At 45.3% G+C, this 72,089-nt stretch overlaps 1 protein-coding gene across 1 annotated transcript; it reads right to left on the bottom strand.

Annotated features, from left to right (window-relative positions):
* Positions 1-33,014: 33,014 nt before the first annotated feature.
* DUSP5 (dual specificity phosphatase 5) lies at positions 33,015-46,606 on the bottom strand. Its single transcript, XM_004374949.2, has 4 exons — positions 46,043-46,606; positions 41,474-41,622; positions 36,989-37,208; positions 33,015-33,994 (listed from the first exon to the last, which is right to left on the bottom strand). Exons 1-4 carry the CDS (start codon positions 46,419-46,421, stop codon positions 33,588-33,590), a joined length of 1,155 nt encoding a protein of 384 aa, XP_004375006.1. The 5' UTR covers positions 46,422-46,606; the 3' UTR covers positions 33,015-33,587.
* Positions 46,607-72,089: the final 25,483 nt, after the last annotated feature.

Genomic DNA, 72,089 nt, shown 5'->3' with positions numbered 1-72,089 from the left:
CCAAGGAGTGACTGGTGGATTCAAACTGCCAACCTTTTGGTTAGCAGCCAATCTCTTAACCACTGCGCCACCAGGGCTCCATGTAACTAATACATACACAGGATAACAAAGGCAGTAAGTGAAAAATAGTCTCAATCCCACCCACAGACCGTAGTCCCCTGAACCTCCTCTCCAGGGGTAACCACCATGACTATGTTCTTGTGTATCCTTTTGAAAAGTTACCAAAAAGCTGAAGGGCACTTTATTTATTGTCTCTAGAATGTGCTTCTAAATACTGCCTAAAAGAAATATGCCACCTCACTTCTCCTGACTCTACTCGTTCAATTAATCCAAGTGAGGGCCAGCACTGGGAATACAAAGACCAATAAGGCAATCCTGACTTTCAAGGCGCTCGTAGTAGAGTAGAGGGGGACACATGTGTAAAATGGACCAAACTCAGAGTCCTTTTGATTAGTGGCCAAAATGTTCCTTGGTTCTGCCCCATCTGGTCTTGACCCATGCATCACTAGCGCCATCTTGTGGCTGTGTGGCTGGTTTCCCAGAAGGCACTGACTCGCCAGCAACAGGTTTTTGTTTTTTTAGCTACTGGGTTGGTCCAAGGCCTCCAAGGAAGGGCTAAGCTTCTGAGCAGAGGCTAAGGTATGGCAGGTATGACAAGTGCCCTGAGTGCAGCTTGGTGGGAGTGTCACCAATGAGCAGTTTCTATGGCCATCACGGTTTCCATTGCCACCTGTGAGAGATCATTCAGCAATTTAAAACTAATTGCCATAGGTGCTATTTTCTGTAGATACTCTGTTGTTTCATGGTAAAAAGGGACACTCTTCTCAAAGTCCCCAACAGAACCCCAGAAGTCTACCCCCACAGCTGGTGACCCTTAGCAGAGCAGACCTCATGGACATTTTCCCCCCAAAGCACTTGGAATCCCCACCGTAGCATCATTCAACTGGAAGGGACTTTAGATGGTGGCCTACCTTCTTTCCAGAGTCCTCCTTCCACACATTCCATCCCCATTGTAGGGACTTCTGGCCTTGGTGGGAACACACCAGTGACCAGGCATTCCCCCCAGCCAGGGCAGCCCACTCAGTGGTCACATAACACAAATAGTTAGAACTTCCCTATGTTAGCTGACATGTGTGGCCAGTGACATCTACCCACTGCTCCCTGTGAAGGATTATACAGCTTGAAGACCCGACAGAGGCTTATGGCACCATCAAGGTGGAAGCACCCAAAAATATGAAAAAAAAAATTTTTTTTTAAAGGGACATTGATAATTAATAGTACTGAAAATAAAAAAGCACTGGCGTGATCACTGGGGGAAAAAAATCTAACTTCCTGTGCTTGTTTTTAGGTTTGTTTTTTTTCCCCCATCACCATCGAGTTGATTCTGACTCATAGCGACTCTATAGGACAGAGTAGCACGGTCCCATAGGGTTGCTAAGGCTGATTGTTACAGAAGCAGACTGCCACATCTTTCTCCTGCAGAGTGGACCACTGATCTTGTGGTTGGCAGGTGAGAGCTTACCACTGTACCATCACAGCTCCTTTTTAGGGTTTAGTATGTTTTATTTTGAATCACTTGTGGGTGTGGAAAGAAGCCATGGTGGCGCAGTGGTTAAGTGTTTGGCTGCTACCTGCAAGGTCGGCAGTTCTAACCCAGCAGCCTCTCCACGGGTGAAAGATATGGCAGACTGCTTTAAAGATTACAGCCTTGGAAACCCCAGGGGGCAGTTCTACTCTGTTCTGTAGGGTCGCTGTGAGTCGGAATTGATTCGATGGCAATGGGTTTTCTGGTTTAGCTATGTTTGTGGTTAAGAACTTGGCTGCTCACCAAAAGGTCAGCAGTTTGAATCTACCAGCCGCTCCTTGGAAACTCTATGGGGCAGTTCTACTCTGTCTTACAGGGTTGTACGAGTTGGAATCAACTGAACTGGCAACAGGTGTGTGATGGGGGTGGGGTGGGGAGGGGTAAAGAACCATAATCTTTAGAGGTTTAGTACTTCTAAAGATCTTAATCTGGTCCTATGGTCCTAATTCTGCTCTCTACTTTTACCCAGGGGAAATCTCCCACAGGCAGCCCTCAAGAGTCAGATAACGCCCTCGGTTCTCTGATGCAACGTTGGTTTCAGTTTGCCTGCCTCCAGGAAGCCCTTTCTGAGCAAATGGGAGAGAACTGGGGTTTCCCCCTAAGGCGCACAATCCCCTCTGGGTGTGTCTTTCCATTCGGTGTCCTGACCTATGTGCTTGAAGACAACAACATCCACTGAGTAGGTGCCTACGAAGTGCCCACAGGCCCACGAGGTGCCTTTACTTCATGGCTGAGGCTTGAACTTCTGCCCACTTGTCCCTGTCAGCCTTGTATCATCAATCTAGAGGGATGGGGATCCCTCCTTTGGCCTCATGACACAGCCCCAGGAAGACCAGGGTCACCCACCCAGGCTCTCCATAGCAAGGTTGTGGAACAGAACTCTGATGGGGCCTGGAGTTGAGAGTTGATGCCCCTCAGCCTAGTAGGATGAAGGTGTAGGAAGAGGTGACTAAGCATCCCTAGCAGCCTGGAGGGCATGAATATTGTGGCTTTTATTACTAAATAGGGCATGGCAGAGGGAGGGCTCTGGAGGGCAGGGGACCCTGAATGGAACAGGAAGTAGTCACAGTGATTCAACCACAGAGCTTTTCCCTGAATGTCATCTGTTGAGAGTGACACAGCCCTTAGGGAAAGTCACTATGCTGAGGTGGGGGCGTGGGGGGGGGGGCTCAAGTTACGGGCTGGTGCTGCCGCAGAAACTGGGTAGTGAAACCAGGAAGGAGAGCAGCCTCCTGCAATGTTAGTATCTCCAGGGAACTGGGGCCAACGCCGATCTCAGCCACCTGAGAAAACGCCTCTCTGGAGATAGACAGCCCCCAGGAGGCAGCATCCTTCTGCCTCCTGAAGTCAGATCTACGGTTTGGACAGGTTACTTTACTTCTCTGAGCCTCTATTTCCTCATCAATATAATGGGAGCAATAATACAATCCACGAATAGAGTTGTGAAGATTAAATGAGATGTTACATGTAAATCACTTAGAAGAGAGACTGGTATGAGGTAGGTGTGCAACAAACAATGGCTGTTATTGTTTAATATTTATTATAATTGAAGGCTGCCAGAGATCATCCATTTTAAAGAAAAGAAATCTGAGATGTCAAGAGGGGCTGTGATGTCCCTAAGGGCTCATATAGCTAATCAGAGGTGCAGGTGTGCCTAGAACTGGGGTCTCCTGCTTCTCAGCCCCTATCATTTCCCCTTGCCATCCTCCTCTTTTTTCACTATCTCCCATTCACTGGCGCTTACTACGTGCCATCTTATATGTGGTCTCAGTTAACACTCATACAAGGTAGGTAAAATTGCTCCATCTTTCAGACTCCATGTCATTCAGAATGTTCCTATTCATCTTCTCATCCGTAGCTATCCTTTAAAACTCTGCCCCAAACTCTCCCTCTCCAGGAAGTTCTCCTGGATTAAACCTCCCTCAGGATTAATCCTTCCTGAATCCCACATTCTCTCAGTTATTAGGCCACATCCTGGACTAACAGGTACTTCTACAACCATCAACAATCAACACAAACACAATGGCCTGCAAACTTGGGGAAGAGTCTTTCAAATCATAATTTTTTTCATAGGAAAGTAGTAACAGCCGTCATTTTTTTTTTAGGAGTATTTACTTTATACCAGGTTCTGTCCTAAGTGATTTACGTGGAGTCTGACACAGTGGTTAAAACACTCGGCTGCTAACCAAAAGGTTGGAGATTCGAACCCACCAGCCGTTCTGTGGGAGAAAGATGTGGCAGTCTGGTTCCGTAAAGATTTACAGCCTTGGAAACCCTATGAGACAGTTCTACTCTGTCCTATAGGGTGGCTATGTGTTGGAATTGACTCAACAGCGATAGGTTTGGTTTGGGTTTTATCTTTAAATATGGGAGTCCCTGGTGGTGGTACAAACTGTTAATGAGCTCAGCCACTAACCACAAGGCTGGAGGTTTGAATCCATCCAAAGCACCTTGGGAGAAAGGCCTGGTGATCTACTTTAAAAAAATCAGCCACTGAAAACTTTCCGGAGCACAATTCTACTCTGACACACATGGAGTTGCCTTGAGTCAGAATTGACTTGACAGCAATTGGTTTTTATCTTAGAATATTCTCAGCAAGCGAGGAGAACCCTCAGCAGCTTCTGTCCTCCCAAGGTTTTCCCTGGCTTTCAGCAGCTCAATCAAGGCAGTAGCAGCTGTTGGGCAGCTTCTACCGTTAGGAGGGGTTGAGTCACAGATGAGGCCTCCCAAGTACCAGGTTGAGGGGCAAGGACTGGAAGTGGGCATGTGGCCCAGGTACACCTAGAAATCAAGCAGCCACACATATTCATTGCGGTTTTAAATGTGTTTCTGAGGGAAGAACTGCGCCCCCACCCCCACCCCACCCCCCATCTGCCGCCCTGTTTGTATCTGATCCTGCCAGTTTGAGTATCAGCCTGAGGGTAGCCAGCCATGTCTATGTATAAAGTTCAAAATCTTGATCAGACTTTCTCAGCCTGGTGGGCTCTGCACCACCCTGCCCCACCCCACCTCTGAGGCCTGGTCACTCACCACTCCTTCCCTGGGCTCCTGACCCTAGTGCTCCTGCATCACTGAATTTGCTGCAATTTCCCCCAACAGACACAGCTGTGTCGTACAGCTGGGCTTGTGCATGCTTCCCTCCCATACTCAAATGCTTCCCCTCCCCATGCAGAAGAAGTGAGGTCTGAGGACATGCATAAAGAATTAAATACTCTCTCTTGGTCTGTCTCCCTACCACCACCCCGCCACAATAAACTGTGGGCTCCTAAATCTCTGGATAAAACTTGATTTACAAAAACAGGCTGCAGGCCTGTGGGACATAGTTTGCTGATTTTTAAAAATATATTTCATTAAAATATTATTTATCTTGATTAGTGATTTTTTTGGTGCCCCTTAGATTTTGTGTCCACGGCAAGTGGCTCACTCTCCTCACCCTAGTCCCTGCCATGCTTGTTTGCATTCCCACAGCCCAGCATTGTACCTGATAGTGTGTCAGCTCAGAAAGTTGGATGAATGGATGAAAGCATGGTAGAATGAATGAGTGAACAAATGAATGAAGTGGAAAGGACACCAGACAGGGAATTGGGAGCTCTGACGTCCACACTCTGTCACTAACTGCGTGATCTGGGCATATCCCTTAACTGCTCTGGATCTCAGTTTAGTCATCTGTAAAACGCACAGGCTGTGTGAGATGATGATCTTGCCAATTCTTTCTGCAAACACTCAACAAACATTCATGGTAAAGTAATGAATCAAACATAGAAAGACAGGCATGACTCAGTTTCTTGCCCTGGAAATACTTACACTTGAATGAATTTAGCACATCTCTGAGCCTTATTTTTTTTCATCCGTAAAATGGGGTGATATTTGCCTAGGGCTGTTTAGAGGCTTAAAGGAAAGAAAGCAAGCATTCTGCATTGCATTACGCCAAGTTCTCTCAAACCAGAACCCCAGGACTTGCTTTCATACTTTCCATACACCAATTGACAAAAATACTAACACTACACCCGTGTACTGGGCTGTGATTTCAACCCTGCCTGGGGCACTTACTAATTGCGTGTCCTTGGGCAAATTCTTAAGCTCCCCAAGCCTCCATTTCCTCCTCTGCAGACTGGGAATGAAGGTTAGCAATGCTCCCACCTCAAAGCATTGTTTCCAGGGGACTGGAGATGATCACACAAGTGCCTTGAAAACTGAAAAATGCCCTACTTGGAGGCCTTATGAAGACTCCTGCCACCTCTAGGCACTGTGTGCTCTCCTTCCCTCTCTCCATCAAACTCAGCTCTCAGGAAAGGACCAGAAGCTCCATCGCACTGAAGTGGAAAGTGATCCCTGCCCAGGGAAGCTTAACTTTAAATTGGCATCAAAGCCGTTCAGTAAAAGAAGGGAGGTTCTAATGGTGGGATAAAGACTAGGTGTGATTTGGGGGTCAAGAGACTCTGGGTCACTGAAATCACATTCGCTAAACAATGTCGCGGACAGTGCTTTCAAAAGCTCCAGCTGCTCTCCTAACTTGGCCATTTCTACAGAAACTTGAGGTAGAGCAATTCAGCTTCTCCTTGGGCTTCAGTTCCCTCTAGGGCAAGATCTGTGAGCCCCCTCCATCTTTCAAATGCTAATAGTGCTTTGGAAGGTGTTGGGGGTGTGTGTGAGTGGGAGGAGAAAAAACGATTTCATTTTCCTTTGCCTCGTCGGATACCTTTAGGCCCTGGTCACCCTGCCCCCGCCCCTCATGGCCCTGGCAGAGCCACGCCGACCAGTATAGGGCCCTGGGAAGGTGCACGGTGGATTCAGGACCACGTGGGTTTCCCGGTCCAGGAGACTGGATGGTCTTAGGTTAGGGCTCCGCCCCTCTGGCGCATACATTGCGGCCCCGCCCCGCCCCCGAGCCCAACAGCGCCGGGCCTGGGTGCCCATTGCCCAATCGCCACCCGGAATGCGGCCGGGGCCGTTTCCACGGGGCTCCCAGCTTAGGGTGGGACACCGCGCCTTGGCGGGGCGATCGGAATTACACTCAACAAAATATTAATTATCGTTGCTTCCAAAGCCCCACCACCGGCGGGTGCCAGCCCTGCCCAGGAAGTCCGCATAATCAACATCACTGGCATTTTAGTCACCCCGGTGGCGAGCTGGGTCACGTGATACCCTAGCTGCTCTGAGCCAGCCTTTGGCGCCAGCCGCTTCCTGGAACCCAGCCTCGGACACACACAGTGTAAGGAAGCAGAAGAGAATATGAAACTAGCAAGGAGAAAAGATTAAGTTGCATTTATACATCTGTCTTTAATCCTTTAAAATAGACATAATGCTCTTCATTTTCCAGAAGAGGTTGAGAGATGTAGGAACGTTGCCCCGAGTCCCACACTGGCAGGAAGCAGAGCTGGGGTACTTTCCACTACACTAATGGCAGACGATTTGGCAGCAGGATAAACCAGCCCAGTCTAATCAGCGGTGAGCAGATTGGGAACATGAGGAAGCAGTGGGCCGCCAGTAGCGTCCAGGTGACGGTGGAACTGTGGGACTCTCCTGCCCCTGGTGGCAGTGAAAATGTCCCCTCAAAACACAATGAGGTGATATGTATCTGGGAGGCTCATACATACTGACTCCCATCAGAATTATGAGAATTTTAGAAAACAGCTGCCTCAAAGCCCCTTGGAACAAAATGACATCTCAATTAAGAAATGATTGGTATTCCAAGGCAACATCACAGAATTGGAAATATTTTTTGAAAAGATGTTCATAATTTATAAATGTGTTAATCCTTACCTCCCAAAAGTGGAAAAAACAGTTGGGAATGATTCTATCCATTATACAGAATATTTTGCTATTAAGAATGATCTTTAATAACAGGAGGAAATGTGTATGCTACGAGGAAGGACACACAACCGTATACACAGGGTGATCACAGCTGTTTGAAAGAAAAAAAAAAAAAAGGAAGAAAAAAATGAAAGAACCCAAACCTATATATAGAAAAAAGATGGGCAGGAAACACACCAAAATGTTAACGGTGGTTTTCTGTGGGTAGTAGGTGTTATTTATTATTTCTTTCAGCTTTTCTGTATTTCTCAACCTCTCTATTGCATATATTATTTTGATAGTGAAACTTTTCAGTATTTTATTTTAAAAGAGAGGAAGTGGATAGTAATAGTAACAATAACAACAACAATAATAATAACACCGAGCATTTACTGGGTATCTGGCACTGTACTAAGTATTTTACTTTTAAAAAAAATTCTCATAGCAATCCTGTGAGGCATGTTCACTGTCTCTCACTGTATCTGTTTTACAGATGGGGAAACAAAGGCTCAGAAATGTAGGGGAGGCTTTAGACATGGAGTTTTTCATTGTCCAGGACCCAAAGCCCCTGTCTAGTGTACAGGATTTCTCTTTACGTGTTGGCCTGGAGGGAGAAAACTCCCCACCTCCCACCACCAAGGTCCAGGGTGGGGGCCAATCCTTCCCTCTCCAGCTTCCTGGCAATGAGTGTGGATACATGACTGAAGCTCAGCCAGGCAGATGCTCCTGCCTGCGGCCTGGGCTCCGGGACCCCTGAGTGCTGGAGGGTTAGAACTCCATTTGCTGTGATATTTAGGTGCAGTTGGCATCATCGTCCAGACTAGACTCCTCCGGGCCAAATGATGATTTTACACCTCCTGCTGTTCTGGGCCTCAAGGACTACCTTACTTCCTGCCCCTTTCCCAAGACTGTCCCCTCAACCCGTGCTGACTCTGTTGCGGTGGATTCTCTTCTTTGTTTAAGTTGGTCAGGGTCCATTTCTGTGGCTCATTACCAAGAGCCCTGACTAATCTCGGTGATTTTCCAGCAGTCCCAGAGAAAATGGCGGAAGCAGGACTCCAATCCAGATCTGTCCATCTGGAGCCTAAGACTTAACCAATACTCTTATGCTGCCCACATGTTCTCAAAAGTATGATATTTCCTGGACTTCTAGAAAATAAACCGTAAACATCTTCTGGAGAATCTTCTTAGAAATTGGCAGCCCACCACCCACCCTAGTGCTGTGGGAGCCTGGGAAGACATTTTGTGAAGGGCAGGAAGCGAGAGGCCTAACCCAGGCTGGGGAGGAGCCAACCTAGGCCTCCCCGGGACTCAGCCACAGATCTAGGGAGGAGAGGAAGCAGAGGTGAGTCTCAGGCCTTGCTGGCATTTCCTGGCTAGTGCCAGGGGACTGACTCAGCACAGGATCCCTCCCCAGGAAGCCTCCCTTGACCTTTGGGGTGGGAGAGGAACCCCTCTTCTGCATCCCCATGGCACCTTGCACTTCCCTCTCCCACTCCAGGTTGTGATTGCTTATTTATACTCCCATGCAACTGTGAACTTCTAGAAGGCAAGGACTGGGTCTTTTCCACCCTTGTTGCCCTAATCCTGGCATATACATGTCATTGGAATGAACGAGAGAATGAATGAATGAAGGGCTCTCCCCATCCCCATGTCAACCATAAACCCTGGGACTTTTCCAAGGTGTCTTGGGAAAATAGAACAACCACAGGCTTTGGAGTTAACAAACTTTACTCAAACTCTGCCTTTCTTACCTACTAGCAAATTACTCCTTAACCTCTCTGAACCTCAGTTTCTTCATTTGCAATATAGGGAGAGTGCCTAACTCTCTCACAGAGCGATTGGTATATTCTATTTGCTTCCTCCTCCTAAGACTTCGTTCTGACTCCCTTCTTTCTTCGATCTTTGTGCCCTTCCTTGACCCTCACTTGAGTTAAATGTCCAACAACAGGGAAAAGGTTAAGTAAACTATGGCACATCAATCAGATAAACTGTTAGGCGGTCAATAAAAATGTTGTTTAACCAGTAATTTGTAACGGCATAGGAAAATACTCATGTATTCATGTGAAGTGAAGAAAAGACTAAATTATTCACAGTCTAACCTCACTCATGTAAAACGTGCAAGTATATGCATGTTTGTACATGGAATAGGCAGCTTTTGGAAGGATACACAAGAAACTCTTAACAGTGGTTTTCTCCTGGTGGGAGTAGAATGTTGGGAGTGGACTTTGACTTTTCACTTTATAACCTTCTGTTTTATTTGAATACAGACAGACAGACAGACAGACAGACACACACACACACACACACACACACACACACACACACTCACTCATATATTTATTGTTGTTGTTTGGTGCCATCGAGTTGATTTCTACTCGTAGCAACCCCATGCGCAGAGTAAAACTGCCCCATAGGGTTTTCTAGGCTGTAATCTTTACAGGAGCAGATCACCAGGTCTTTCTGCTATGGAGCTGCTGGAGGGGTTCAGAACGGCCAAACGTTCCGTTAGCAGCAGAGCACTTAACCATTGTGCCAAGAGGGCTCCATATTATATATATATATGTAAATATGTATACTTTTTTTTTACATGAGTATGTTTTTAAAATAAAAACAGAAAAAATAGAAAGGAAATACAACAAGATTCCATCAGTGGCTATTTGGAGGTGGTGGGATTATGGGAGTTAAAATAATTCTTTGTGGCTTTGTATATTTTCCAAGTTTTCTACAATGAGCATATAGTTCTATAATGAGAATTAAAGGCAAAAATTACTTCGAGTAGCTCCCCTGGGGAGGAGGGAGGAGGAGCAGGTGACAGTGTTCGAAGGGCGAAGGGAGCATGAGGTGGAACCAGGCAGAGGCAGTTGTATTTTTGGAGCCATGTGGTTCCTGCTGAGTCAACTAACTAGTTGTTTGGCCCCAGCCTGCCGATGGAGGCAGGAAATGCTCCCACTCCTGCCCTGGTTCACTCTTAGTCATCCTCTGGGAGAGCAGGGTGAGGGGTGCGGGCAGGAGGCTAGTGTGGAGTCTCCATCTGCCCCTGGAGCCTTCTAGGCAAAGAAGGGCTGGCAGCGAGTGGATGACCTAGGGGTTCTATCTGCCTGACACTGTCACCTTGGGGCTGGCAGTGGCTCGGAGCGAGCAGCAAGGGCTGAGGAGGGATTCTGGGAACATGCGCCTCTGGCCTTTGGCAGGCAGCACCGCATCCTCCCGTGGAAGTTGCTATGAAAATTAATTACCGTTTGTCCAGGGCTTTGAGATTCCTCCAGATGAAAGACGTGGCAGGAGTGTCATAATGAATATGTGTTTATGGTATTGACTTACATCCCAAACACCAGCTTATGACACTCACGTGTCCCTCCCTCAACCTCTAGACTGCCCCGACATCCTGGAGTCAAAGTATCAGAAGTTAAGCATCAGTACTGAATGCCACTAAATGGAAGAAGGGAAGGGCAGGGGACAGGTGATCCTCATCGTCCTGCATTTCACATGGGTAAATGGAGGTGCTCCATTCCCCCACAGGTTAAAGGAAGCTGAGGAAGGAATCCTTGGAGAGAGGGGGTTATGGGCTACTCTGGACCTAGCCCCTAATTGTACCAATGTCCCAGGTCCCCTAGGACTCTCCCTCTCTTGAGGATTGAGAGATCAGAGGGATTCCAGAACTCCCTGGCTCAGGACACATTGACGCCAGAGAGGTTTACCCTTAGACCCTAAAGGCAGATGGAGTTCACTGCAATGTCTAATTCCTCTAGCAAACTGAATTTATTCTCTGTTTATTGCTTCTAAACACTTTTGGCCACAGCTGAATTCTTTTGTCTCCTCGATGCGTGAATTTGGGTGGAAAACTCTGTTTGTCTGGAATCTTCTCAGTCTGTCTTTCCTTCTTCATTTCATACAAGAAGATAGTTGGCCTGTAAAGCTACTTAATATGTTTCTGGATTGGTGTACAGATCAAATCCAATGGAGAAAGGATGATAAAGGGCTGGCCCCTCCCTCAAGAAGACTGCATTCTCATTGGAGAGATAGGCCCATGCTTATAAGATATTTAAACAATCTAAGAGGACAGGCAGGCCCCTGGGTAGGTCAAACTGTTTGCTCTTGGTTACAAACTAAAAGGTTAGAGGTTTGAATCTACCCAGTGGTGTCACAGAAGAAAGGCATGGCTGTCTGCTTCCGTAAGCTTACAGCCAAGGAAACCCTGTGGAGTGCAGTTTTACTCTGAAGCACCTAGAGTCTCCATGAGTTGGAATACACTCAACGGCAGTGGGGGAGGAGGACAGGCAGGGGCACTGGTAGTTCAGTGGTAGAATTCTCACCTTCCAGATAATCGAGCCAGGTCAATGCACCTCATGTGCGGTCATCACTGTCTGTCAGTGGAGGCTTGTGTGTTGCTATGATTATGAACAGGTTTCAGTGGATCTTGTAGACTAAGATGGTCTAGGAAGAAAGGCCTGGCAATCTACTTCTGAAAATCAGCCAACGAAACCCCTATGGATAACAATGGTCTGAAATGCAACCAGTCGTGGGGATGGCACAGGACTGGGCAGCATTGCATTCTGTTGTGCCTGGGGTGGCCGTGAGTGGGGGGCTGACTTGACAGCAGCTCACAATAATAACAAGAAGAGAACAGGCAGGCAGAGAAAATGCCTGAGCCCAGACAGCAGGAGAGTTGTGGTCTGGAGAGCTCAGAAACTTTCCTAGGACCTGAGTATGGGGACGTAAGTATGGATATGGCCTAAATGGGGACAGAGAAGAAACCCATCATAGCCAGAATGGAAGGGTCATGTGAGGGTGGAGGAGGTAGGCAGGCAGGCTGGATGAGACTGTGAAAGCCCTTGAATAGCAAGCTAAAGACCTGGGGTTTTGTCCAGAGGGCAATGAAAGCCCACTGCAAGTTTCTGAGCCAGAGAATGATATAGTGTAGAGTTTGTTGTTGTTGTTGTTGTTAGGTACTGTCTAGTCGGTTCTGACTCATAGCGACCCTACGTACAACAGAACGAAACACTGTCTGATCCTGCGCCATCCTCACAATCATTGCTATGTTTGAGCCTATTGTTGCAGCCACTGTGTCAATCCATCTTGTCCACGGTGTTCCTCTTTGTTGCTGACCCTCTACCTTACCAGGCATGGTGTCCTTCTCCAGGGACAGGTCCCTCCTGATAACATCTCCTTGCTTCCAAGGAGCACGCTGACTGTAGTTCTTCCAAGACAAACTTGTTCATTCTTCTGACAGCCCATGGTATATTCAATATTCTACATCAACACCATAATTCAAAGACATCAATTCTTCTTCAGTCTTCCTTACTCATTGTCCAGCTTTCACATGCATACAAGGTGATTGAAAACATCAAGGTTTGGGTCAGGTGGACCTTAGTCCTCAAAGTGACATCTTTGCTTTTCAACAGTTTAAAGAGGCCTTTTGCAACAAATCTGCCCAATGCAATACAATGTTCGATTTCTTGACTGCTGCTTCCATGGGTGTTGATTGTGGATCCAAGTAAAATGAAATCCTTGACAACTTCAATATTTTCTCTGTTTATCATAATGTTGCTTATTGGTCCAGTTGGGAGGATTTTTGATTTCTTTATGTTGAGGTGTCATCCATGCTGATCTTCATCAGTAAGCGCTTCAAGACCTTTTCACTTGCAGCAAGCAAGGTTGTGTTGTCTGCATAACGCAGGTTGTTAACAAGTCTTCCACAAATCCTGATGCCGTGTTCTTCTTCAAATAGTCCAGCTTCTTTGTTTATTTGCTCAGCATACAGATTGGATAACTATGGTGAAAGGATACAACCTTGACACACATCTTTCCTGATTTTAAATCATGCAACATCCCCTTGTTCTGTTCAAACGACTGCCTCTTGGTCTATGTACAAGTTCTGCATGAGCACAATTAAGTGTTCTAGAATTCCCATTCTTCGAAATATTATCCATAATTTGTTATGATCCACACAGTTGAATGCCTTTAGAGGAGGTTAAAATATTTTCACCAGGAGGGTAATCTTGGCATCTCTAAATCAGCACCTCCAACATGGAATTCATCATCTTCCTCCTCAGACCAGACCCTGGCTTCTAGTTCAGCTAATGATATGTCAGCACAATTGTCACCTCCCCTGGTTGCTCACTGACACACTGCCCAGTTTTATTTTCCTCATAGCACTTATCACCATCAGAAGTGATCTTACTTATGGGCTTATTTGTTTCCATGTTCTCTGTTGTCCCACAGAATGTAAGCAAAATGGGACAGGTGGGGGATGCTCACTGTTGCATCTCTGCACCAGTAACAGTACTGGGCACATGGCAGATGCTCAATGTGTATTTGTGGAATTAAAGAACAAATGAATGGATTACATAATTGATAAATCGATTATGGCGCCACTATTTTCTCAGTCACCCTGGCCCCAATCCCTGTGGTGATTCTTGACTCGTCCTTCTTCCTCCTCTGCAGGGTCTACTCAGCCCCATATCTCTGGGTATTATTTCTGCATCCTTCCCTGTCTCCACCGACCCCCTTTGCATTTATGCTTTGAATCTCTCAAACAACTTGAAGCTCCTTGTGGGCAGAGGTTCTTCTCCATCATGTCCCCCATAGGGCTCAGCACAGGGCCTTGACAATGACAGTTTGCACTGATCCAGTCTTTGCAGTTTTCCACATCATCTTGGTATACCTAGGGCAGATTCAGGACTCAAACCTCATTCCTCAACTCTGAACACCGCGCGTCTTCCATTATTGGTCTGATTTCGGCATAATTTGAATTAATGAATGTTGGGATTGCTCAAGATTGATTGTAGAGGGGGAAACTAGAAGGGGAAAGACCATTTGGGGAAAATATCCATCCACGGTGACATAAAAGGAAATAAAAGAACTGGAAAGTGAGTGAATGGAGGTGGGGGAAGGTGGGATATAGCTAAAAGCTGGGGCTAGAGAGGGCTGACTCCCTAAAGTTAGATTGCTTGGTCCCAAGAAGTATGTACTCTCTTCCCCACTGTCTTGTCATTTAAGACAGAAAGCTATGTAGCCACCCCCAGAGAAGACATCAGAGACCATTTTAAAGGGGCAGAGAGTTTCTGAGTCCAAAGGAGACATTATTTATTGGTTTTCCAGCTTAGTGTTTATAAGCAATAAGTATTGAAAACGTAAGCAATCCCACTGGAAAAAAGTTACTAAGGACAAAAACATAGAGAGAAAAAATAAAGCAAAAATTACCAGTTATTTCACCCTCCAGAAATAATCATACCTAACATTTTGGCGTACATTCTTTCAGACTATATAAACATAAACATAAGTATAAATACAAGCCTAAATACACATACAAATTTGTTGTTGTTAATAAGGTGGGATACGTACAGTTTTGCAACCTACTTTTTGTTCACTTAATAATACGTAGTGAACACAAAGGAGATTTTATAAACTCAAAGGGCAGTCTGAAAAGATAACCTTTGGGATAAACAGGAAGCCAGAGAAGATATATGAGCCTAAAGTGAGTGGCTGAGCTCTGTGGTTTTGAAAAATATTATTTAAGTAAATAAATCTTAGATGTCCTGCCAGGTTAGGTAACTATTAACTCTCTATCAGCAAGGCCACTAATCGATAAGACTCATAGGATGTTGGTACTTGAAGCAGCCTTTGAGATTATCAGATTCAATCCCCTTACCTTAGGTATTGAGAACTATAAGCCCAAAGACGTTAACTAACGTGCCTAAAGAGATGAGGCTGGTAAGTCACAGAGGTAAAATGAGAACCTAATCCACTTCCTCCCAGTCCAGTACTCTTGCCACTAAACCACACTGATCAATAGAGTATGTGTGCTTCAACACGTACACTCACATGTAGAATGAAACGGGGAGAGATGCAGCTCCAAGCCCAGTGGTTTGCCAGGCGTATAACATCAGTGGCGGTGCGTGTGTTAACAGGTAGTAAAATGTCCCTGTACACAGGAGCCGTTGGCTCTGATGTTAGAACACGGGAACAAATCTTGGTTCCACTATTGAACTTGCTGTATGATCTTGGGTCATTTACTTATACTCTCTCACCTCCATTTTCTCACCTGTAAAAAGGGGATAATAACAATACAGGGGAAGTCAGAACAACTGGACCAAAGCAAAAGCATAGAAGTTTCCTAGAAACATCCAAACACTTCGAGGGCCGAGTAGCTGGGGCTGGGGCCTGGGAACCATAGTCTCAGGGAACATCTAGGTTAACTGGCATAACATAGTTTGTAAAGAAAACGTTCTACACTCCACTTTGGTGAGTAGCGTCTGGGGTCTTAAAAGCTTGTGGGAGGTCATCTAAGGTACATCCGTTGGTCCCCATCCCACCTGGAACAAAGGAGAATGAAGAAAATCAAAGACACAAGGAAAATACCAGCCCAAAGGACTAAAGAACCACGTGGACCAGAGACTCCACCAACCTGAGACCAGAAGCACTGGATGGTGCCTGGCTACCACCAATGACCGCCCTGACAGGAAACACAACTGACAGTCCTGGACAGGGCAAGAGAAAAATGTACAACAGAATTCAAATTCACATAGAAAGACCAGACTTAATGGGCTGACAGAGTCTGGAGGAACCCCTGAAACTATGGCCCCCAGATACTCTGCTAACTCAAAACTGAAACCATTCCCGAAGCCTATTTTTTACACAAAGATTAGACAGGCCTATAACACAAAAAATTAATACACGTGAAGAACGTGCTTCTTAGTTAATCAAATATACGAGACCAAGTGGGATCTCCTGTCCAAAACAAGACAGAAGGCAGGAAGGGACAGGAACTGGTTGAATGGACACTGGGAACCAGGGGTGGAAAGGGGGAGCGTGCTGTCACATTGTGGAAATTGCAACCAATGTCACAGAACAATATGTGTATAAACTTTTGAATCAGAAATTAACTTGAGCTGTAAACTCAATTAAAAGGAAACAAAGGGGGAAGGGACAATAACAGTATCTACCTCATCAGGTTTCAGTGAGAATTAAATGAGATAATGAACACAAAGGGCTTAGCAAGGTGTTTGGCACACAGAAAGAGCTCAACAAATGTGAACAATCATGATTATTAATGCTCTAGATAAAAGGTCGAAGTCCTTGCAAACTTGAAAAGTTGCTCAATGGCACATCACAGCTGTCCTTGTCTGTGGGCATCTATAGGGAAAGGGGAAAGAAGCCCAACTACGGAGCTAGGCCAGCAGTATCCACTATGAGGGAGGTAACTAAGAGAGACAGGAGGATATGTGGCCCAGAGTGGAGCTGCAGGCAGCTGGGGGCTCAGGGACTGTCCTCTATTCTCACTGCAAGAGCCATCACCAAGATTCAGGCCATGTCTACACTCCCTGGGCTAGTCACTTATTATATAAATTAAGGGTTGAGAAAAATTGTTTCCTCATGTTTTAAAATTTACTTAAAAGATAATTGATTGTTTAAAGGAAAAATCGTAAGTCATTATCGGGTTTATAACACATGTAGAAGTAAATTTATTACAACAATTGAGTTAGATAATCTCAAAGGCTGCTTCAAGTACCACCAAAGTACAAAGACTAGGAAGGGGGAACGGTAAGTATACTGTTAGAAGCTCTTTCACTAGGCACGAAGTAGTATATTACTTGAAGGCTGTGATGTAAGTTAAAGATGTATATTGTAAATGCTAGCACAACCATTAACAACAACAAAAAAAGAGGTATAACCAATAGGCCAAAAGTGGAGAAAATACAAAATTATTTTTAAAAAAAATATTCAAATTATCCAAAAGAAGGCAGAAACAAAGGAAAAAAGGTACAAAGAACAGAGGGAACACATAGAAAACAGCAAAATGGTAAATTTCAGTTCAATGGTATCAATAATTACATTAAATGCAATTTAAAAGGCAGACATAGCCTGCCTAAGAAAATCAAGACTCCATTATACGTACAAGAAAACAACTTTATAAAAACACAGATAGAGGGAAAATAAAAGGATATACCATGCAAACAATAATAAAAAGAGAACTGAAGTAGCAATATTAATACCAGACAATACAGACACAGAGCAAGGAATATTAGTAAGACACAGGGGGACATTTCATAGTGATAAAGGGGTGAACCTATCAAGAAGATATAACAATCCTAAACATTTATACAGCTAATGGCAAAGCTTCAGAATACGTGAGGAAAAACCCCAATTATAACAGAACTGAAAGCAGACACACAGGCAAATCCGAGTTACAGCTAGAGACTTCCTTTCTCAGTAATTGACAGAGAGTAGACAGAAAATCAGTAAGATATAGAAGACTTGAACAACACTATCAAGCAATTTGACCGAATGGACATTTCATAATGTTCCACCCAACAACAGCAGAATACACATTTTTTTTTGAAGTGTACATGAAATATTCTCCAAGATAGACCATACTTTGGGCCATAAAATATATCACAATAAATTTAAAGGGATGAATCACACAAAGTATAAAAATCAATTATCGGTTTCCATCTTCAGAAATTAGAAAAAAAGAAAGAAAAAAATTAAACCTAAAGAGTGGAAATCAATAAAGCAGACAATGGACAAATAATAGAGAAAAAAATCGAAGAAACTAAAAGCTACTTTTTTTGAAAATATAAATAAAATTGATACATTTCTAGCCAGACTTACAGAAAAAAATGAGAAAGGATAAAAATTACTAGTATCAGGAATGAGAGAAGGGATACTACTATAGATCCTAAGACATAAAAAGGATAATAAGGAAATATTATTAACAACTTTATGCTAACAAATTCAGTAATTTAGATGATATAAACAATTTATTTGAAAGACACAAACTATCAAAGCTCACTCCAGAAGAAATAAATAACTCCACATCTATTAAATAAATGGAATTCATAGTTAAAAACCTTCACAATAAGAAAACTTCATGCCCAAATGACTTCACTGTTAAGTTCTACCAAACATTTAACGAGGAAATCATACCAATTCTGTACAATCTCTTACAGAAATTGGAAGAGGAAGGAACTCTTCCAAAATCATTGTATGAGGGCAACATTATTCTGGTACCAAAATATGTCACAAGAAAAGACTAGAAACCAATACCCTGCATAAACACAGATACAAAAATCCTTAACAAAATCTTAGCAAATCAAACCCGGCAATATATAAAAAATATACCACATTATGGTCAAGTGAGGTTTATCCAAGAAATGCCAGGTTTAGTCAACATTCAAATATCAATCCATGCAATGAAATTAAGAAAATAATTCCATTTATGATAGCATCTAAAAGAATAAATAATTAGGAATAAACTTAACAGAAGTGTAAGATTTGTACACTGAAAACTACAAAACATTGTTGAAAGAAATTAAAGACTTAAATAAATGGAAAGATGTCCCAAGTCATGGATTGGAAGACTTAATATGTTAAAATGGCAATATTCCCCAAATTGATCTACAGATTTAATACAAGCCCTATCAAAATCCCAGCTGACTTTTTGCAAAAATCAATAAGCTGATCCTAAATTTCATACAAAAATTCAAGGGACATAGAATAGCTAAAACAATCTTGAAAAAGAAGAACAAAGAGTTGGAGGACTCACACTTCCCAATTTCAAAACTTACTAAAAAACTGTAGTAATTAAGATAGTGTCATATTGGCTATTGTTGTTGTTAGGTGCCTTTGAGTTGCTTCCAACTCATAGAGACTCTATGTACAACAGAATGAAACACTGCCCGGTCCTGCACCATCCTCACAATTGTTGCAATGCTTGAGCCCATTATTGCAGCCACTGTGTCAGTCCAGCTCATTGAGGGTCTTCCTCTCTTTCGCTGACCCTCTACTTTACCAAGCATGATGTCCTTCTCCAGGGACTGGTCCCTCCTGATAACATGTCCAAAGGATGTGAGATGAAGTCTCCCCATCCTCCCTTCTAAGGAGCGTTCTGGCTGTACTTCTTCCAAGACGAATTTGTTCATTCTTCTGGCCGTCCACAGTATATTCAATATTCTTCGCCAACACCATAATTCAAAGGCATCAATTCTTCTTCGGTCTTCCTTATTCATTGTCCAGCTTTCACATGCATATGAGGAAATTGAAAACGCCATGGCTTGGGTCAGGCGCACCTTAGTCCTCAAAGTGACATCTTTGCTTTTTAACACTTTAAAGAGTTCTTTTGCAGCAGATTTACCCAATACAATAAGTTGTTTGATTTCTTAACTGCTGTTTTATGGGTGTTGACTATGGGTACAAGTAAAAGGAAATGAAATCCTTGACAACTTCAATATTTTCTCCATTTATTATGATGTTGCTTCTTGTCTGGTTGTGAGGTTTTTTGTTTATTTTCTCCATTTATTAGGATGTTGCTTATTGGTCCAGTTGTGAGGATTTTTGTTTTCTTTATGTTAAGGTATAATCCATACTGAGGGCTGTAGTCTATTAGAAGGCTATTACAACTCAATAACAAGAAAAAGCTTGAGGTCTGGATGAACCCCTGAAACTACTGCCCTGAGATAATCTTTAAAACTTAAACCAAAAATATTCCCTGAAGTCTTTTTAAAACCAAACAGTAGTTTAGCTTAACTACTAAAAAATGTCTGCCTTGAGCATTATGCTCTTTTAAGAACTATTTGAGATCAAATTGACAAAAGCAACTTGAAAGATTAGATAGGAAACGTAGGGGGCAGTTAGTTTATCTTAATGGTGGAGGGACAATTCAGAAAAGGACGTGACAGTGATCATACAACTCGAAGAATGTAATCAGTGTCACTGAATTGTACATATAGAAGTGGTTGAATTGGTGTGCTGCATATATTCTCAACCACAACAAAACAAATTTTAAAAAATTAATAATAATAAAAAAGAAAAGCAGCTGATTTAAAGAATAATTTCAACAAATACTTTACCAAAGAAGATATATGAATGGCTGATGAGCACATGATAAAATTCTCAACATCATTAGTAATTAGGGCAATGCAAATTTTAAAACTCAATGAAGTGCCACTACATACTACTAGTAGAATGGCTAAACTAAAACAGCAACAAAACCTGACAATACCAAGTCTTAGCTGGGATATGGAGTAATTGAAATCCTCGTTCATTGCTGGTGGGAATGCAAATGATACACTCACTTTGGAAAATCATTTGGCAGTTTCTTATAAAATTAGGCACACACTTACCATATGACACAGAAATATGTTTGTAAATGTCCATAGCTACTTTATCTGTAATAACCAAACCTGGAAACAACCCAAATGTCCATCAGTGGGTGAATTAATAAACAAATGTTGGTATATAGATAGAATGAAACACTATTACAGCAATAAAAAATGAATTATTAATACCCACGACATGTATGAATCTCATGCATTGTTGTTGTTGTTAGGTGCTAGCAAGTCGTATCCAACTTACAGCCACCCTGTATACAACAGAACAAAAACACTGCCTGGTCCTGTGCCATCCTCACAATCGTTATGCTTGAGTCCATTGTTGCAGCCACTGTGTCAATCCAGCTTATTGAGGGTATTCCTCTTTTTTGCTGACCCTCTACTTTACCAAGCATGATGTCCTTCTCCAGGGACTTGGCCCTCCTAATAACATGTCCAAAGTACATGAGACAAAGTTTTGCTATCCTTGCTTCTAAAGAGCATTCTGGTTGTACTTCTTCCAAGACAGAGTTGTTCATTCTTCTGGCAATCCATAGTGTATTCAACATTCTTCACCAACACCGTAATTCTAATACGTCAATTCTTCTTCGGTCTTTGTTATTCATCGTCCAGCTTTCACATGCATATGAACAAACAACAACAACAGCCATTGCCATTGAGTCGATTCCAACTCATAGCAACCCTATAGGACAGAGTAGAAGTGCCCCACAGGGTTTCCAAGGAGCTGGTGGATTCGAACTACCAACCTTTTGGTTTACAGCCCTAGCTCTTAACCACTTTGCCACCAGGGCTCCTCACATGCATATGAGGTAATTGAAAATACCATGGCTTGGGTCAGGTGCACTTTAGTCCTCAAAGTGACATCTTTTTTTTCTAACACTTTACAGAGATCTTTTGTAGCAGATTTGTGTTGGCTCATCTGCACATCTACATATTGAAGGTTGTTAATGAGTGTTACTCCAATTCTGATGCTGCGTTCTTCTCCATGGAGTCCAGCTTCTCGGATTATTTGCTCAGCATACAGAGTGAATAAGTATGGTAAAAGGATACAACCCTGATGCACACTTTTCGTCTTTATTTTTATTATTTTTTTTGTTTTTGTTTTTTGTTCTCTTTTTGTCCACCCTTCAGCCAAAGCTTAGACAGGCCCGTAAATCAAAATGAGACTAAATGGGCACACCAGCCCAGGGGTTAGGATGAGAAGGCAGTAGGGGACAGGAAAGCAGGTACCCAAGGTCGAGAAAGGGAGAGCACTGACATGTCGTGGGGGTGGCAACCAAGGTCACAAAACAATAGGCATATTAATTGTTTAATGAGAAACTAATTTGCTCTGTAAACCTCCATCCAAAATACAATAATTAAAAAAAAAATCTATACTTAGTGTGAGTCAAACGGGGCTCAGTAGTGCTTGAAGACATTGTCATTCATTCTTTTTTTTTTTAATTGTGCTTCAGGTGAAAGTTTATAGCTCAAGTTAATTTCTCGTCCAAAAATTTATACACGTATTGTTTTGTGACATTGGTTGCAATCCCCACAATGTGACAGCATCCTCCCCCTTTCCACCCCAGTTTCCCTGTGTCCATTCATCCCATTCCTGTCCCTTGCTGCCTTCTCATCTTGCTTTTGGACAGGAGCTGCCCATGCAGTCTCGTATGTCTGATTGAACTTAGAAGCACATTCCTCATGTGTATTATTTTTTGTTCCATAGTCCTGTCAAACCTTTGTCCAAAGTGTGGGCTTCGGGGATGGTTTCAGTGCTGGGTTAACAGAGCGTCTGGGGCCATAGTTTCAAGGGTTCCTCCCGTCTCTGTCAGACCATTAAATCTGGTCTTTTTATGTTAATTTGAATTCTGTAGTACATTTTTCTCTTGCTCTGTCTGGGACTCTCTGTTGTGTTCCCTGTCGGGGCAGTCATTGGCGGTAGCTGGGCACCATCTAGTCCTTCAGGTCTCAGACTGCTGGAGTCTCTGGTTCATTTGGTCCTTTAGTCCTTTGGGCTAGTATTTTCCTTGTGTCTTTGGTTTTCTTCATTCTTTTTTGCTCCAAGTGGGATGGGACCAATAGATGTATCTTAGATGGCCACTCACAAGCTTTTAAGACCCCAGACGCTACTCACCAAAATGGGATGTAGAATGTCTTCTTTATAAACTATGTTATGCCAATTCACCTAGATGTCCCCTGAAACTATGGTCCCCAGGCCCCAGCCCCAGCTACTCTGTCCCTCAGACTGTTTGGATGTGTCTAGGAAACTTCTTCGCTTTTGCTTTGGTCCAGTTGGATGCACACCCTTCTTGATTTTAAATCATGCAGCATCCCCTTGCTCTGTTCAAATGACTGTCTGTTGGCCTGTGTTCAGGTTCCACATGAGCACAATTAAGTGTTCTGGAACTTCCATGCTTCTCAATGTTATCCATAATTTGTTATGATCCACATAGTTGAATGCCTTTGCGTAGTCAATAAAACACAGGTAAACATCTTTCTGGTAGTCTCTGCTTTCAGCCAGGATCCATCTGTCATCAGCAATGTTATTCCTCATTCCACGTGCTCTTCTGAACCCTGCTTGAATTTCTGGCAGTTCCCTGTTGGTGTACTGCTGCAACTGCTTTTGAATGATATTCAGCAAAATTTGACTTGTGTGTGATATTAATGATATTGTTTGATAATTTCCATATTCTGTTGCATCATCTTTGTTTGGAATGGACACAAACATGGATCTCTTCCAGTTGATTGACCAGGTAGCTGTCTTCCAAATTTCTTGGCATAGACGAGTGATCACTTCCGGTGCTGTACCCTTTCGCTGAAACATCTCAGTTGGTATTGTCAATTCCTGGAGCCTTGTTTTTTTGACAATGCCTTCAGTGCAGCTTGAACTACTTACTTCAGTATGTTGATCACATGTTACCTCCTGAAATGGTTGAATGTTGACTAATTCTTTTTGGTGCAGTGACTCTGTGTATTCCTTCCATCTTCTTTTGATGCTTCCTGAGTCATTCAATATTTTCCACATAGAAACCTTCAATCCTGCAACTCCAGGCTTGAATTTTCTCCTTAGTTCTTTCATCTTGAGTGTGTTCTTCCCTTCTGGTTTTCTAACTCCAGGTCTTTGCACATTTCATTATAATATTTTACTTTGTTGAAATCTTCTGTTCAGCTCTTTTACTTCATCATTTCTTCCATTTATGTTAGCTACTCTATGTTCAGAAGCAACTTTCAGAGTCTCTTCTGATATCGATTTTGGTCTTTTCTTTCTTTCCTGTGTCATTAATAGTCTCTTGCTTTCTTCATGTATGATGTCCTTGATGTCATTCCACAACTCGTTTGATCTTCAGTCATTAGGGTTCCATGCATCAAATCTACCCTCGAGATGGTCTCTAAATTCAGGTGGGATATACTCAAGGTCGTATTTTGGCTCTTGTGCACTTGCTCTAATTTTCTTCAGCTTCAGTTTGAACTTGCATAGGAACAACTGATGGTCTGTTCCGCAGTCAGCCCCTGGTCTTGTTCTCACTGATGCTGTTGAGTTTCCTCATTGTCTCTTTCCACAGACGTAGCCGATTTGAGTCCTGTGTATTCCATCTGTTGAGGTCCATGTGTATAGCTGCCATTTACGTTGTTGAAAAAAGGTATTTGCAATGAAGAAGTCACTGGTCTTGCAAAATGCTATCATGCAATCTCTGGCATCGTTTCTACCACCAACGTCATATTCTCCAACTTCTGATCCTTCTTCTTTGTCTCCAACTTTCACATTCCAATCACCAGTAATTATCAATGCATCTTGATTGCATGTTTGATCAATTTCTGAGTGCAGAAGTTGGTAAAAATCTTCAATTTCTTCATCTTTGGCCTTAGTGTTAGTGAGTAAATTTGAATAATAGTCGTATTAACTGGTTTTCCTTGTTAGCATATAGATATTACCCTATCACTGACAGTGTTGTACTTCAGCGTAGATCTTGAAATGTTCTTTTTGATGATGAATTCGATGCCATTCCTCTTCAATTTGTCGTGCCCAGCATAATAGACCACACGATTATCCAATTCAAAATGGCTGATACCAGTCCATTTCAGCTCACTAATGCCTTGTTTATCGATCTTTAGGCATTCCATTTCATTTTTGACAACTTCCAATTTTCCTAGATTCATACTTCGTGCATTCCACATTCCGATTATTAATGGATGTTTGCAGCTGTTTCTTCTCATTTTGAGTCATGCCACAGCAGCAAATGAAGGTCCCAAAATTTTGACTCCATCTGTGTCATTAAGGTCAACTCTGCTTTGAGGAGGCAGCTCTTCCCCAGTTGTATTTTGAGTGCTTTCCAACTCGAGGGGCTCATTTTCAGGCACTGTATCAAACAATGTCCCACTGCTGTTCATAAGGTTTTCACTGGCCAATTTTTCAGTAGACTGCCAGGTCCTCCTTCATAGTGCTTCATTGATGATATCTGTACCTGCAAACATCATATGCATTATATTAAGTAAAATAAGTCAGACTCAAAAACCTACATACTGTATAGTCCCATTTACATGGAATTCTAGAGAAGGCAAAATTAAAATGAAGGAAAGCAGACTGGTGATTGTTAAAGGCTTGGGATGGAGTAAGGGGATGCAAATCACTCTTTTAGGTGAAGGAAATAGTCTATAGCTTGATTGCAGTGGTGTCGCATGACTGTATATACAAGTAGTCCCTGACTTATGGGCATATTCAGGTTACAACAAACTGCACTTAGGACCATCTGTATTTTTTTGTACATCTCATGGTTAGTAACATGTACTACTTACAATGTTGCCGCCTGTAATTTGCTGATGCTATCATTCTCAGACATTCACTTGTAAAGCTTCAAAGATAGGATTTATGAAGATACTGATAATAAGAGGCAATAATAATGAAAATTTAAAAAAAAAAAGTATTCAACTTACCTCAGCACTGATTTACAACAGAGTCATTGGATTGGAATTCCATCATAAATCAGGGACTATTTGTATACATTTGCCAAAACTCATTTAACTGTAAACTTAAAATGGGTGAATTCTATTGTATGCAAATTATACCTTAATAAAATTGATTTTAAAAAATAACAAGCATCATTATTTAATTCCTATTGTGATAGTGCTCTGGAGATAGGCATAGTTACCACAAGGGCATTTAACATGTTGTTGTTGTTAGGTGCTGTCGAGTTGGTTCCAACTCATAGCGACCCTATGTACCACAGAACGGAACACTACCCAGTCGTGCACCATGCTCACAATCGTTGTTATGCTTGAGCCCATTGTTCCAGCCACCATGTCAATCCATCTCATTGAGGGTCTGTTTTTCACTGACCCTCTACTTTACCAACCATGATGTCCTTCTCCAGGGACTGATCCCTCCTGTCAACATATCCAAAGCGTCTAAGATGTAGTCTTGCCATCCTTGCTTATAAGGAGTATTCTGGTTGTACTTCTTCCAAGACAGTTCTGTTCGTTCTTTGGGCAGTCCGTGGCATATTCAATATTCTTCACCAACACCACAATTCAAAGGCGTCAATTCTTCTTTGGTCTTCTTTATTCATTATCTAGCTTTCACCTATATATGATGAGATTGAAAATACCATGGCTTGAGTCAGGTGCACCTTAGTCTTCTAGGTGACATCCTTGCTTTTCAACACTTTAAAGAGGTATTTTGCAGTAGATTTGCCCAGTGCACTGCATCTTTTGATTTCTTGACTGCTGCTTCCATGGGTGTTGACTGTGGATCCAAGTAAAATGAAATCCTTGACAACTTCAATCTTTTCTCCATTTATCATGATGTTGCTTATTGGTCCAGTTGTGAGGATTTTTGTTTTCTTTATGTTGAGGTGTAACCCATACTGAAGGCTGTGGTCTTTGATCTTCATCAGTAAGTGCTTCAAGGCTTCTTCACTTTCAGCAAACAAGGTTGTGTCATCTGCATAACGCAGGTTGTTAATGAGTCTTCCTCCAATCCTGATGCTGCACTCTTCCTCATATAGTCCAGCTTCTCGGATCATTTGCTCAGCATACAGATTGAATAGCTATGGTGAAAGGATACAACCCTGACACACACCTTTCCTGACTTTAAACCGTGCAGTATCCCCTTGTTCTGTCTGAACAACTGCCTCTTGATCTATGTACAGGCTCCTCATGGGCACAATTAAGTGTTCTGAAATTCCCGTTCTTCGCAATGTTATCCATAATTTGTTATGATCCATACAGTCGAATGCCTTTGCATAGTCAATAAAACACAGGTAAACATCTTTCTGGTATTCTCTGCTTTCAGCTAGGATCCATCCGGCATCAGCCATAATATCCTTGGTTCTACGTCCTCTTCTGAATCCAGCCTGAATTTCTGGCAGTTCCCCGTCAATATACTGCTGCAGCCGCTTTTGAATGATCTTCAGCAAAATTTGACTCGTGTGTGATATTCAATAATTTTCACATTCAGTTGGATCACCTTTCTTGGGAATAGGCATAAATATGGATCTCTTCCAGTTGGTTGGCCACGTAGCTGTCTTCCAAATTTCTTGGCATAGACGAGTAAGCACTTACAGCGGGGCATCCGTTTGTTGAAACATCTCAATTGATACTCCGTCAATTCCTGGAGCCTTGTTTTTTCACCAATGTCTTCAGTGCAGCTTGGACTTCTTCCTTCAGTACCATTGGTTCCTGATCATATTGTACCTCTTGAAATGGTTGAACGCCAACCAATTCTTTTTGGTATAATGACTCTGTGTATGCCTTCCATCTTCTTTTGATGCTTCGTGCATCGTTTAATATTTTCCCCATAGAATCCTTCACTGTTGCAACTTGAGGCTTGAATTTTTTCTTCAGTTCTTTCAGCTTGAGAAATGCCAAGTGTGTTCTTCCCTTTTGGTTTTCTATCTCCAGCTCTTTGCACATTTCATTATAATACTTTACTTTGTCTTCTCAAGCCACCCTTTGAAATCTTCTGTTCAGTTCTTTTACTTCATCATATCTTCCTTTTGCTTTAGCTACTCGATGTTCAAGAACAAGTTTTAGAGTCTTTGGTCTTTTCTTTCTTTCCTATCTTTTTAATGACCTCTTGCTTTCTTTATGTACGATGTCCTTGATGTCACTCCACAACTCGTCTGGTCTTCAGTCATTAGAGTTCAACACGTCAAATCTATTCTTGAGATCGTCTCTAAATTCAGGTGGGATATACTTAAGGTTGTACTTTGGCTCTCATGGACTTGTCCTAATTTTCTTCAGTTTCAACTTGAACTGGCATATGAGCAATTGATGGTCTGTTCCGCAGTTGGCCCCTGGCCTTGTTCTGGCTGATGATTTTGAGCTTTTCCATCGTCTCTTTCCACAATTGTAGTCGATTTGATTCCTGTGTATTCCATCTGGTGAGGTCCATATGTGTTGTCGCTGTTTATGTTGTTGAAAAAAGTTATTTGCAATGAAGAACTCGCTGGTCTTGCAAAATTCTATCATGAGATCTCTGGTATCATTTTTATCACCAGGTCCATATTTTCCAACTACCGATCCTTCTTGTTTCCAACTTTCACATTCCAATCACCAATAATTATCAATGCATCCTGATTGCATATTCGATCAATTTCAGACTGCAGAAGCTGGTAAGTCTTCAATTTCTTCATCTTTGGCCTATGTACAGACTCCTGTACATAGCTGGCTGTAACTGTTACATGGTTGGTGTGTAAATTTGAATAATAGTTGTATTAATTGGTCTTCCTTGTAGGGGTATGGATATTATCCTATCACTGACAGCGTTGTACTTCAGGATAGATCTTGAAATGTTCTTTTAACATGGAATTTAACATGGAAGCATTTAACATGGAAGCGTGAAATCTGAGCAGGCTTCCCTGAAGAAGAGAAGTCACGAGTGAGATCCAAAGGAGATCCATAAATTAGCAGGATGAAGAAGGGAAGGGATGAGCCTTCCACGTAGAGGGAGGGATATGTGCAAAGGCCCTGAGGCCTGAATCCTCTCCACAGCAGCCATACCAATAGAAATCCCACTTCTGCTTGCCCAACCCTAGCCCCAACCCATTACTGTGACTGCTGTAATTAACAATCACAACCACCACTCGTTGAGGACTTATCACATTTATTATTCCTCATCACATTTACTTTTCAAAATTGTACCCACACAGTAGATTCAATTAGCATACTCATTTTATGTATAAAAAATTTGAAACTTAGATGAAATAATTGTCCATGTCCATACAGCTAGTAAGTGGCTGAGCCAGAATTTAAACTTGAGTTTATGAAGCTCCAGCTCTTGAGTTCCTAAACACTACTCTATACAACCTCTTTTAGACAATTCATTGAATCTTTTCTCTAGGACAAACATCACCACCTCTTCTGACTCTTCTTCATATAACATAGTCTCTGATCCTTTCACTGCCCTGTTTGACATCATCTGTGTACACACCATCTTGTCCATAACCCATTTGAAATTCAGTTCCCGGATCTAAATGCAATAGTGTTGGAAAAGAAGGCTTTGTAAAGTTAATGAACTTTTATAATGAGATCACTTGAAATCCTACTCCAAAGAATAACCATATTTAAGGGAGTAGACATGGAGACATATAACTGAGAAGCTTTTGAATTTCCTTTTCTGGGAACCAGTGCTGTGTATCGGAAAGAGTAAGACCTTTGGAATCCAATGTGAGTTGGGTGTTGTGGCTCTGACATTGGAAGGCTCTAGTTGTGTAACGTTGGGTGAAGCATGTGACCTCTCAGTTTTCTCACCTGTAAAACAGGGCTAACAATATCCATTTTGCAGGCTTCTTGTAGATATTAAATGAGAGAACACATACAAAGCACCCAGCATGGGACCTGCCCATAGTAAGTGCTCAGAACTTTGAAATTGTCATCTCCCTCCCCTGCTTTTCTATAAAAAACAGGTAATTCTGGGCTAGTTTGGGGGTGGTTCTTCTGAGGCATGAAATGGAACTACATGACTTTTTGAAGTTACTTCCAGCCTGGCAGGCTCTGGGAGATTAGAGGATTTGTTCTCAGTGTCCCACTCATCCCATAACTTTCACCCTTAAACCCTTACTCTACACTTACAGCTCCCCTTTAAGGTCCCAAGAATGAGGCTCCCCAGGGTCTGGTATCAGAAGCCATGCTTCCTGATTCTAAGTCCATTGTTCTTTCCTTGCCAATTGGAAACAATTTGTTTTTCATCTTCCTATCATAACAATATATTTGAGGCTTCACTATCTGGGAGGTTTGTTCCTCATAAGCACACATTTTCACCTGGCTTCTGGGAAAGCCCAGAATGACAAATGTACAGAAGCTTCAAGGGTCTTATTTTATTTTTGTTTATTGTTGTAGTTTAAATGAAGTTTACATTTCAATTTAGTCTCCCGTACAAAAATTTATACATACATTGTTGTGACCCTAATTGCTCTCCCCATACTGTGACAGCACACTCCTCCTTTCCACCACTGATTCCCCATGTCCATTCAGCCAGCTCTTAACCCCCTCTGCCTTCCCATCTCACCTCCAGACAGAAGCTGCCCGTTTAGTCTCTTGCACCTACTTGAGCTAAGAGGCACACTCCTCATGAGTATAACTTTATGTCCCACAGTCCAGTCCAATCTCAAGGGTCTACTTTAAGCCCTCCACCTGGTGGCATATTGGTTTCTGTAAACTTTATAAGTGAATGGGGGAGATTTGATCTGCTACTACAAATAAGTCAGCACTTAAAATTTAGATACCATAATTTATCACCTTAGGGTGCTCACCAGAGATGGGACAAGGGGGGAGGTTTGAGTTTTATTGTGTCCTTCTTATTGAACACTCAATCTGTAGGCATTAAGCACTTTCCATGGCAACTTGGCAGGATCACTGCTCCTTCCAGCTGAGACTGCCCTACAAGAGAGTCTAAGCTAGACAGATCTCTGAACTGGGCAGAAACTGATTGGGTGCATTACCTGCTCAAGCATTCTGAATCCTGCCTTGACTCATCCCTTAGGCATTCTTACATTGTTCATTGCCTTTTTTTTTTTTTTAATATTTTTTCTTTTTTGTAAAATGTATATTACATTAAATTTTCCGTTTTAACCATTTTTAAGAATTCAGTGGCATTAATTACATTCACAATGTTGTGCAACTGTCACCATTATCTATTTCCAAAATGTTTTCTTCACCTCAAACAGAAATTCTGTGCCCTCTAAGTAGTAACTCCTATTTGTTAACTTTTTGTGAATAATGAATATTCTATCAGTCTTGCCCCTCCACCTCACCTCCACTGGAATGCAAAAAGTAGTGAGTTCTTATTGAGCCCTGGTCCTTTCTCAGGCATTTGGCTACTATCAAAATTGTGGCACCAGGTCAGCAAGGAAACAGAATCAGGGAGAACCAACATCTCTACTCTCCCAGACACGCCTCTATCTGAGAAGATGCTGGAGACCAACAGAGGTGTTCCTTAAAGCCCAAGGATGAAGGAACTGGACAGCCAGCTTGAATTTCCACCTGGTCCTGGAGGTCAATGTGAAGTTGGTCTTGGCAAAAATGGAGGTGCAATTGATGAGGAGACTATTAAATATAGGGAAAGTTACAGAGCTATCCCCAGCTGTGGGGCTTCACTTGGCTTACCCTCCAGTGACTCACCAGCTTATGAGCAATCCTCATATGCCTGATTTAGAGGACTTACTCACCCTTCGGAGAAAGACTTTAATGCAATAAAGCAAATGTCAGCAAATGGGATGCAGGTTAGCACATCACCCCAGCCTGCATCCAGCTTCCCACTCCCTGCCTGCTCTCCCTGCTTGAGGCCCCTCCAGCACCTGGACAGGCCTGCACAATGGGCAGGCTTCCAGGACACACTCCAACGGTTATCAGAGGCTCAGAGATGTGAAACGGGAGACGGACCTCCAGCACCAGGGTAAGGACTAGAACCCAGGACTTCTTATTCCCTGTCCACTTTCTTCCCCTGGAATCCCTTGCTTGGATTATGTGGACAAGGGGAGTGGACTAGGGAAAATATGACCTCCCCAGTCAGGATGGCTTTCTCATCTGTGGGCTTTCCAAGGAAACCGTGCAGGGTGAATCGGAGAAAGGAGAGTGGAAAGTAAGGCCTCAAGCAAAGCCTCTGAGATATTTATAAAGAGCTGGACTACCCTGAGTTCTGTTGCCATCTTGCTGTTTGCTGACATGGTGCCTGTTGGGGGAGTCGGAGGCCTCTTTGGACCCTTGGATTAAAGGGTATGGTTGGAACCTCCCCTGTATTAGGCACCGGGCTGATTGGGGCAGCACAAGTCCAGCCAATCATCCACACCCCCTGAGGACAGAGGCCCCAAGAGTTAGGCAGGAGCAGAAGTAGGGCCAGCCATGGGAAGAAGCTGATAATGCCCCTTCATTCCGCCCTCCACCAATGCAGTGGAAATTACTCAGAAGGCAAGTTGATTCAGCCTCAGACTTAAACCCACTCATTGAGGGATTTACCTAGGAACTCCTGAGGGAATTATCTGGAAGAATTAAGCTGAACCTTCATCTAGTTTACTTCTCCATCCCTTTGGCCACTTATTCAACGTTTTCTGAATGTCTGCCTTGTGTTAGACACGGGGGAGGAGACTGGTCACAAGGTTGGCACTCAGGTTGCTGGACTCAAGGGCCTCGAGCTTCAATGGACTTTCAGGATTATCTAACACAGTTCACTCAGTTCACAGATGAGGAATCCAAGGACCAGGTGGAACTATTTGCCTGGGGTCATGGCGTGAAGGGCCCACGGCAGGCAGATGACATTCTGTATTGATAAGGTCACTGAATCATGAGCAGACACACAGCCTCACACCTGTATGTGTGTACCCCACTACCACCACCTTAGAGTTTATTTGAAATAAAACCCAGTGAGGCAGGCTAGGCCCCCACCCCCAAGGCACTCTTATCTTATCCCAGTTCACTCCAGACAAAGGAGAGGTACATTTTTCCTTTCATAACTTTTATTTTGCACTATAAAAAACAACAACAACAACCAGTAACATACCGCTTTTCTTCACATTCACTTGGGTTTTAGGAAATTATTGCCTTTTCCCCTGGAGAAATAACCTACAGACAAAAAAGGAGTAGTACCACATTGCAAAATCTGCAAACCCCAGAAGTCAACAGCTTGAAGACAATCCCCAGGGGCAGGGAAGAAAACAAGTGTCACAAGAGACAGACACACACACACGTAAGGACAGCAAGCCGGGGAAACGACAGTTTTCAACGCCACTGACCGTAATACAGAGTGGGCTTCCTTGTTTTCCTGGCACCCACTGCTACCACCACAGAGGGATGATTTTTGGTCTATGGTCTGGAGTAGTTTTCAAATGACACAAGAGGGGCTTGGAGAAGAGGTGCAATGAGAAAGGTTCAAGTATGAATAAGAGTCATACCAAAGTCCAAGGTCAGGGAAGAACCCACAGTGAAAAAGACACCTCAAAGAGTCAGTGTCTTGCTACTTCAACCAACTGCCTCCAGTGGACTCAAAAAGGAATCCCCAAAACATATGCAGGTTCAAACATGGTCTGTGCCCAAGGGATTCTATTTCAAGTGAGCTTAGGGAAGCACCTCAATAGGAAAGCAACATTCCTATTGGGATGGTTCATACCCGTAGACCTACAAACCCAGTGGGGTTACTTTCCTGACTAGATGGTGATCAGCTTATGCCCTGAAGCAACAGAGACAGACACTGAGACTGCCAAAGTTCAAACAATAAGGTGGAAATTGTGCTTCCTTCAAAATGAATTGGCTTGTAACTGCCTTTCCTCCTGGTCCAGCAACTGCGTTCTCCCACGTTGCTGCAGGTATTTATTGCCTTACGCTTGAAATGAAAAGGCGAATGTTGAGGTGCAAGGACTGAGCAGTCCTGAGAGGGCAGGGGGTCTGGAAGTACAGTAGTCAGCACACGCTGTGCTCGCATAATGGCTTGGCCTTCCTTCGGTCCCAAGAGCCTATCCCCAAGGTCAGTCTGAAGTCCATTTGCAACTGGTGACCCCTCACTACCCCACTGGGACAGTGTGACAGAGTGAGGTCTTCAGTATTGCACAGGTATAAAATGTCCGCAAGTTTAAAAATCAGAATCACAGTTGCTCTTGGGGCTGGGCTGGCTCCCCGTCCTGGATTTAGTAGGATGTGGCTGTGGCCACTGGGCTCCTTCTGAGCTCTGAGACCGTCGAGTGGGTGGGCACTTGTGCCAGCACTGAGGTAGGAAATGTACAGTAGGAGCCCTGCACGTCAGAGCTTAATGTCTGCAAATGGTCTAGAAATGAAGAGCCTGCCACCTCCCCTTGGCAGGAGGGAGTCTGGGGGGTGGGCATGGAAGGCAGGATTTCAGATTCATACTGCAGGAGTTGACCCATGAAGCCAAAGTTGGGTGAGATCACACTCCTCCTTTGCTTGACGTAATCGAAGGCCTCCTTCAGGCGGAAATGCTTGGTCTTCATGAGGTAAGCCATGCAGATGGTGGGTGAGCGGGAGATCCCAGCCTCACAGTGGACCAGGACCTTGCCTCCCTTTTCCCTAACACAGTCTGGAAGGAAGAAAAGAGGGCAGGAATTGAGCTGGGCTTGGAATCCAAAGGCAATGCCAAGACACAAGAATTATGCATTAAAGAAACTAGGTATCAAACCATTTTGCCTGCTTAAGAACTGTGATCTTACTACTAGTCCAGTCTTTAACCACCACTGGGAAGGACAGAGATTTTGAAGTTCTACTGAAGTCTATTCCTATTGAGAACCTTTATAATCCTTACAGAGTCTTGGTGGTACAGTAGTTAAGAGGTTGGCTGCTAACCAAAAGGTCAACAGTTCGAATTCACCAGCTGCTCCTTGGAAACCCTATGGGGCAGTTCTACTCTGTCCTATAGGGTCGCTATGAGTCAGAATCGACTTGACGGCAACAGGTTTGGTTTGGCTTTTTTTATAATCCTTAGAGCTGCTTCTCAGTTCTCAAGGATGCTTGCAGTTACCGCTTCTGCCACTGGAGGCGCTAGACCTAGACTTTCTCGGGATATCATCTTAACTTGGGTTCCAGGAATAGGTTTTAAGAGGGCATCAGGAAATCTTTGAAAAGGGTATGCACATTTTTCTGAGGAGAGGGTCCCAGGTTCAAAGACTGGCTGGAGCAGTCAGTCATTCCTCCTCTCAGCATCTGATTCTAATGGTGATGACTTGGCCCCTGTGCTGGCTGAGGCCTTCCAGCCTCTCTGGACACCCAGTCTGGCTGTACCAGGGCAGGATGATGCTTGGCTCAGCTCCCAGGGTTCCCACCACCAAACATACAATAAACAGCGCACAGCCTCTAATTACAGCCCTGGCTAAGGGAAGCTTACTAGATGAAGGATATAAATGGCTTTTGCAAACTACATCTTGCACAACAATGGGAGTCATTGCTATTAAGCGACCACCACCAGTTAGCATTCTTTAGGTTCCATATGACAAAAGAGGGGGAAGGATGCTCTCCTTTCCTGCCCTTCCCACCCTCCGCACCCCAAAAAGCTACAACTCCTGAGGACAGACTGTTATTTTAAAAATGGGAAAAGGTAAAAGGTTAAACATACACCTATCAAATCAAAACCACAAAAAACATAGAGTCTTTCCAATTCCCTCTCTTGCTGATAAGAAACAATTACATCACAGGAAGCTAGGTGTAGCTGGCACTAGCAAAGGCCACAGCATGCAAAAATATATAAGATTTCAAAGAGGGGAAGAAAATCAGTCCCTCCCCTCCTCCCAAGTTCCAGAAGTTTGCAAACGCATCTGCGAGATCTAAAAGATATAATTTCTGAGGGGTCAGAGAGGAACCCTGGAGTTTCCCCTTTTGAACTAAGACCCCAAAGGACATCCCAGGGCAGTTCATTAGAGGCGCCCTCAATTCAGTCTCTGGCTCAAGAAAAAAGGCCTTACAAGTAGTTCAAAGGGGAGACCCCCAGGTCCCTAGGACTACAGGGTTGTGGCTCCTATTCTCCTTCACTCCTGTGTTGCCCTCCTTTATAGTCTAACTTCTAATTGCCCTAGTGTCACATCCAAGAAAGAAAAGGGCCTAGTCTACACTGCTTCTAGAACCCACTCTAAACCTCAAGGGCTTGCTTTCCCTATGCTACGTCCCTCGGGAGACGGCCAGGCATGGCTCAGCACACTGCCCACCGAGACACTCATCCTGGCCTCCATCAGCTGGACAGAGTCTGGGAAAATGCATCCTGTGCTTTTAAAACACTGTGGGTTTGGGTGGTTGTGTACACAAACACAGACCTGCAGACACACACAAGATGGGGAGGGAGGGTTCTGAGAGATGGATGGGGGTGAGTTTAATGACCTCATTAAGTAGCTATCTAGGTAATTAAATAACCAGCTGAGAAGGGCAAGGCCTTCCCAGGGACAAGGAGACAAGTCAAAGTTTCCCATCCTGAACCCATTCTTTTGGCAGTCTCTAAGAGGCTCCAAAGGAATCATCTCAGCCCAGAGGCTCAGGGGATGGGACCACAGGCTCTGCCTTTGGCCTCTGGTGAGTTTCTCCTCAGGGTTTCCCGTGGAGCAGAAATTGTGCGTGATGAGCAGAGAGTGCCCACCACGTGGCTGAAGTGGGGGGGCCCTTTAATTGCTACCTGCACTCAGTAATTATAGCTGGGCCTAGCACCTGCCTTTTCCCCTCCAACATCCCTCAGAACAAGACACAGGAAAATCATGTCTGGTTTCAACAACCAAGCGTGTTGAAGACAAAGAGAAAGATGACCCTGGAAAGGGAGGCGTGCCCACAAGGTTGGGGAGTGGTGCTAGCAAATTTGAGATAGAAAAATGTCAGCCTGGGGCCCTGGAGGGGAGGGATGCGGGAAAGGGAGGACAGCACAGGAAGCCTAAGGCCCAAAGCCCTTTCCAGGCTGAGGGGCCAGAGGTCAAGACCTTGGCTTTCAGGCTCGTCCAAGGGACTAAATCACAACTGCCTCACAGGAATGCAGAGGATGCAAAACATGCCAACTTTCCTGTGCGTAAAGCATGGAGCTTGAGTCAAGTGCTATCTTTATTCCAAAATTAGCTGAAATCGCAAAACAAATTGCCCCCAAGCTGTTTGCCAAAAACCGTGGAAAGCTGCTGGGCTCTTGGGGCTCAGTGCGTAAGTAGTGCTCTCTCAATCCTTCTGTTTGCTTTTAAAAATATCTCAACCTGCGTAGACACAGCTAGGGAGGTTCTTTCCCCTACCTCCCCGCTTCTCTCACGTGGAGCCTTATGTGTGGATACATTCTCCGCTCCCGCCCAGCTAGAAACAATAACAAAAGTGGCAGTGAGTATTGCCATAGAAGTATATTAATTCATTTATCTTGCAAATTAAAATGTCTATTAATAGCAACTTAAATCCTCCCCTCTGCCTTTTCAGTGGCTGTGGCCCATCTTGGCTCCAACTCTTGGTAGTTGGGTAGACAAGACACTTTTCTTCTTGGTGAAGGTAGCCCCCATCAGTAAATCAAAATCCAAGAACACATGCCCCTAGGAGGCTCCCAAAATAACAGAGAGGGACTGGCTGGACCTACCAATGAAGTCTATTGCTTCTTGAAAGTGGGAGCTAATGTCAGCTGTGTGGCTGTCTTCCACGGGGATCCATTTGTAGTGTAGGTGGGTTGTGCAGGCCTCAGAGGTCCGCCGTGAGACATTCAGCAAAGCCGTGATGTGCAGGTTGGCAAGGAACTCGCACTTGGATGCGTGGTAGGCACTTCCAAGGTAGAGAAAGGGAAGTATTTCAACTGGGCTACCCTGTAAGCAAGGGCAAAGGACATCAGGAAATATTGGATTAGCTTACTCATTTGGGAGAGGAAAAAAAACAACTCTGACCTATTTGTTTTTGAATGTGGGAGGTTCCCTTTCTGGTTTCCAGGTAGAGGCAGGGCAATTCAACCAAGAGTGTGGATGGAGCCTCCATTCCTGATGAACTCTCTTCTCTACATTACTGCTGTCTTCCCAGGTTCCCTGCTATTACTCAGTGACAGCAAAACCCACACAGCAGAGCTTTTCATTTTCTTGCACATGTCACAGAGGTAGGAAATGCCAGCAGCCTTCCTGGGCTAACAAGGATGAGAGGCAGCGGCGTGAAGGGAAGAATTGAGAGACCACGTTGAAGTTCTAGCTGCCCTGAGAGGACAGCGCAAATCCTCAAACCTCAGGCAGGCTCGGTTTCATTATCTGCAAAATGACATCTTCCAGCTCTGACATTTTATATATGGTATATCATCAAGCAAGGAGCCCTGATGGTCAATGATTAAGCACTTGGCTGCTAACCGAAAGGTTGGCAGTTCGAACCCCTCAGCCTCTCCACAGGAGAAAGACCTGGTGATGTGCTCCTGTAAAGATTATAGCCTAGAAAACCCTATGGGGCAGTTCTACTCTGTCCTACAGGGTCCCTAGGAGTTTGAATTGACTCAATGGCACACAACAACAACATCATCAATCCTAAAACACTTGATCCTAAGATGTATTCAGATTTCAGAGATGTTAAAATACACCTCCTTCTTTCCAAAATGGATGTTTCTTAAAATTGAAAATAACCACTGTTTACCCAGAATCCTCAGATAAAGTGAAGTTTTTAGACAGAGGGGCTTCCCCCATCCCTGACGGTCTTCATATGGGGCTTAGGGTCCTGGAGAGAGATGCTTTTGGGAGGCCACCCACACACCAGTTTTCTAGTTAACGAGATACACATGTACCCTGAGGTGAAGCTAAAAAGAACTGCTGGCTAGCTGGACTTTTGTAGTCCTAGTATTTACAGAGTTCTAAGGTGGTAAGAGAAGCCAGTGATGGTTGGACAATGGAAGTCCCTGGAGATTTAGAGGAAAATACTGGGCTGGGGACAGTTGCTGTCTCTTTGGGAGCCCTTCCTGTTCCATCCGTCCACATCCTGAGTTTCCATTTCCTCTCCTGGAATAAGAGTGGAGTGGAAACTCAAGGGTCGTCTGCCAGACCCATGATTGCGGCAGGGTGTCATGAGGGGCAGCAGCAGGCAGTTTTCACTTGACCGCGCATGTGTTGCTCACTTTCTCTTTCTGGAGAACAAGGATTTAAGCAAAGGCCAGTTTAGCCACTTAGAAGAAAGTTCTAGAGGATTTAAATAGGGTAATAATAACAACTGGTATTTTTATTAATGCCTACTATGGCTGGGCTTGGAGCCCTGGTGACACAGTGGTTAAGAGCTTGGCTGCTAACCCAAAGGTCCGCAGTTCGAATCCACCAGCCGCTCCTTGGAAACCCTATGAGGCAGTTCTACTCTGTCCTATAGGGTTGCTATGATTCAGAATCAACTCAACGGCAATGGGGTTTTTTTCTTGTTTGTTTATGGCTAGGCTTAAGGACCCCTGGTGGCACAGTGGTAAGCTGCTAACCGAAAGGTCAGCGGTTCAAACACACCAGCTACTCCTCAGGAGAAAGATGCAGCAGTCTGCTTCCATAAAGATAACAGCCTTGGGAAACCCTATTGGGCGGTTCTGCTCTGTCCTACAGGGTTGTTATGAGTCGGAATCAACCCAACGGCAATGGGTCATGGCTGGGCTTAACACTTTAGATGTATCTACATAGTACCAATTTCACAACAAATCTATGAGGCAGGTAACATTATCCTCATTTTACAGATGGGGAACTTGAGGCTCAGAGAGATTAAACAACTCACCTGAGTCTGAGTTAGTCAGTGGTAGAGCTGGGATTCAAACCCAACTCTGACTGCTTAGCATGTCATTTCAAAGTAGTGATCATTATGGGAAAGCAAGTGTTTTAAGTAAAAACAGGATGGAAGGAATTCCCTCCCTTCCTCTCTTCTTCGAGATAAAACTTCCACTTGCATCCCCTCCCTTACAACTCCCCAAATGTTCACCTATAGAAAGCAGCCTTCCTGGGTGGCAATGTGGTCTAGTGGTTAAGAACCTGGGCTTGGGCATCAGGAAGAGCAGCTCTAGGTCAAGTCCCAGCTCCAGACTTACTAGCTGTTATGTCCTTGGGGGCAGCTTCTTTAACCTCTGAATCTTTATCTGTAAAATGGAGATAATAATACCTACCCTACTGGGATAATTGCAAGGAATAAATGGGATAATGGATGCATTAAAGCCCGGTACTTTATATAGTTGCCATTATCATGCAAAAGCTGAAGAACAAATACACAGATATGGCTTCTCTCCCTAGGGAAGACACAGGGCAGATACCGAGCTAGTCAATCCCAGCAGGTATAGGCCTGGCCTGAGCTGGACCCCCTCCCTGGGGTGCAGCTCCCCACTAGTTAGGAACCAGAAACCACTAGTTAGTTTCCAGCAGAGTTAGTGGAAAGTTCTTCGGAAAGAGGTAAGGAGACCCAAGTCCAGGTTCACTCAGTCACTGACCAGCCGTGGGTCCCCACCAATGGGCACCCACAGCCTCACCCTCAATGGAACAAAGTGGACAGTTGACTCAAGACCTCTCCCTCTCCTGAGTGCCTGGAAAATAATGACGCATCAGGCCTGGGAGCCTATTCAGTTTCGTCTGTAGCTTAGCCCAACACACCCTGAAACCATGTTTCTTCCCTTTTCTGAATCTCATGTTTAGACTTAAGAGGAACAAACCAAAGGCCTCAGAAACCCAAAGGTTGATGAGACCTTGTTTGGCTTTTCTTGGTGCAGAAGCGCTTCTAAGAAATAGCACCAGGGATTTCCCCAGATGAATCGTCAAGACACATCAGGGCCTCCCCAACCCTCATTTGGCCAAAGGTCTACCACGCTTTCACAGCACACTGCCAATTCCTGTTTATCTTTCACTTTCGGAGAAATGGGGGAAAAACACAATCAACCAACCAAACAAACAAAAACAGAAATCTAACTAGGCCAGATGCCCATGGCTTGAAAGCCCAGGGTTCATCATAGACTGTGTGTATATTTATATTTAATAAAGGAAAACAAATAAAATAATAACTCTGGCACTTTGCTGAGGTAATAGGCTTCCTGACCAAGGGTTCCATTCAAGAAAAGGCACAGGGCTTTATTTGTAAGCTCATTCCCAGGGGCAGAGTTTTGCTCATGGGAGATAGCTGGTATTTTAGGCAGCATCTAGATGTCTTCTTTCTTATGATTTGGGTATTTTCTTGTCTTGTGGGAAAAGTTCAAAAAGCTCCTTCCATGAAGTCAGGTGCTTCTTCAGAAAGAGGGCCACGTGGAAAAGAGAAGAAAGTTCTGAAAAGAACCCCGCCAGGGAGTTAAGAGAAGGGGGTTCTGGGCCTGGGGCTGCCATGAGCCAGCTGCGGGGGAGGGTGCTCTTTGCAACCAACAGTTTTTTCCCCTGTAACATGGGAAGATTGGTTTTGATTTCCAGTTTCTGCCACATCTGAGTTCTCACCTGCCTTTTCCTCATCTTCCGGTATCATGCTAAGTAACCCCCTGACCACTGAGCTTTTCCACCGTACTCTTTCTTTAATGAGTTGTCACAAAGCACAATTTTTTGAAGAGGGAAAAAAGGCACACACATGTATACAGAAACATGAAAACCTACAGTGTTTCTTGATCTCCTCATTCTAGAATTTATGGAATCATAAGCTTCAGAAACCCTTAGATTAGCCATCCAAACAGCAGATTGTCCCCCTCCCCCTCCCCCTCTGTTGCAGTTAAAAATACCAAAGAGACACGCCTTGACAGGTACTAGGTTGGTTTACAGAAACTGCAGACTATGAACAATTACAAAAGAGATCAACACAGGAAGGATGAAAGTCGGCTCTGAAATGTCTTCAGGGAAACCTAAACCAATATTCTGACGCTTCTCTGAACCTTCCAAGCCAGCTAATACTAATGTGTCATTCACTTCCCCTTTTCTCCAGAAGCTGTCAAGCATCCTGTGGCTCGTTTGCGCTTGTCAGCTTGTTTGCTGGAAGGAAGCCCATTTACTCTTGGATGGAAACTCAAGTTGGCAAGCAACACAGGTTCTCTAAAATTAGAGGATTCTGCCAACACCCTGGGCCACCAAGAACTAACCACTATTGCTGAGCAGGGAGAGAAGAGCCAGGGAGGATGGAGATGTACCTGGTCATAAGCTGGCCTGTAGCTGAGGTTGAGCACTGTTCTCCCACACTGGTTGAGGACGGCTCTCTCGCTTTCGATCTTCTCTTGTGAAATGGGCTTTACATCCACACAACACTCTGGATATTCCGAATAGAAGGTCTCATATCCCCCTACACACACACAAAAAAAAAATGTGAGACAGATGTAAGCACTGATTTCTCAAGCTGTTAGGAAACACTCATAATTAATCAACACTGTGGAACAGTCAAAAATATGAAGCTAATATAGATTCTGGTGACATAAAAAAATTGAGCAAAACCAACCAACAGAGAAGAAATGGCTCTCTAAACACACACACACACACACACACACACACACACACACACTCTCACACACCCACCTAAAAAGCTATAGTTCAGAGAGGCAATGATTAACTTTTTGTGTCTACCAGAAGCAGCTTAAACTGTGAAAGGAAATATGTGACATCTGGCAAATATTAACTAAATCCCTCCAGAAGACAAAAGCTATTTTCTCTCTTGTTTACTTAAAATGAAGGTGTGATTAGGCAGCATTTCATTAATTTGTGAAAAGAAAGAGACTACCGAACTGGTCCATTTCTTCAACCAGCCTCTCAGCTCTAGGCAGGACTATAGTTAGAACGCCTCCATTCAGAAGGGAACAAGGGCTAATATGAGGTTAAAACCCAGGGCAATAAAACAGCCTTGCCCCTTCTCATCCCCAAGGTGCTAAGAATACTGCTAACCATCCTTTCAATAGGTCCAATTCAGAGAAATCAGTCTAGTTAATTACCTTCCAAAGCAAACTGGAAGAATGAGGATTTCTGAATTAATTCTCAGCCCTCATAAGCAAAACCTGTCTCTTGCTCCTTGATGACCACTTCTCCTTTCTTATCCTCCCCTTCTAACCTTTCTCCCCGGACACCATAATTCAATAAGTCAACTACCAGTAAGTATGACTCTAAAAATTTGTAACATTATTCTAAACTTCTCTTCAAACGTATCACTTAAGGTAAAAACTATTCTCTGCCCAAGTCAGAGAAACTTGCATATATAAATAAGCCCTCTCAGGGCCCATTCCACTCAGTGGGAAAAGAACCACCAAGTTAAAGACCATCAGAACCCTTGGAATGTCAAGGGCTGCTGGGTAAACAGGCCACCCTGGTTTGGGAATCCCTTTGCTTCCAACCCAAAGCACTCTAACGCACTTCCTAGGGCACCTATCTTTTTCTGGTCCAGAGAATTCACTTAACGTCAAATCATCAATTAAATATGAATTCTGAGAGCATGTATTTTCCCCAAAGCCCCCGCTTTCTTTTGCTTTCTGGTGTTGTGACAACCCCTCAGTGGAACACTTTGGCTTTTTTAAACCCCTGTAGCGGACAAATGGTTAATGAATTACAGGGCAGTCACTAGCTTCCTCTCAGAAGCTGCAGCCAATTCCTAGAATGAGTCATCTTGCCATCATGGCTCCCTCTCAGCTCTCTGAACTGCCCCCGCCCCCGTTTAGTACAGCCAAATCTCCCCTGTGGTCACTTCAGCAAGTCACCCACTGTGCCTTCCCGGACAAGCTTCTGGTTCTCCCCCCTCATGGTGACAGGAGGCCAGGCCAGATGAGGGTGGTGGGGAGGTGGTGGAGGTGTGAGCGGCCTAGCTTCCCTGCCCCCCAATAAACCCTTGACCCCCTTCCTTCCTCGGAGGCAGGGAGAATGCCAGACCTACTCTGACACACAGCTTCCTCCTTGGAAGAGGTATCCCTAGTTATAACCACCTAGTTGCTTCTCGTGCCTGGGCCTCTACCTTTTGGGTTCCAAGAGACAAACCGAGGGATTGGAGTGGAATCTGAAGTAAGAGTGGCCCAGGCTGTCCCCAACTTCAGGATGAGGCTTGGGAATGAGAAGCCTTCAGGCCACCCCATTTCTTGGCTCTAAATAGACCACTTAAGAGTTGGCTGTCAGGAGGACAGACGGGTGGTGCGGGTGTGAGCTGGAGCCTGCCTGCCTGTTGACAAAATATGCAGGCAGACAAGGAGTCTCATGTAGACAAGGACAGATAAACAGGACCCTGCCTCGGCTAGCTGGGGTCAGGAGGAGTCCTACAGATTAGCTGGTCTCTGTCTTTCACATACTCCCATCAGAGGCGTGGAAAGACAGAACATTCCTCTCTCGTGCCTCACTTGTGTTGTAAGAGCCACGGTGATTCTTACGGCTGCTTCAGTTCTCTTCAGAGTGATTCTGCTTTCAATCACCACTGCACTGCGCGGCGGGGGGTGGGGGGGCGGAGACAGTGCGTGGACGCTATATACAGATACGTACTGACAACTTTATTTGGTCAGCGCTCTCTGATTTTACTGAGTTTTTTTTTTTTTTTGTGGGGGGAAGAATGAATAGAACAGCAAAAGGCATGGATGGTCTCAAGATCTGAGATGCCACCAGCTTAAAATCTGAAATTGTATCTGGACATAAGTTAGGTAAAGGAAAAAAAAAAAACTGGCAACCATTTAAAAGTTTTATAGCATTACAAGGGTTGGTATCAAGCAATTTCCAGCGAAATTGGAAATGCACATAATCTTTGACCCTGTAATTCTCATGATTTTACTGAAAGACAGCAGATGCACAGGCAAAAGCATATGGACAAGGATATCCTCTGCCACACTGCTGCAAACAATGCGACTGGAAGCAACCTGATGGCCATCATGAGGGATTGGTTAAAAAAGTGAAACGAACATGTATGTTCCGATATGGAGGGTTTCCAAGATCTAGTCGGGTGAAAGAGGCAGGAACAGGGAATATAGGAAATTGTCCCATTTTTTTAAAGATATTCAGGGAAAATCTATTTATCTACAGGGAGTGGGGTCTAAGGTGTGTGAAACATCCACTTTTTATTGTACAGCTTTTTGTGCTGTTCACATTTTTTACTTCATTAAAAAAAAACAACACTTTAAACATACTTCTTCTGAGCTGCCAGGCTACAGAACTGCCTGCTTCCTGTGGTAATAACTTCTAAACTGTCAGCACGGCCCCCCTGGAGAGGGGTGCAGAGCACATGTAGGACTAGGAGGAGTTTCCTGGAACACATCTTTCAAGCTGCCTGAGGAGGTGGAAGCTTTTCCTGTACTCACTAAGAACAGGAGACAAAAACCACATCAGGAAGAGAAAGAAATCAGGAGCCCTGTGTGAAACCTCTGCAGAGCCCAGAGAAGACCACTCATTCATCCCCTGGGGGCCGAGGCTGCAGGGAGAAGGAAGATTAACATCTTCTTAACAGGAATCACCAGGGGACAGACAGTCAGCAAGAGGTGCTAATGGAGGTGGGAGCTGCCCACGTGCCTCTGGAATCTCCTGGCCTGGACTGTGTGAAATTCCCCAGATTGCATGGCTTTAAAACAGGGCCCCAACTCTCCAGTTCACTGCACCTGAGTTCTGAACCACATGACGGGCAAGGGTTATTCCTCCAACCTGCTCTGTTCTCCATCACTGTCAGATTCCAACGAGTCCGCACCAGGGCTAGACGCACCTTGGGGTGCCTCCAGTCTGAGCCGTCATCTCTGCACTCCATACATTCGAGGTTACAAAGGGCTCAAATATGTGGAGGGTGCAATCATAGGAAGTGACCCAGAAATCAAAGCTCTCGAGTTTGAGAGTCAATCACCCACCCACCACCGGAAGCCTGAATTATCTCCCCAGCAGGTGAAACGGACAGGCCGTCAATGCTCACGTCGCGACGACCTGCTGCGCAGCTTTTGGGGTCTCAAAGGCCACATAATCCCCTCCACCACCACCCGCCTCCGGCGGCTCCTCTCTCAGGTCCTGACTCACCGGCGCGCCTAGGCCTCCCATGCTGGGCAAACAGCAGGAGCCCCCACTCCACCTCAGGACCCCGGTCTCCGAAATGTTCCCAGGGCGTGAGAGGGAGGATATGAAAAGGCTGGGAAGGCTGTCAGCTCCGAACTGAGCTCCAGAAAGGCCGGGGAGGGGAGTAGAGAAGGCAGGAGGAAAACAATAAAAAGCAATAAAATGGAAATGGAAAGGAAGGGGGAGGGACTCGCCAGGGTCAAAAAGGCAAGAGGGGTCTGGAGAAGACACCGCGTAACGTACAGTAATTGCCCAGGCGGGAAGGAAGGGGGACACCACGGCGCCAAGCTCCTGGGGGGTCGCGACCCGCTGATTCCAACAGATCTATCAGCAAGGCTCCGAGCCCTGGGCCAGCAAGACCTGAGGAGCCCGCGCGGGGAAACGCTGCCCGCGCACGAGCCGATGGCCCTCAAACTGCTAAGCAGCAGCGCCCCCCGCTGCACAGCCACCCCCACCCAGTCCGCCGGACAGGCGGCCGAGAGCTTTCGAGGAAAGTGGGCGGGGGGGGGGGTGGCAGCTCCGGGCGCTGACATTTGCTGTGCCCTCACTAAGCGCACGTCAAGCCCCGGTGTGCAGTCACAGTCAAGTGGAGACTTTCACAGGGTCTAGCAAGGTGCTCAGAGCAGGGAGGGGACCTCAGCGCCCACGTTCCATGTCCCGGCTAGGGGATAAAGGATAGGCGGGGGAGTCAGGGGACCGGCGGCCCCCGATGCGCTCACCTTTGAGGAAGTAGACCCGCGGGCCGGCGGGCAGGCAGGCGAGCAGCGAGGTGAGCACGACGCGGGCGGCACTCTCCTCGCGCAGCTTCTGCCAGTGGCGACTGCCCTGGTCGAGCACGACCACCGCTGCCACGCCGCCGCCGCCCTCCTGCAGCAGCCGAGCGCGCGCTGCCTCGTCGGGCAACACGTAGCGCGCCGGCACCGCGCCCCCGCGGGCCCGCCGCAGCACCACCGAGTTGAGGTTGACGTTGAGCGAGCCGCGCACACTCGAGGCAACGAAGGCCAGGTAAGGCCGGCAATCGAGCACCACGCAGCGCGCCGCCGCCTCCTTGCGGAGCATTTTGCGCAGCTGACGCCCGTCGAGCGACGTGACCTTCATGCCGCCGCCGCCCAGCGGCTCGGCGCCGCTCCCCGCGCAGGTGCCCACAGTCAGGGTGCCCGCTGGCGAGGAACTGCGGTCGGCCGACGGAGTCCGGCGCAGGAGCGGCCGCTCAGCTCTTCTTTCCTACCCCACGCGTTTTCCACCCGGCTCGGCCACTAGCCGCCCCAGAAGCCGGGGATTCCGCCGGCGACGCTGCGTTTTATGTGAATGAATGTGCGACCTGTGACGTGGCTGCCCATATAAGGCCAAATATGGGTATTTCCCCGCCCCTTCGGGTTGTGGCCACGCCCCCAGGGCAGGGCTTCCACCTCCCACCCCGGGGAGCGGGGCACGCTGGGCGGCGCCTTAGTCAGCGCGAAGAAGAGGAAGTGGAAGCGCCCACTCTGGCTGCTGGCGGCGTTGCGCGGAGGGACTCACTCGCGCATCACCGGCATTGCAGGTCGGGGGGGTCGGGCCCACCATGGCGCCGAGGTGACCCACGCCGTGCGGGAAGCGGAGGAGGCAGCGGAGGAAGTAGGGCCGGCGCCGTACAGTCGGGCTTTCAGTTTAAGGGGCGTTGGTGGAGAACCTGCCGGGGACGTAGCAGGCCCCGCGCTAGGCACGGGAAAGGGAACAGGAGTGTGCACCGAGATGGAATCGGAAACGGATTCTGATCTTCCCCGAAACCTTTACGCGTCAAATGAGCCAGTGTCTGGGATTTGTTGGTAATTGTTGCCGTTAGGTGATAGGTACTTGTGAGTTCATTTAGACTTTCTCCTCTTTTCTGTATTTTTGAAATTTTACATAATAAAATTTGCTAAAAAATAGTTGAGGGTGAGAATGGTTGCACAACTCAAAGAATGTAATCAATGTCACTGAATTGTACATGCAGAAATGGTTGAATTGGTGTATGTTTTGCTGTGTATATTCTCAACAATAACAACAAGGCTGAGAGGAGAAGAGGCAGAAATTAATCTCCCCAAATGGATTCTACCCTCACTCTCCAATAATAATTAGAATGAATTGATTTTTGAGGGGCTCTTTTCTGGTCCCTGGAAAACTTGTGGAGTCGTCAGTAGCCCAGTGGAGCCCAGTCTAGCCAACTGCTGTCCAGGTGGCTTTTGGATTTGGGGGATTATCTGTATATCAAGTATAATCCCAGGCTGGCTGCCCCTGGCTGGCCCCAGGGGCTTCAGGCCTCCCACCCGTACTCTCGGGGAACTGGACATCATTCACCCATTCAGCAAATAGTTACTGAGGGTCAGCCTTGTACCAAGGCTTTGCTAGCTATGGGGAGATGGGGAAATGGAAACATGTCCAAGACCCCAAATTCACAGCCAACCATTTTATTGTTAGTCTTAGAGTGTGTGTTGCTTGATGCCTCCCCTAGGGAGGGGCTTGTTTACAGCTGACACAGGGAAAACGCTTTTAAAAAGCAGCAAAAATGAAATTCTGAAGTCAAATATAATCAAACAGGACACCATAATGACTGACATTGCCTCTGGGTGACAGATGCATTCAAAGGCACTGCCCTTACCCTGGTGGCACAAACAGTTAAGCGCTGTACTGATAACTGAAAGGTTGGCAGCTTGAACCTACCCAGGGGCTCCTCGGGAGAAAGACCTGGCGATCTGCTTCCATAAAGATTACAGCCAAGAAAACCCTGTGGGGCAGTTTTCCCACATGGGCTCGCTATGGGAATCGACTCAACACCAGCACCTAACAACAACAGCAACGCCCTTGCCCTGCCAGTGGGGTCATGATGAAGATGTGATTTCGGGATTTTCTTTCTTTTTTGGGTTATCTGTGCCAGCCTTCTCTGCAAGCCACCGGTCCCCCAGTGTTCTGACTCTGTTACCCACACCACCCACCCTCAGACTGTTCAGCCAGGAGCCACACATGTGTACGGAGCACCCACAAGGGAAGGTCTTTGCGTTGGTTGCTGGCTGCACGGAAGTGAGCAGGACTCGCTCCCTGCTGCAGCAGCCCCAGCCCAGCCTCAGGCTTCTGTAAGGTCCTATATAGCCAGTGCAGGAGAGCACGCAGGGTGTGTAGGGGGTGGGAGCCAGGCACGACTGCCGGGCTGGAGGAAACGAAAGCTGAGGTGAGCTTCGAAGAATGAACTGAGGATAGCTAGGCCAAGGAGGTGGGTGGGGGCATTCCAGTCAGAAGAAACTGAGATAAAGAAAAAAAAAAAAAACTAGCATAGTATGTGCTGGACATGTGTGGGAGACTAAGGCGCTTCTGGCATTTATTAGAATGTTAAGCATGGTCAGGTGACAGAGGGCTTGGTGGGCCATTTGGAGCTTATCCTTGGGCCGGGGCAGTCCCCTTCCTCCAGGGGTCTTACTCAGTGACCTTGGGTAGATCACTGAGGCAGCACTGTGGAGGGTGCGTATTTTGGTTAGAAGGTGGGGGTGGGGTCCAGACAAGAGTCAGGGTAACGGATAGGAATCTTTTGTGGATAATCCAGGCCAAAGCTGATAAGGGCCTGCCGGAACTTGGCAGTGATAGCAGGGATGAAGACACCACACAGATGGAAGGAACATTTAGGAAGTAAGTTGCCGGAAGGGGTGGGATGGGGAGAGAGGAGTGAAGTGACTCCAGGGTTTTTAGCTGGAGTGACTGGGTGACTGGTGGTGCCTATAAGTGGGGACCTTCCAGGAAAAGGCCTAAGTGGGCTGCAGTAGAAAGGAGGAGGGGCTGTGTCAAGACATATCAATAGATTAGAATTATTCCTGGGCCACCTAAGGGGGGTGCCCAGGAAGCAGTAGGGTAGCCCAGCAACCAGTACAGGAAGGAACACCCAACAACTGGGTTGCTCCCTCTCTTCCCACGTCCAACAGATCACCAAGATCTGAGACTCTGGCTTCCAGATCTCTCTTCTGATCTGCTTTTTCTCGTCTCACGGCCAGCATCGGCTTCATGGGCCGGCAACCTGTCCTGCTACGCAGAGCCCCCACACTTAGTAGGGCCCCATGCCTGGTTTAATATTTTGCTGTCACTATTTCGAAATTCTTAGTAATTTTTGGACAAAGGATACTGCGTTTTCATTTTGCACTGGAGCCTGCAAATCCTGTAGCCGGATCTGCCCATGGCTGTAGTTAGAGCAAACCCAAACCAAAACCAGTTGTCGTGGAGTTGATTCTGACTCCTGGAAACCACATATGTGTCAGAGTAGAACTGTGCTCCACAGGATTTTCAGTGGTGATTTTTCAGAAATAGATCACCAGGCCTTTCTTCTGAGGTGCCTCTGGGTGGATTCTAACCTCTAACCTTTTGGTTAGCAGCTGAGCTCATTAATAAGTTTACTCCATGCAGGGACTCCGGGATAAAAGGCCCTTATCTGGCTATCTGGGTGTTCTTTACAAGGCCCAGCACGTGGTGGTGGTGGTGGTGGTTAGGTGCCGTTGAGTCAGTTTTTTACAGAAGCCTGGAGACTCCTGCAAAGCTCCCTGCTCATTGCAGCCTCAGTAGCAGCTTCTGGAATCTCTCCCCCGCTCCTCACCTACCCAACCCCACCCCAGGCCAGCTTCCTCTCACCTACCAAGCCCTTCTCAGCCCATAAGCCTTCTAGAGCAACTGGGCCAGGTGGCCTCTGGGGCAGGATCAGAGGGTCTCACAAATGCCAGGGCAGGGGTCCCAGAACAATCGCCAAGCTAACCCAGGGGTACCTCGACAAGCCCCAGGCGTCTTAGTTTATTTACATTATTTGTGATTATGAAAGCAGTGCATGCTCATGGTGATAAAGGTAGAAAATGCCGAGAAGCAAAAAAAAAAAAAAAATGGTGCTTGTTTTAGAGTTCTGCTTTCTCTGGCTTAAGATCCTAAACCAAGGCGCTCTCAGATTTGGAACTAAGACTTGCTTTTCACCCATCTTGGCTCAAGGAAAGGGCACTGGACTAGGAGACAAAGATCTGGGTTCCCGTTCAAGCTCTGCTACTAGTAGCGTTTACTCACTGGCTTAGTATTTATAGAATGTCTTTTACGTGTAAAGCACAGCCAGCACTTGCTGTGTGACTGTTGAGGGTCACTCGCCCTCTTGGAGTCATGGTTTCCTCCCCATAAAATGGAGACATTAGTACCTATCTGCATGGTGAGTGAAAACAACATAATGTCCATAGAGCTGTGTTGCATGATACACAAGTAAGATATTTGTATGGTTGTTGTTACTAATACTGTTAATCACCAGCAAAGCATTTACTCATCGATTGGGTCAAATACTGATGCAGTGGTACATTCAGTTTCCTTACATGTGAAATGGGGGTAAAAATAGGACTTAGCTCATAGATTACTGTCAGGATTCAATGAGTTAATGCATGTAAGTACTAAGAACAGTGCATGGCGCATAGTAAAAACTCAATAAATATTAGCTAGTAGAACAGGCTGTAGTATTTTGTTCCAGCCAAGAAGAGACTCTTCTCTAATGGCACAGGAAGGAAAAGGGGGCGTGGGGAGGGGTGGCAGGGAAGAAAGACTTTCTTGCTGTCTAATTCAGCTGACAGTCAAAGAAAGAATTATTAGAAGACTTTGAGCTTGTTCTTCTGAAGACTTACTGAGTACCCGTACCCACTGAGTCAATTCTGACTCACAGTGGCCCTATAGGACAGAGTAGAATCACCCCTTAGGGTTTCCAAGGCTCTAAATCTTTATGGAAGCAGACTGCCACATCTTTAGCTTAACTACTGCGCAACCAGGGCTCCTTACTGAGTACAGGGGGATGTTTAAACAGTAAAAATCGCTAGACCCACTTACAGTAAAGTAGGAGAGAAAAGAATCCATTTATACAATGACAAGTGCTCAGTTGGGTGGTTCTGATATTGAAAGCTGAAGACATTTAGCGAACAGAGAGATCAATGAAGGCTGGAGTATTAGGGCAGGCCGACCCAGCAGAGTTTAGACTTGATAAATAACTCCTCCAGTTATAAGAGCAGGGCATTTGGATTCTGACAACTTGAGGTTCAAGTCCATGGTCTGCCATTTACAGATGGTGTGACCTTGGGCAAGGTACTTCAACTCTGAGCCACAATGAACTCATCTGAAAACAATGGGGATGATAATAGTACCGGCCTGCCAGGGCTGATGAGATTAAATGAATTCTCTGTAAAGCCCTTCTCTGTGTGCTTGGAGTATGGCAAGGCTCCTTATGAGCCAATGTTTTTCTTTATGAAAAATCATGGGCAGCATCGAAGCACAAAATCTTGGCAGTAAGGAATTATAATTCTACCTGCTTGAAAATTTCCAGAGGAAGAGCTTATTACTTCATGAAACATTTCTGAAAGAGGCTGAAAAAGGAAACAAGCATATCCAGGGATTTTATAAGATGTCTGGTATGTCCTAGGCACTTCACTTAGTCCTCACAACCACTCGGTGATGTAAGTACTATTGTCCCAATTTCACAGTTGACCAAGGCACCTGAAACAGCTTCCCCATATCTTCTACCCTTTGCTTCCAGATCTGAAAAAATACAGTATAGACTTACGGACTAGTATAAGTCTAGACCTTCTTTGAAACAGTTGAAGATGGTGATCTTGTCCCATCCCTGCCTCCTCTTTTCTAAGATAACAGTCCTACCTTCTTATAATACCTGTTTTCCAGACTCTTAGGAAGACTCCTTGTTTGTTTGCCAGGACTCTTTACTTGTGATCCCTCATAATGAAACTGGGGCACAGCAGAAAATGTCCATTTGCTCCAAGTTCTAAGGTTCTGCAAAAAAGAGTGGCTGTGAAAGGTCCTGGACATGGTAAGAGAAAGGATGAAATGGAAGAGAGCAAGCACTTGAAAGCAAAGAAAACATCTCTTCACCCTCAGTTGAGGAGCATGCAGGATATTCCTGGAGGGTAGGAGCCAGATTTTGTCCTCCAGCTCCAGCCTCCCCCATGCCACACTTCCTATTCTGCAGTTCAGATCCTATCTGGACGGTGCTGGGCATCCTTGAAAGCTACAGGAAGGGGGCTGGGAATGGGAAGGGTTTACAAGGAGGATGTTTGTCCTTCTCTCTAGCTTCACCCTAGTGATCCAGGCCTGGGAGTTAAATGGCGGGTGCAACTTGGTCTTTATGATTATTATTTTTTTTTAATGGAGCACATGAGCCCTTGAGTGAGCATTGCATTTGCTTCATTCTAAGATTCTCGGGGCAATCAGGATAGGAGTGCCACAGGGAGAAAACTGCCTGCACATTAAATACAAACATCGTGGGTAGAGCTTTCTCTACTGCAGGGGCAGTGTGGTGTCTGGAGGTATTTCTCAGACTTCAGTCATTCTCTTACCACCTGCGCCTATTTTGCAATACCTGAGCACCACCTGCTCTTTTAAGGAGCCCTGGTGGTACAGTGGTTAAGCACTGAAGTGCTAATCAATAGGTTGGCTCAAACCCACCCAGCGGCGCCACTGGTGGGATCACTATCCAACAACACCTGCCTTTTTATTCCCTAAATTGTCTATACTCGTTGCCATCGAGTTGATTCTAACTCATAGAGACCCTATAGGACAGAGTAGAACTGCCCCATAGGGTTGCCAAGAAGTGCCCAGTGGATTCGAACTGCCAACTCTTAACCACTACACCTCCAGGGTCTCCAAACTGACTATAGAGACTCAGTGAAAGAAAACAAACAAAAAACACTTACTCTGTCTTAAGTAATAATATCTGGGGTTTGATATTTGGATTCTAAGTTTTTCCAGTGGAAGTTAAAATCCATGACAATTCAAATGGAAGAGTTTCATCTGTATACCATCTACAGTCTCCTCTCCTGCCACCAAGGATGCCACATCACACTTGGGGAAACAGCAATTGGCTCTGGAGTACCAGAGACCAGGGTTGGGCCTAGGGTCTGGAAATGACCAAAAGTGTATCTTTAGACGAATGGCCCAGCTCTGCCGAACTTCAGTTACTTCTGGAGTAAAGCTGGATAATTAATAAGTTGCAAAGTAGAAACAAAATGATAGCTGTGAAAGTGCCTGGTGAAGTGCTCAGGATATTCTTTTTCATCAGTAACTCCCTGGCTCCTGGGGCTCTGGAATCCTGTCTTCCCTGTCCAGGACAGTAGGCCAACAGTGCTAAACCCCAAGAGTTAAGAGCAAGGGCTTTGCTCAAGCTTCCACCAGAGCTCTGCCGCCTGACCCACTGTAGGACACTGGGCAAGTTCCTTCCCTTCTCTATGCATCAGCTTCCTCATCTCCAAAGTGGGGTTAGTTGTGGCAGCGCTTCTTAAACTTGAATGTGCATACAAATCACTGGGAGCCTCTGATGTGCAGATTCTGATTCTGGGTTATCTGAGATTCTGCATTTCCAACCAGCTCTCAGGTGATGTTGATGTTGCTGGTCGACAGAGCACACTTTGAGGAGCGAGGAGTTATAGTACTTAACTCCTTGTTGTTGTTAGGTGTTGTTGAGTCAATTCCGCCTCATAGCAACTCCATGTGACACAGAAGAACTGTCCTGTAGGGTTTTCTAAGGTGTAATCTTTACAGGAAGGAGCTCTGGTGGTGCAGTGGTTAAACACTCGGCTGCTGAATGAAAGTTTGGCGGTTCAAACCCACCAGCAGCTCCTAGGGAGAAAGATGTGGCAGTCTGCTTCCATAAAGATTACAGCCTTGGAAACCCTAAGGGACAGCTCTACTCTGTCCCATAGGGTCACTATGAGTCGGAATCGACTTGATGCCAACGGATTGGTTTTTGTTTTAATCTTTACGGCAGCAGATCACCAGGTCGTTTTCCCACAGAGCCAGCTGCTGAGTGAGTTCGAACTGCTAGCCTTTCAGTTAGCAGCCTAGCACTTAACCATTGCATCACCAGGGCTCCTTACTTAACTCCTAGGGCTGTTGAAAGGTTTAAATTAGACAATACACCCTAAGCATTTAGGCCGGTGCTCATGTTCAGCACTTACCCAATAGATAGTAGCTCTATTGTCAATATTATAGTGATTTGTGTGTTTACAGGTCGTAAAGAGGGGTTAGGTGGATAGGTAACCCCAGATAGGACAGAGGATGATGGGACTTAATATGCCTGTGGGGTCTTGGAAAGAACAGTGGACCAGTAGTCAGGAGACCCGGGTTCCAGTCCAAGCTTTATAACTCCCACCATAGCTGTGCGCTCTTGGTCAAGTCTCTCAACTTTCCAAGCCTCAGTTTTGCCCTCTGCAAGAGAAGGGGGTTGAATTTGATGGAGTCTATAGAGCTCTGGTGGCACAGTGGTTAAGAGCTCAGGCTGCGAACCAAAAGGTTGGCAGTTTGAATTCACCAGCTGCTCTTTGGAAACCCTATGGGGCAGTTCTACTCTGTCTCATAGGTTCACTCCGAGTCAGAATCAACTCAGTGGCAACGGGTTTGGGTTTTGGGTATAGGGTCGCTGAGTCAGAATTGACTCCACAGCCACGAGTTTGATTTTTTTTTAAGGATCCTCTCAGCTTTAAATTGCTGAAGCTTGAGAACAGTAGCCCCTGCTGCACCCCCACCACCAGAAAACACCTGGCTGGCCTATCTTGGCCATAACCTTGAGAGCATCTCTTGCAGGGGGAGGGCTGCTCTGAGCCTACCTCGTCCTTTTCGGCAGGAAAGATGAATGACTGGAAAGCCCAGCCTGGTGCCCTTGGCATTCCTCGAGCCTCCAGTGACGTCATCCCCAGAAGCCTCCGGTCCTCGGGCATCGTGCAAAGCTCTCCTTGTCAGGGAGGAATGATTTGCAGCCTGAACAGGAGTGAGTTTGCAGCGTGTCCAGAAAAAGGATGTAGAAGGAGGCATTTTCGACATTCCATCCCACTGCTTCACTGCACCGGAGTCAAGGGTGGTTCACAAGTGAACTCCTTGTAAGCACATGACACACTGCCAGATTCCAGCCCTTCTGAACGTCCTTCCGGACTCTGGGCTTCAGGCCCAGGTGACCAGAGCCTACAAGAAATTTGCCTCTTAGTGGAGGGAATGGGCACACAGCAACCTAGCCCCCAAATGGGAAGAACGGGCCTGCTGAAGTATATGAGTTCCACACCCAACCACAAGCACCCTCCCAGTACAGCCCCAGACAGTAAATTAGCTCACAAGTCTGCACTGAGCCCTCACCATGAGCAGACATTTATTGCACACTGCTGCATACCTCTCCCAAAAAAGTTCATCTGAATATCTTATTTACCAGTGAAGAAAGCTTAGTACAGATGGGAGCATCCAGGTTCAGAGAGGTTAAGTGACTTGCTCAGGATTACACAGCAAGACTTTCAAGAATTATCATCCCTTGAGCAAAGCCCACCAGGCAGAACTGACCTCTCACTTTTCTCTACCCTGCTATCAACTTTAGTCAAAGTCATTATATTCCATGGTTAGACTTGATTCTACCTCCCTATCTATGCCAGAAGGAGCCCTGGTAGTACAGTGGTTAAGCGCTCGGCTGCTAACCGAAAGATCAGCAGTTTGAACACACCAATTGCTCCGTGGGAGAAAGATGTGGCAGTCTGCTTCCATAAAGATTACAGCTTTGGAAACCCTATGGAGCAGTTCGACTCTGTCCTATAGGGTTGCTATGAGTTGGAATTGACTCGATGGCATTGGGTTTGGTTTTTTGGTTTTTATTTATGCCAGGGGTTTGGTGATGGAATTCTCACCTTCCATGCAGGAGATCTGGGTTAGATTCCCATCCAATGTACCTCACGCACAGCCACCACCTATCTGTCAGTGCAGTGGTGGCTTGCATCTTAAGGTGCTGAATATGTTTCAGTAGAGCTTCCAGACTAAGACAGACTAGGAAGAAAGGCCTGGCAATCTACTTGCAAAAATCAGCCAGTGAAAACTCTTTGGATGATAGCATCCAATCCCCAACTGTTCATGGGGATGGTGCAGGACTGGGCAGCATTTCATCCCACTGTGCATGGGGTTGTCATGAACTAACACCTTTGCCTGATTTAAAAGTCAGCTCAGGAGGTCCCTGCAGCCATAGGCCCCAGCCTGGCCCACAGGTGGCTCTAGTAAAACATTTTGCCCAATGAATACATGAAATTGGGACTTAGGTCTTCGCTCCATACAGCTGCCTCTCAGCTCTGGGCTGAGAAGGGGGATGGAAGAGAAGCCCAACACCTTGTTCCTGATCTCAGGGGGCCTATGGTCTGGGGCCTGAATCATGAAAATGAAAGATCCATACATTGGGCTGGGTAAATTCGGAGGGGCAGAATGGATGAGGGCTGGGAGCTACCCTGGCTTGGGGTGAGGTGGGGGCTGATACCGGAACCGAGACAAAGGGAAACAGACCCACTCACCAACCCATTGCGGTCGAGTTGATTCCGACTCATAGCGACAGAGTACAGAACTGCCCCACAGAGTTTCCATGGCTGTAATCTTTGTAGAAACAGACTGCCACATCTTACTCCCACGGAGCGGCTGGCAGGTTCAAACCACCGACCTTTCGGCTAGCAGCCAAGTGCTTAACCACTGCACCACCAGGGCTCCTTGGGGAAAAGGGCAATTTGCTCGGGCAGAGGGAAGGGGTATGCTCTGCAGCTGAAGGAGACAGGATGGCAGAAGCACCAGGAGCATGGGGTAGGAGCAGCCGGGTGTCATTTCCAGCGACAACGCAGAGACCACATGGAGGGCAGGGAGGTGCTGGGAATGGTAACAAGGTGGGGGAGGTCGAGTATAGGAAATAACAACTGCTTTGTGCAATTGGGCAATAAACCTTAAAAATGTTTATTACCCTTTGACCCGGTAATTCCACTTCTGGGGAATGATCTTAAGGAAAATCTCCAAAATATGGGGGAGGTAAAGCTATATTCCCAACAGTGTTCATCACAAAGCTATAAATATAAGAAGAAATATAAATGTAAGAAGATAAAAATGGAAGCAGTGATACATTTCTCATAATGGAATGGCTAAGAAACTAGTATATCTAGCAGCTGTTAAATGTGATGTTTTCAAAGACTCTGAGTAACACTGAAAATCAATTATGTTTAAATGTTAAATAAAATGGCATGTTACAGGTAATAATTGCTGCTGTGTATTGAGTGTTATGTTCTAGGCCCTGGGCTCAGTGCTTTTAATATATTCTCTTTTTCATCTTTACAATAACCCCGAGAAAGTGGAATTAGTTCCATCTAACAGATTTGGAGATTGAGCCTCACCCAATTAGGAAGTGGAAGATCTGGGACTTGAACCCTGGTCACACTCCAGATCCAGTACTGTGACCACCACCTTATATAACATGACCACATCCAACCGAAGGAACTACATCAAATACTAAAATAATTATTTTTCAAAGGTGGGATGCTAGGAGTGGGGTGATTTCTCCCCTTTACTTTTCTATATCTTCCAAATTTTTCCTTATGAACGTGTGATACTCCTTTTGTATCCTTTCTTAATATTTAGTTATGATGCAAACGGTTTGTGCTCGACTATTAACCTAATGAGTTGGAACTGATTCAATGGCAGTGGGTTTGGTTTTTTGGTTTATTAACCTAAAGGTTGACGGTTCTAACCCACCCAGAGGCATCACAGGAAGAAAGGCCCAGTGATCTGCTTCCATAAAGATTACAGCCTTGGAAACCCTATGGGGCAGCTCTTCTCTGTCCTATAGGGTCGCTATGAGTTGGAATTGACTCCACGGCAATGGGTTGGTGAGTGGGTCTGTTTCCCTTTGTCTCGGTTCCGGTATCAGCCCCCACCTCACCCCAAGCCAGGCTAGCTCCATCAGCAGATCCAACATAGCAGGTTTGGGGCTTTGCTCTTAGGAAAGTTATAGATGAGGGTCTCCGCCCTTGATTCATATTGACATGCAGCTGAATTCTGTTTAACCGTGCGCAGATCCTCTTCAGGAAGTCAGCTATTCCAGTGCCTCTGGGGCACCAGGATGTAGAAAGGACTCTGCTTCATTCAATTCCACCAACTTCCCTGGAGTTCTTTTATAGCAAATGTAGATTGCTAAACGGAATTTCAGCCAATTCCTTGCACCTGCTGTGTGGCCTGCAGCCAGCTTTCTCAGGGCCCTAGGCTGCTGTACTTCATTTATATGGAATAAGGGACTGGAGCTAGAAAATTTCAGATAGTTGCAAGCTTTTGCTGGGATCCTTTGAGGCCTTAGTGAGAAAGAGATAGCTCTACCGCTTACTAGCTGGGCAAGTTAACTTCACTTCTCTGAGCATCAGTTTCCTCATCTGTAATAGGGGGCAGTGAGACCGTGCTGATAGGGCTGTCCAGATTAAACGGATGACTCCCATGACTTTGGCACCTGGCACAGTGGTTGTGCCTGGAAGCTGGATGATGAGTCGTGGGTCTGAGCCCTCTTAAGGATCCTAAGAATGGAAGCCCCTTGTTTCCATTAGCCAGTCTCCAAGAGGTCCCCTGGGGCTGCCAGGAGAGCTTTTCTTTGAGAACCTCTGATACAGGTAGGAAAGCTCATTCATTTCTCAGCCAACTGGAGCCTCCTAAGGTAACAACCAAACAAACAAAACCAAATGAAACAACCCTTCTGAAGGCAGCTATTGAGTAAGAGTCCAAATGCATCCAGCTGTTGTTCTGGCCAGTGCATTACATACCTCCTATCACGTCATGCTTAGCTTTATCTACTCCATCTCACTTCATCCTTAGTCCCAGCAGCCAGATCATCAGCCTAAAAGATCATAAGACAGGCAGTATCAACTCACTAAAGTTTAAAGGTCTGGTCCCAAAGGTATTATAAACCAACCAACTAGTTGCCTTTGAGTCGATTCTGACTTATAGTGACCCAGTGTGTGTCAGAGTAGAACTGTGCTCCGTAGGGTTTTCAGTGGCTGATTTTTTGGGAGAAGATTGCCAGGCCTTTCTTCTGAGGCATGTCTGGGTAGACTTGAATCACCAACCTTTCAGTTAGCAGCCGAGCACATTGGGAGTGAAAAATCTTAAGTGGAACAAAAAGTCTGGGACTACTTTTGTAGGGAAAAAAAAAATTCCACTTAACTATGCGCGTGTATGTTTATGTATGTATGCATGTCATAAATTCTGCAAGTATACACATAGAAGGGTTATCAAATAACCGTAGTTCATTCAGGGAAGCATGTTGGGGCTCTTTTTACTTTTCTCATAAATTGACTTTTTTGTATAGTGAGCACATCTTTTGAGAGAGGCAGCTATTGTAATAGTTAGGAACGAGGGGAAGTCGGGAATCAAAGCATCTTGTTTGGGTTCAAACTCAGAAGTGGGTCTCTGGACCAGATCCAGAAGCTCCTTCGGCTCAGCTGTGTAAGTGGGATGACAAGAACAACCACATTGACATGATAGCGTTGTTGGGAGGATTAAACAAGGTGGTCTGTACAGCGGTCAGCACAATGCCTGGCATTCAGTAAGCACTCAGAACAAGTCAGCTATTATTACTTGTATAACTAAAAGGAAATATATGTGCAAGTATATATTTGCAGATATATGGAAACCTAGACTCCCCGCCAAAGGACATGGGTATCATGAAATTCCACATCCCTCCTGGATACTGTGATGCTAAAGGTTGTGTGTCAGCTTGGCTGGGCCATGATTCTCAGTGGTTTGGCAGTTATGATGTAGTTTGGCAGTTATGTAATGATGGAATCCCCTCCATGATGAGATCTGATATAATGTAATCACCTCCATGATGAGATCTGATATAATGTAATCCCCTCCATGATGAGATCTGATATAATGTAATCACCTCCATGATGAAATCTGCTGTGAGCCGCCAATCGGTTGAAAGGGAATTTCTTTGGGAGTATGGCCTGCATCCAATATATACAGACTTTCTGGCAAAGCTCGCTGGCTTTTGCTCTGCTCTGGATTCTGCATTTAGCTCATCATCATCTGACCTGTGGTTCTTGGGACTTGAGCCAGCAGCCTGCTGTCTGACCTGCCAGTCTTGGGTTCGTCAGCCCCTGCAGCTACATGAGCCAGGAAAAGCCTCCAGCTTGACTCCTGACCCAGGGACTTGGGACTTTCCAGCCTCTACAACTGCGTGAGCCATTTCCTTGATACACATCTCTCTCTCTCTCTCTCTATACACATATGAAAGGAGCCCCAGTGGTGCAGTGGCTAAGCACTTGGCTGCTAACCAAAATATTGGTGGTTTGAACCCACTGGCTGCTCCACAGGAGAAAGATGTGGTGGTCTGCTTCTGTAAAGATTACAGCCTTAGAAACCCTATTGGGCAGTTCTACTCTGTCCTATAGGGTTGCTTCGAGTCAGAATTGAGTCGATGGCAATGTGTTTGGCTTTTTTGGTGTATATATATAGAGAAAGAACCCTGCCTAAGACAGATATATACAGCCATAAACAGAACTGTGAGAGAGGAAAGAAAGAAAAGGAGGAGTGACTGTGTGTTAGTTGCCAGCTCTGAAATCCCTTGCCGCATGTGATGTTCCACTACCCTTGCAAGAGCAGACTGAAAGAAAACACTGGCATGGGAGGGGGAACATTTTTAAAGGCCTGCTTTAGAGCCCCCAACATTCTGCCATGGATTTGCTGGTAGGCAGTTTTTTTTTTAAAAATATTTTACTGGGGTTTTGGTGAAAGTTTACGCAGGAAATTAGGTTCTCATTTAACACTTCCTATAAATATTGTTCAGTGACATTGGTTACATTCTTCACAATACGTTAGCATTCTCGTTATTTCCATTTTGGTTGTTCTGTTTCCATTAATCTAGCTTCCCTGTGCCCCGTAGTCCTCTCATCTTTGGTCTTGGATAAACGTTAACCGTTTGGTTTCATCTAGATGATTATTTTGAGGAGCACAGTACTCAGAAGTGAGACAGTTTTGTCTTCTCTCTTGACCCAGGAGCCTCTGAAACGGGAGGAAATTGTTGTTGTTAGGTGTCATCAAGTCGGTTCTGACTCACAGCGACCCTGTGTGCAACAAAACGAAACACTGCCTGGTCCTGCACCATCCTCATAATCGTTGCTATGTTTGAGCCATTGTTGCAGCCACTGTGACAATCCATCTGACTGAGAGTCTTCCTCTTTTGCACCGACCCTCTGCTTTACCAAGCATGAATTCTGTCTTAGTTATCTAGTGCTGCTATAACAGAAATACCACAAGTGGATGGCTTTTAAAAATAGAAATTTATTCTTTCACATTCTAGGAGGCTAGAAGTCCAAATTCAGGCCTCCAGCTCCAGGGTAAAACTTTCTCTCTCGGTCGGCTCTGGGGAAGGTCCTAGTTATCAATCTTCCCCTGATCTAGGAGCTTCTCAGCCCAGGGACCCTGGGTCCAAAGGACATGCTCTGCTCCTGGCTCTTCTTGCTCAGTAGTAATGAGTTCCCTCTCTCTCTGCTCATTTCTGTCTCCTTTTATCTCTTTACATTGGATCAGGGCTGTGACCTGAGTAAGGGTTTGCATCCCATTCTAATCCTCTCTAACATAAGCTAATCTGGCCTCATTAACCACAGGCAGAGATTAGGATTTACAACTCATAGGAAAACTACATCAGATCACAAAATGGAGGACAACCACACAATACTGGAAATCATGGCCCAGCCAAGTTGACAGATATTTTTGGGGGACACAATTCAATACATGACAGTGTCCTTCTCCAGGGACTGGTCCCTCCTGATAATGTGTCCAAAGCACGTGAGATGAAGTCTCTCCATCTTCACTTCTAAGCAGCATTCTGGCTGTACTTCTTCCAAGACATATTTGTTTGTTTTTCTGGCAGTCCATGATATATTCAATATTCTTTGCCAACACATAATTCAAAGGCATCAATTCTTCTTCAGAAGAAGAAATTAGAGCTGCCCAATTCATTCAGTCATTCAACGAATATTTATTGAGCACCCGTTGTGTGCCAGTCACTGTTCTAAGTCCAGGAACACAGCGGTGGACTGAGCAGACCCAAAGAAAACAAAACACCAAGCAAACAAAATCTCATCCTCAGAGAGCTTACATTCTCTTGGAAGTAAATAGACACTAAACAAAGAAAGTAAGATGTGGTATGCTGAATGGTGATATGTTCTGTGGAGAAAAATTAAGCAAGGAAGGGTTTTAGGGATTATTAGGATAGGTTGCAATTTTAAATAGGATGGTTGGGGAAGGTCTAACTGAGCAGATGACATTTGGGTAAACACCTGGAAGAAGCTCAAGAGGGAGCCCCGCAGACAACCAGGCAGAAGGAACAGCAAGTGCAAGGAGAAAAGCAATGAGGCCAGAGTGGTTGCAACAGTGATCTAGACCAATGGTTCTCAACAGGGGTGATTTTGCCCCACCTCCAACAGGGGGGCATCTGGCCAGGGGACATCTGGCAATGTCTGGAGACATTTAGGTGTCTCTCCTGGGGGAAGGGGTGCTACTGGCCTCTAGTGGATAGAGGCCTGGGATGCTGCCAAACCTCCTGCAGTGCACAGGACAGCCCCTCACAACAAAGAATTATCTGTCCCCAAGTATCAAAATGCTAAGGTTGAGAAACTCTAATCTGGACTGAGGAAGATACAGTCCTGTGTGGTGCAAATGTTTAGGTGCTCAACTGCTAGCTGAAAGGTTGGTGGTTTGAACCAACCTAGAGGCACCTCGGAACACAGGCCTGGCAATCTGCTTCCGAAAGGTCACACAGCCTTGGACACCCTACGGAGCAGTTCTACTCATCCCACATGGGGTCATGTTGAATGACAACTTACAAAAAAAAACCAGGCTGAGGAAGAGTTTTAGGAGATGATGTCAGAGAGATAACAAGAGGTGGGGGGTGGGAGATGTGGGATGTGGAGGGACATCACCAAGAGTCTTGTGAGCATCATAAGGTCTTTGGCTTTTAATCTAGGCCATATGGGAAACCACTGGTCATTGGTTTAAATATAATGACAGCTCTTAGCTGGCAGAATTCCCCGGTCATAGTCAGGGAGGGGAATCCCAGGTGGTCCTGGACATTAGTTCCAGGCTCTGGCGCCCTCCAGCTTCCTCAGGGTAGCCACACCTCAGGGGTTGGAAAATGGAAGAAAGGTAATTTCCAGGAATTAACGAGGACTTCCTCAGCAAGCAAAAACCCTGCTTTGTTATAGGAAGTTGTTAGTCTTGATTATGTCAGAATAGCCCAGCCTTCCTTAATTACTAGGAACCATGGGAAGTCCTGACTTCAACACTGGAGTCAATCCTTCATCTCACCAAGTATTTACAGAAGGCTGGTTGTAGTGGAAGACTAGTGTTTGGATGCAAGCCTTGCCTTCCAAGAATTTTTAATGTCATGAGGTATGAGGGAGGGGAGAAAAAAATTAACCCCCAAATTTATACCTCAAACATTCATAGAGCACCTGCTGAGTGTTCACCGTTTGCTGAGAGCTGAGCTTAGAGGGAGGGATGAGCACAAGAGTGCAAGGGAGGGAGCAACGTCTGGGAGGAGATGACGTCTTCCATAGATCGTGGCAATATGGTGAGATTAATGCAGTTACAGATGAGGTGTGGGCACTGGGCATGAGGACCCCTGGCTCAGCCTTGGGTTGTCAGCAGCACAGGACCGGTGACATTTAGATCTTGGAAGACCAAGGAGTTCAGGAGGTAGAATGATGGAGGGAAGGCACTCCTAGCAGAGAGCATGGAGCCAGGGTTCTCAGTAACTCAACTTCTTGTAGAATTGTGGTCCACATCCTTGCAGATCTTATTCAGAAGGTCTGCATGGGGTCCAGGAATCTGCATTTTACACAGCCCCCAGAAATCTGTGATCTCTGTATTTCTCTGGCTGCACAATGAAAAGCCCTGCTCCAGGAAGCTGAAGGTAGGGTTGAGGCACTTGGCCTCCCATGGCACCTTCAAGAGAAATGCATCCACCTGCTGCTGCTTTGAAAGGCAAATGCAGGGAGGGGGTGCTGGCCTGCTGAGCCTGGCCACACTGAAGGCAGTGATTCTCAGCCTTCAGGGTCCTAAACATCACTGGCGGAGCGTGTTCAATTGTAGACTTCTGGGACCCATCATGGACCCTCTGCTCACAGTCTCGTGGAGTGCTCTTTGGGGACCCCACCAGGAGATGCACAGGCCTGTGGATTCTCTGTGACCTGGGTGCTGACTCACCTCTTGGCCACACTGACCTCCCCTCCATGCCTGGAATCTCAAAAACACTTGGAGAGTACCACTCAATGTCTCATCTATTATTTTAATAAGAATAGCTACCTCTTATTGAGCACTTACTTACTGAGTGCAGGGCTCCGTGCCAAGCACTTTATACCTATTATCTTCCTTTAAACCTCACAAAAACCCAAGGAGGGAGGTAAAATTCTTATAAGGAAACTGAGGCTTAGCAGTCGGTGACACAGCTGGGATGCCATGGCTTCAGGACAGCTGACCAGGAGGACATCCAATAGGCCTTGTCTTCCCGGGCCAGTCCAGCCCTATGACCTTCCCAAGGGCAGGGATCGATGCACTCTGCCATCACCTCAGGCCTGGGGTAGACCCACAGGAAGCTCTCTGCAAATATTCATTGATAGACTGATGGATTTTCTAGCTAAGGCCCAGCTGGCTATATTTAGCTCTGTGCAGAGGTAGGCACCCAGTCTTGGAGTCTCCATGGCTTGACTTGAACCAGGACCTCACAGCCAGGACCCTGAATAACCAGATGCTGTCAAGTCGACTCTGACTCACGCCAACTCCATGAGTATCCAATAGGCAAGGTAAGCATAGTACTTACTGGATCATCTGTAGTGAACAATGTCACATTTTTTCACCACATCAAAGATTCTGCCTCCAGGTATGGCTGGCATCTGTCTCTCTCCCAACCCCACAGCACCTTCTTACAGAATCAAAGCCTCTTTACAAATTTACAATCCCTGACAGGAATGAATCACCCAGTAAGCACAGGTAAGCACAGGCTTACTTGTGCTTACTTACTAATCTGTAGTGACCAATTTCTTATGGGTTTCACCATATCTTACTACAGATTAGTAAGTAAGCACAAGTAACCCGTGTTTACCTTGCTTATTGGGAAATCACCTTGAGTGTCAGAGTAGAACTGTGCTCCATAGGGTTTTTAGTAGCTAATTTTTTGGAAGTAGGTTGCCAGGCGTTTCTTCTGAGGTGCCTCTGGGTAGACTCGAACCTCTAACCTTTCAGTTAGCAGCTGAGTGCGTTAACCATTTGCACTACCCAGGGACTCTAGGACCCTGAGTACCAGAAAAAACCAAACCTGTTGCCATCGAGTCGATTCCAGCTCATAGCCACCCTATAGGACAGAGTAGAACGGCCCCATAGGATTTCCAAGGAGCACTTGGCAGATTTGAACTGCCGACCTTTTGGTTAGCAGTTGAGCTCTTAACCACTACACCACCAGGGTTTCCAGACCCTGAGTAGAATGCAAATAAGGCCACAGGAGATGTGAGGGCTCAGAGCCACAGTCTCTGGACTCACTCCGCCTCCCTGAACCTCCATTGAAATGCAAAGTCTGAGCATTACCAGGTCATTCTTCAATTATTCATTCCACAAATATTTGAGCATCTATCAAGTGCCAGGCTATGGTTACAGTGGTGAAACAGGTGTCTGCCCTCAGCGAGTTTATATTCCAGAGGGGAATCAGTCAATAAGGAAATAAAATGCATTAATGTCAGAGGGTAATAATGACAAACCAAACCAAGCCCATTGCTGTTGAGTCCATTCCAATTCATAGCGATCCTATAGGACAGAGTAGAATTGCCCCATAGGGTTTCCAGGGAGTGACTGGTGGATTCAAACTGCCGGCCTTTTGGTTAGCAGCCATCATTCGCCGTAGCTCTTAACCACTGCAACAGGAATACCATAAAAGAGAGTAATGGAAAGGAGGGCAGGAAGGTTATTTTTTTAGTCAGGATGACTAAGGAAGTCTTCTTTGAGACAGTGACATTTATCCTGAAGTTTGGAAGATGAGAAGCCAGCCATGCAGGGTCTAGGGAAGCATATTTTGAATGGAGGTCACAGCATGTGCAAAGGTCCTGAGGTGGGAAGGAGCTTTGAACACAATGCACGATGCCCTCTACACTATGGGGTCATTTAGCCCCTACATGGCTGTTCCCACTGTTGGAGAGTTCACCACTCTCACCACAGGGTAGGTAAGTTATGAACTCATGGCTATAGCTAGTCAAATATCAATGGAGTACCTTATGTCAGCAATAACCTTATGTCATCTGAGCCCCACAATTGCTCCTCAGGTAGGTAATGTTACTGTGTTACGGGTATTTTACAGATTGAGACTCAGAGTCCAAGCAGCCCAGGTCACTTATTTGTTAAGTGACAGAATAGGGATTTGAATCCAGGCCAAACTCTAGAGCCCTGGACATGTAACTATCCATGGTGGTACTGATTTGGCAGCTGCAACCCCCTCCCCATCCTACCTCTCTCTAGAGCAGAAACTCTTGGGCCTGGAGGTCCGAGCATCTCCTTAGGCTCTTCGCTGGCCTTTGGGCCTGCTAGGAGCTGGTCCTCCACTCTGAGGGTTCCCTTCTCCGGCATAGCAGCTGAGTGCCGGCTTGCTGAGGGCTCTGGTCTGGGGGTGGTGAGCCAGATCAGGCCGGCTGGAAACCATCCTTCTAGGATGAAGAGTTCCTGGCCCAGAGCTGTGTTCTGTTCCCAGTCTGCCTCCAGCCTGCCCCCTCCATGGCCCCAGACGTCCGCTTGAGTCAGCCCGAGGCCTGTGTGGGGGCGTCCTCCCTGCTTCTGCAACATCTTGTGCTCTGCCTTCTGCGTACCTATCTTCCATTTCCAGGGAATCCCTCCCATCAAGGTTTGTTTTTACACCCTGGAGCCCACCAGCCCACAGAACAATTAAAATGGCTCCCCCAGGGTCACCGGAGCCATTCCTACCTTACAGCCTCCTGCCTCCAAGGTCTGACGGGAGCCTCCCTTACTCCCTGCCTCCCTGCCTCCCCAAAGATTCCAAGTTCTGCTTGTCCTTCAGCCTACGCTGCTAGGACCTTCTCTTCCAAAGAGCCTCACTGCTGTGTCTTGCCCCTAAGCTGCTGCTCCCCTTGCTGTCTGAGACCCTGCAGTGCACCTCTGCTGCGTTTGTTGGTCCAGCATCCCTTTCTTGCCTTCCTTTTTCTCTGGGGAACGTCCCACCCCTACTCCCTGAGGTGAGGTTGGACCTGCCAATCAAACACACCATACCTTTTCTTCTAGCTACAGTGATTGGCCTAAGGATTGGCATGTGACCCCAAAAAAGGCCAATCAGAGTCTTTGCCCGGGATTTCGTATACGGAGCATGGGGAGAAGAAAGTTCATCGGGTTTGCTAAACTGGCACGGTGCAAGCCAGGCTGGAGCTATCTGTATCCCTGCCCTAAAAAATTAATATTCTTGCTCTAAAATAATTCCCTTCCTCTAAACAAATTTCAAGACACATTTGTATGATTTCCTTAGAAAACGTTGTTAGTTCTGGTTGTTTTTAAGCTTCAGAAAAATGGTTATAGCGTCTGTAGTCTTTTGAAACTTTTTTTCATTTATCATTTTGTTTCTAAGATTCATCTATCTTATTGCAGGTAACTGTAATTCATTCATTTTCATGCCTGCGTAATGGTACATAGTGTGAATAGACCACAGTTCCACAATTTGTTCTTTCTGGCAATGGTCATTGGGTTTTTCATATTTTTACTGTTATGAACAATGCTGCTTTGGACATTCTTACGCACGTCTCTCACACAAGTGTTTCTGGAGTTTACAATTAGGAGTGAAATCAATTGCTGGGTTATGGGTGTAGGCAAGTTCAACTTTACAATATAATGCAAAATTGTTTTCCAAAGTGACTATACCTATTTATACTCCCCACCATCTTGTGTAAGAGTCCCCACAATGCCTAGCGCAGTCTCTGAGTTGTGGTGGTGTTTATGTACTGACTGCCTGAGATGATGGAATGGATGGGTAGGTGGCACAGAAGATAGACAATCAGAATGATAGGAAGGAGTGGAGACCATCTTCACTCAGAACGATAACAACTGAAAACCCCAGAATCTCAGACCCTCAGTGCTGGCCACAGACCACACTTGGGCTTCTCTGGGCCAATAGCCTGGGATCCCCTCAGGGACCCCCCTTCATGTTTTCTTGATTCTGACCCTCAGTGCCCAGGAAGCATCTTCTTATGGACACAAGCTTCTAGGATGACCCTGCTTTGGGGGCTGGGACTTCCTTAGGAGTCATTGAGTGTTGACCTCATGCCCAGTGCTGCCCACCTTGCAGCACTCCATAGGGGGGCTCATTAGCATGGGTGCGCAGGCGTGTGCCATGAGCCTGAGAGGGGGGCTTTGAAGACCTGCTCCTCTGGAAATCCTGTCTATGAATAACACTGTCCATGCCCTGATGGGCCCTGAGGTCACTTTCAAAATAGACAAGTTTCCCCACTGTCCTTACTTTATCTTTTTTCTTGAAAGTTGTTTTCTATAGGCTAGTCCTAATGATATGGTAGAACTTTCTTAGAGTTTTCAGCCATGCTTGAAATTCATAATATTCACACACACACACACACACACCCACACCCTCTTATAGCATACATTCCTCACTTCTTTTTAAGTTCAAGGTCTGCAAGAAGAGTTTTCTGTCGAAGGTCAGTAGCTCTGATTGCATTTCTTTATTTAGAACATTGTTTTTGCTGAAGCTGATTCCATTACCTTTGAGTTCACGGAAGTGGAGCCCATTAGAAGAATTGGCAGTCAAGAGGCTCCCAAACAGGCTTAGAGAGTGGTGCTAAACTTAGGTTCTTTTGGCTGGTGTGGTTTATGGACAGGCACCTCTCTCTCCTCTCTCCCCTCCCCCCTTTTTAAATGGAACCTGCATTTTCCTGCTTTGCAACCACCAACCTGTTTATTGTGGAAAGAAAGGAATACTTGGGGCTTTAGACCCAGATGCCAACATCCGCTCTTATCTCTGCTCCCAAACTCCCTACTCCTCCAGCAAGTGACCTACTTCCCATCTCTGATATGGCTCATCGACACCCACGTCCAGCCTCAGGCTGGTCCAGGCGGGAGGGTGGAAGACACAGAGGCTGTGTCCTTGGCCTGGGTGGACTAGGTGTACAGACCTGACCATTGAGCTGTTTCTTGGCTTTGAGCTGTGTGCCCCCTTCCCCCATCTTGATTGCCAGAGTTCAGGCATCTGTGGGAAGCAAGCACTCCCAAGCCTGGCCCCTGCTTTTCATCTCTGGCCTTGACTGTTATATTCCAGTCCGTAGTTTCTACCCTCTCTCTGCAGTCTACTGTTGCTCACAGTCCTGGTGGGACCCTGGCTTTGTGTCCTGGGGCAGTTGTTCTGAGCTCTCTGATTTGCAAAATGGGGTGATAATAATGTAGGTGTGCTTGTACTTTTTTAAAGTGCAAATTGTCAGGTGTCATGAGACAGGCAAAGATGAAGCATTTGGACAATGTCTTATATGTTGTCATTGTGAAGGGAGTGTTCTGAGAGTCTGCTGGGCAGGGGGTGGGGAGAAAATTGATCCAACCGCTCCAAAGGGCAATTTGTCAATATTTATCAAAATGGGAAAAAATGTAATTTCCCTTTGAGCCAGAAATTCCACTTTTAGGAATTTATCCAACAGAAATACCTAAGACCTGCATATGAGGAATGTTTGTTGTGACATGGTTTACTGTAGCCAAAACCTAGAAACTATCCAAATGCTCATTTTTCTGTAGGATATATCCAAACAATAGTGTACTATGCAGCTACTGAAAAGAATAAGGTAGCAATCCATGAACTGATACAAAATGATCTTTAAGAAATGTTGTTTGGTGAAAAAAGTTAGAAAACAGTATGTAGACTATGTTGTATTTATGTTTAAAATAGAATATGTAACATACATGTGTATATGCTGAGAATATTTCTGGAAAAAATAAAAGTAAACAGATAACAGAATATTTCTAGGGAGGAAGATGGGTAGAGCTCTTACACTGCAATTTTTACATGTGCATGTATAATTAAAACAAATTTAAAAATATAAAAATAAATGTAAGTGGGGGAAAATGAAGAACAAAATTTCAAATTCTCGTCGAATCCAGACTTTCTGGAGCCATTGAGGCTGGATGAACCCTTGAAACTATTGTCCTGAGATAATCTTTAAGCCTTAAAACTTAAACCAAAATATCCCTGCAGTCTTCTGTTATGGATTGAATTGGGTCCCCCCAAAATATGTGTTGTAAATCCTAACCTCTATGGCTGTGGTTATAATCCCATTTGGGAATGGGTTGTCTTTGTTATGTTAATGAGACAAGATTAGGTAGAGTGTGTTTTAAATCAATCTCTTTTGAGATGTAAAGAGATTAAGCAAGCAGCTGAGAGAAGCAGAGATGGAGAGAGATGCAAAGTCACATAAAGATCATCCAGGAGCAGAAGCCCAGAAGAGACAGAGACCTTCCTCCAGAGCTGACAAAGAAGGAAAGCCTTCCCTGAGAGCTGGTACTATGAATTCGGACTTCTAGCCTCCTAAACTATGAGAAAATAAAATTCTGTTTGTGTATATTCTCAACAACAAAATATAAATCAAAAAAACAAAACAAATATAAGCTGTTTTTATTCTAACTACTGTCAGATTTTTCTTTCTCAAACACTTATATGTCACAGATAGTGGCTCTGGCTCTGCCAATGACCTTTTTTTTCTCTAAAATTTATTTATTTTGTTGTTGTTGACAATATACACAGTAAAACATACACCAATTCTACAGTTTCTACATGTACAATTTAGTGGCATTGATTACATTCTTTGAGTTGTGCAACCATTCTCACCCTCTCTTTCCGAGTTGTTCCTCCCTCATTAACATAAACTCACTGCCCCCTAAGATTCCTATCTAATCTTTCCAGTTGCTGTTGTCAGTTTGATCCCATATAGATAGTTCTTAAAGGAGCATAATGCTCAAGGCAGACCTTTTTTACTAGTTAAGCTAAATTATTGTTTGGTTTTAAGATGACTTCAGGGAATAATTTTGGTTTAATGTCTGAAGATTATCTCAGGGCAATAGTTTCAGGGGTTTGTCTACCCTCCATGCCTCCAGAAAGTCTAGAGTTCATAATAATTTGCAATTCTTCTCTGCATTTTCCCCCTTTTGATCAGGATTCTTCTATGGAGTGTTTGATCAAAATGTTCTTTTCTGGTAGCCAGGCACCATCCCGTTCTGTTGGTCTCACGGCAAAGGAGGCAGTTGTTCATAGAGGCAATTAGCCACACACTCCATATCCTTCTCCTGTTCCTGACTCTCCTTCTTCATGTGTTGCTCCAGGTGGATAGAGGCCAATTGTAGTGCCTTAGATGTCTGTGTGCAAGCTTTTAAGACCCCGGGCACTACACAGTGAACTAGCAGGTAGAACAGAAGCACTAAACACATTATTATTAGGCCATTTAACTGGGATGTCCCATGAAACCATGACCCTAAACCTCCAAACCAAGGAACCAAATCCCATGAGGTGTTTGGTTGTACATAAGCAGCCTCAGTAGCTACTTTTTTTTTTTTTTTTTTGTAAATATATCACACAACTTTTGCCAATTCAACTTTTTAAAGGTGTACAACTTACTGACAGCAATTACAATAATCAGCTGTGCAAACTCACCCTTAAACGGTGCAATTTTTCCATCACTGTTAACCACCCCATTTCCCCCCTCCCTCCTGCCCCCGGTAACCACTAATAAACGTTGATCTCTATACATTTGCCTTTTCTTGTCTTTTTACGTAAGTGAGGTCATACAATCTTCATTCTTTTGTGACTGGCCTATTTCGCTCAGCATAATGTCTTCAAGCTCCATCCATACTGTAGCACGTATCAAGACTTCATTTCTCCTACTGGCTGAGTAGTATTCCATCATAGGTATG

Source organism: Trichechus manatus, unplaced genomic scaffold (assembly GCF_000243295.1).
Source record: "Trichechus manatus latirostris isolate Lorelei unplaced genomic scaffold, TriManLat1.0 scaffold00031, whole genome shotgun sequence".
In the NCBI taxonomy this organism is placed as follows: domain Eukaryota; kingdom Metazoa; phylum Chordata; class Mammalia; order Sirenia; family Trichechidae; genus Trichechus; species Trichechus manatus.
This window is presented reverse-complemented; position numbering and strand designations above follow the sequence as displayed.

What these genes read in the sequence shown, in the direction of transcription:
- DUSP5 (XM_004374949.2), bottom strand. Translation starts at nt 46,421, where the DNA reads ATGAAGGTCACGTCGCTCGACGGGCGTCAGCTGCGCAAAATGCTCCGC. An exon ending in ACAGGCCAGCTTATGACCAG is followed by an intron (nt 37,209 to 41,473) that starts GTACATCTCCAT and finishes CCTTGCTTACAG; the next exon opens with GGTAGCCCAGTTGAAATACT. An exon ending in AGAAGCAATAGACTTCATTG is followed by an intron (nt 33,995 to 36,988) that starts GTAGGTCCAGCC and finishes TCTTCCTTCCAG; the next exon opens with ACTGTGTTAGGGAAAAGGGA.